This window comes from Stegostoma tigrinum, chromosome 34 (assembly GCF_030684315.1).
Source record: "Stegostoma tigrinum isolate sSteTig4 chromosome 34, sSteTig4.hap1, whole genome shotgun sequence".
Lineage (NCBI taxonomy): Eukaryota > Metazoa > Chordata > Chondrichthyes > Orectolobiformes > Stegostomatidae > Stegostoma > Stegostoma tigrinum.
In genome coordinates, this window is record NC_081387.1 from 23,091,566 (window position 1) to 23,163,654 (window position 72,089).

At 44.5% G+C, this 72,089-nt stretch overlaps 2 protein-coding genes across 9 annotated transcripts in view; both read left to right on the plus strand.

Annotated features, from left to right (window-relative positions):
- Positions 1-24,706, plus strand: part of LOC132206206 (butyrophilin subfamily 1 member A1-like) — a 56,029-nt gene extending 31,323 nt beyond the window's left edge. For all 4 annotated transcript variants that reach the window (XM_059639477.1, XM_059639480.1, XM_059639479.1 and 1 more), the window contains 5 exons: positions 7,408-7,686; positions 8,236-8,355; positions 12,403-12,429; positions 16,651-16,677; positions 23,871-24,706. In XM_059639477.1, the coding sequence (XP_059495460.1) occupies positions 7,408-7,686; positions 8,236-8,355; positions 12,403-12,429; positions 16,651-16,677; positions 23,871-24,415 (998 nt within the window). In that variant the 3' untranslated portion in view covers positions 24,416-24,706. The remainder of the gene's footprint in view (positions 1-7,407; positions 7,687-8,235; positions 8,356-12,402; positions 12,430-16,650; positions 16,678-23,870) is intronic.
- An 8,535-nt stretch (positions 24,707-33,241) lies between these two features.
- LOC132206197 (butyrophilin subfamily 3 member A3-like) lies at positions 33,242-59,555 on the plus strand. 5 transcript variants are annotated; one of them, XM_059639435.1, is made up of 9 exons: positions 33,242-33,377; positions 34,155-34,242; positions 38,169-38,516; positions 41,440-41,724; positions 46,339-46,458; positions 47,143-47,175; positions 53,476-53,502; positions 54,863-54,889; positions 58,231-59,555. In XM_059639435.1, exons 2-9 carry the CDS (start codon positions 34,185-34,187, stop codon positions 58,746-58,748), a joined length of 1,416 nt encoding a protein of 471 aa, XP_059495418.1. In that variant the 5' UTR covers positions 33,242-33,377; positions 34,155-34,184; the 3' UTR covers positions 58,749-59,555. The 5 variants fall into 5 exon arrangements, with proteins under 5 accessions (XP_059495418.1, XP_059495420.1, XP_059495421.1 ...); XM_059639436.1 differs by lacking the exon at positions 33,242-33,377 and adding an exon at positions 34,040-34,058; XM_059639437.1 differs by lacking the exon at positions 53,476-53,502.
- Positions 59,556-72,089: the final 12,534 nt, after the last annotated feature.

Below are 72,089 nucleotides of genomic sequence, written 5' to 3' on the forward strand. Positions count from 1 at the left end.
TGTGCAATAGAGAGAGACTTGGTGACAGGGTACCAGCCTCTCTGGAGTTATACCAGCAGGAACGAGAGTAAAACATGTCCCTGAATAGATTTGCTCGCAGTAGTCATCTTTGAGTTGGGCTAAACATTTTTGGCATCATGTGCTATTTGGGAAGCTGAACCTGTTTGATCCTGCTGTTGAAGACTGAACCCAGCATGTGCAAAATCAGCAGTTTTTATTTCTTGGTAAATGATACTGTGACAGGTGAAAAGCAGTGAGTAATTCTTCTGACAGTTTGTAGACCTGCAGCTTTTTCAGTTATTAGGAGCCTATCTTTCCCTGAGGCTTCAGACACTAAAATTTCTCAAGAGTTGATAGATTTATTTAAGGAATATTATGACCCCATGTCTCCTGTAACTCTGAGACACTATTGGTGTTATTTGACAGTTTGAGACTAGGAGAAACCGTGATGGGATTTTTGATGAGATTAAGGTGAGACTGGCAGAGACATATGATTTTGGTTTAGCTGTTAATGATGTCCCGAGAGGCTGTTTGATATGTGGGATTAATGATGTAACCATGCAAAGGTGCTGACTAGCTGAAGCCCAACTAGACTTCAAACAGGAACTACAACTGGCTTGATCATTTGAAAGTGTGACAAGTGGAGCTTTTGAGTTACAGGATGTTCTGATGGAAGTGGACCCTCTCACCAGGCTGTCTGACTTTGGGGAACAGCACTTGAGTGAAGACAATTGCACAGCCTCACTCAGTTCAGGGAGCTGACAGAGGGACTGTCGGTCAGACCACAGCAAAATCCAAAACAAAAGTGGGCCTTGGCCAAGCAGTTAAAATCCCGTTCAGGATCCAGGCTGGCAAGCCATTGTAGCTGCTGCCTGGTATACAGACACAAGACACCAAAAGAGACCCACGAGGCCTAAATTGAGTGAGAGAGTTTATGGAGAGTGCAGACCCTGAAAAGTCCACCTGCATCTAGTTTGGAACAGTTAAATTGCTTTGCAACATCCAATTCCGAACCAATCAAAATAAACGTCTGGTGAAATGGTCACCCAGTTCTCATGGAGGTCCATAGCAGTTCGGTTATATCAGTGTGGCTGTATCAATGATTACAGAACCAAACTTCGATAAAATTCACTCCAGACTTTAACCCTTCACTTGGTGTAAGGCCTCAGCTTGACTGAGAACCTATACTGGGGAACCTTCACGGATTAAGCTTGCCCCTTCGGTTCTGGTCTCTTTCGATAAGCATCCGGTTCAGTTAGTTACTACTGATTGCAGTAAAAGGTACTGGCTCGATGGGGAGAAATTGGTTGAGAAAGATTGACCTTGAAAAGTGCAACATGTTTTGATTAGCAAATGGCTGTGAAGTGAAATCTGAATTAAATACTGGAAATTTTTCAGGGAGGTCTGGGGACTGTCAGAGGAGCCAAGGCCACCCTTGCATGTTGACCAGGAAGTAATTCCTTGATTCTGCAAGGCTCTCCCAGTGCCATATGCCTTACATGTAGAGGCAGAAATCTGTAGGCTGGAAAGTGAAGGTATCACTAAACCAGTACAGTTAGTGGAATGGGCAACAGAGGTTGCATTGACTGTGAGGCACCAATGGGTCAGTTCGCTTTTGTGAGGATTTCAAACAAATTAGATTTCCTACAGTGTGGAAACAGGCCCTTCGGCTCAATAAATCCATACTGCCCCTTGCAGCATCCTACCCAGACCCATCCCCCTCTAACCCACACACCCCTGAACACGACGGGCAATTTAGCATGGCCGATCCACCTAGCCTGCACATCTTTGGACTGTGGGAGGAAACCCACATAGACACGGGGAGAATGTGCAAAGTCCACACAGACAGTTACCCGAGGCTGGAATCGAACCCGGGTCCCTGGCGTTGTGAGGCTGCAGTGCTAACCACTGAGACACCGTGCTGCCATAAATGGTAAATCACTCCTCGCAGCTGGATAAATACCCAGCCCGTCATGTCGGGGACTTACATGTAGAGCTGCTGGGGTGGTGGTACTTCACATAGCTGGACTTGAGCCATATGTACCTGCAATTCAGGTTAGATGAGGATTCGCAGAAGTCAGCTACATAAGGTTGGTACCAATATACGACGCTGCCGTTTGAGGTACCATCAGCCTGTGTCATATTTCAGTGGAAAACAGAGAACATTTTACAAAGTCTACTCCACGTTGCTATTTATCTGGATGATGTGTTAATAACCAGGAAGAGCAGTAAAGAACACTTGGAGAACTTGGACATGGTTCTCAGATGTTTCTCCAGGGCAGGCGTACATCAGAGAGGGGAAAAATCTGTGTTGCAGATGCGCCCAAGTGATCTACTTGGGAGACAGGGTCGACAAGACTGGGTTATATCCGGTTGGAAGATAAAGCAAGGGCGATCAAAGGTGCCCCAACTCCCAGTGTATGTCGGAGCTTTGGTCTTTCCTTGGGTTGGTGAATTATTACGGGAAGTTCAGACATAACCTGGCCTCCATCTTGTCACCCTTACGTCAGCTCTTGTAGAAGGATCACCTGAGGGAATGGTTGCACAGACAAGCTGTAGCCTTTAGGGAAGTGAAGAAGCAGTGAAGATTTTGGCTCACTACAATCCCAAGCGAGATCTTGTATTGACATGGAATGCCTTCATACACAGCACTGGGGTCGTGTGGGCCCACCAGTGGCCTGATGGATAGTGCCTGCTTCCTGGACCTTGGCAGATGCCGAATGCAATTATGTCCAGATAGAGAAGAGGAGGTTTGGTGATCATTATCAGAGTGAGAAAGTTCCAACTGATGTAAATTTGTGACAGGAACGGACCACAAACCCCTGCGCAGTCCACCTAAGTAGGACCAGACTGAGTCGCCAATAGCTTCTGGTCAAATTCAGCAGTGGGCCCTTTTCTCAGTGCATACTATTTCAAATTGCAACACTGTCCAAGAGGCCAAGTGGCAAATCTGGATACTGTGAGCTGTCTCCTACTGGCAAATACACCACCAGTGGTGCTGTTACTGGAAGAGTCCATACTGGTTTTGAACTTCCTGGGCACCTTTCTGGCCAACACTGACAACGTGACATTATGGATGCAAAAGGATTCTGTCTGGGCGAAACTAGAACCAGCCAGTAGTGATGGGGGAAACGAAAGGGCCATCACAACCAGAATCGAAACCTTTCTGTACCTGGCAAGACCAAATCACCATAGAAGGCGGTGCATTTTTATGAGGAGCCAGAGTGATTGTCCCGAGTAAAGGTCACCCCCAGATACTGGCTGACCTCCACGAGGGTCATCAAGGGGTTTCAAAAAACAAGATGGTTGGCAAGAAGTTATGATTGGTGGCCAGGATTGGATGCAGACAAAGCCGCATTCCTGGGACAATGCCCTCAGTGCTAACAAGGACAGAAGTTACCACCAGCAGCTTCCCCATGTTTTTGGGAATGGCTGGGTAAATGCTGACTTTGGTTACACATTGATTATGCTGCTCGTTTCATGGGCCCCATGCTCCTTGTCATTGTGGATGCCTATTCAAAGTGGTTGACGTGCAGAGAGTTCATTTGTCAAACGTGGGATAACAGATAGAGGTAGAGAAGCTGTAAGCATCTTTTGCAGTGCATAGACTCCCAGAAGTGTTGGTCACAGACAAAGGGCCATCATTTACCAGCTTGGAATTCAGGTATTTCTGAAAGGCAAATGACATTTCACTCCATACCATCCATTGTCCATGGTCTGTCAGAAAGAGAAGCCCAAACTTTGAAGGGCAGCTCAAAGAAGCAACCTACAGTATCATTCGAGACCAAACTGTTGTGGTTCCTATTTGATGATAGGACTGCCCCTTATGCAACTGCAGGGGTAGCTCTGGTTAAGTTGCTAATGCGAAGAAAACACCACATCAGGTTAAATCTGATTTTTCCCAGAGCCTGAGATGGACATGCTGGGTATTGAAGCCTCAATGCCGTTATTGCCTGAAGAACAGAATGAATTTCTTCTGAGATGTTCCGGGCACCAGAGGTGGGCTGTTTTCTGTCACGCACTACCTGCGTCCGAGGCAGAGTCCGGGGAAGCAGACCTGGAGGAAAAATGCCCCAGGAGAAGCTACAAGAAAGAGAACAGGTCTACATCCCTGGACTTAGAGGGGGAGGGATAGAGTGATTGTAACAAGGTCAGCCAGGTGACCCTCATAGAAAGGCTGACACTTTGGGCCTAGACCCCTCCAGGCCCGAAACGTCAGCCTTCCTGCTCCTCTGATGCTGCTTGGCCTGCTGTGTTCATCCAGCCCTACACCTTGTTATCTCAGATTCTGCAGCATCTGCAGTTCCTACTATCTCTGAACCTCACAGAATGAGTTCCCTGAGTGGAGCTGTTAATCTGGCCCAATCAGGATCCCTCATTGACAGATCGAAACTGGAGTGTCAGAGGTTCTGCTCACTCTGGGAGCCGACACTGAGGAAGTGCCAAATACTATGCATGTGTAAATGAAGGGTGACTGGTGACTGAGTTATTTCAGTTGTGAGACCACATCTGCGTAATGTATACACTTCGGCCCACTGCTGAATTTGACCAGAAGCTATTGGCAACTCAGTCTGGTCCTACTTAGGTAGACCATGCAGGGGCTTGTGGTCAGTTACTGTCACAAATTTACATCAGTTGGAACTTTCTCACTCTGATAATGATCACCAAACCTTTCCTAATTGAGTTAGATGCAGCTCAGAGAAGAGATTATCTTCTGAGGAAAGGGTGGACAAGTTGGACCTGTCAGAGTTTGAACGAGCGGTAGGTGATCCTATTAAATTAAAAGATCTTGTGGGGACAACAGGGTTGGTCCTGAAACTCTGTTTTCTCTTTATGAGTGGGATTAGAACTGGGGGGCACCACAGAGTGTCATTAGTCTGTGGAATTATCTTCCTCGGAATGTCATGTAGATAGGTTCAGTGCATATTTGTACACTGAGTTAGTTCTTAATTAATAAAACAGTCAAAATATCAAGGACAGTACATCAGAAAGTGGGCTTCAGACTTACGATCCTCACCAAGTACATTGATATCATGGAGAACAAGAAGGAGAACAAGCACTGCTTCAGGATTTGAACCAGTAAATAATGCGACAAGGTGATATTGAAGATTCATTGTTGAAATTTATTGCGGAAGGAGTCCATTCAGTCCCTTGAGTCCACTCCATCCCTGTAACCCTGCATTTCCCATGGCTAAAGCACCTATCCTGCACAGAACACCTGGAGGAAACCCTTGCAGACATAGGGAGAATGTGTAAACTCCATACACAGTCACCTGAGGATGGAATTGAACTTAGGTCTCTGGCACTGTAAGCTAGCAGTGTTGACTATTGTGCCACCGTGCTGACCAAACTGCTTGATAAGGAAGCAACCCTTCGCTGTCCCTGCTGTATTGCTGTTTGGGGAAGCTGGGCTCGCTGGGGTTGCCATACCTATACTGGGCAGCTGAAACATTGTTGTGTCTGTGATAAATCCAGTCATGGTGCAGCTAACTACTGCATCACATGGACGTTCTGCAGGTCAGAAGGCCATCAACCAAAGGACTGCAGCCTGTATATTGGCCACTTCTCCAAGACCTGCCTAAAACACTGCGTCTGTTTTGCACAAGTCGCAAGAGAAAAGGAATATAGATACAAGGGCTCCTAGAGGCTGACAGCAGGGAATCTCTGTGTGCATCAGTCATCTCTCAGTAAAGCCCAGCTCCAGGAGCAGGGAATCCCTCAGTAAAGCCCATCTCCGGGAGCAGGGAATCCCTCAGTAAATCCCAGCTGCAGGATCAGGGAATCCTTCAGTAAACCCCAGCTCTGGGATGAGGGTATTTCTCAGTAAACCCAGCTCTGGGATTAGGGAATCTCTCAGTAAACCCCAGCGCCGGGAGCCGGGAATCTCTCAATAAACCCAGCTCCAGGATTAGGGAATCTCTCAGTAAACCTCAGCTCCAGGAACAGGGACTCTCTCAGTAAATCCCAGCTCCGGGATTAGAGAATCTCTCAGTAAACCCCAGCTCTGGGAGCAGGGAATCTCTTGATACATAATAATCCATCCAGCAGAACAGTGCTATCTGTGTATCCTAGGAGGAATTAGAGACGGGTTGTGGAAAAATACAAGAGGAAGCTGTCGAAAGATGGTCAGTGGTGAGGAGAGTTTCCGGAAAGAGCTTAGCAATACTGGGGGATGATGTTTTTGGCGTTTGGCTGTGTGATCATGGATTGTAGCTGAATGGCACATCCTCTGCCTATCGGAGGCGATTCCACTACACACCCTTTGGGCTGTGTTTCTGGATGTGTTTGATATTATCAGAAATGGAACTGAAAACAATAACATCACAGCGGCAGATGTTGATGAAGGGATTCAGTGAAGTTGAGATGAAGGAGTCGAGAAAGATTGAGAATAGGATAAAGGATCTGATTCAGATTCATTGTTATCCTTCTGGCTGAGAAACAGGGGACAGGCCTGGTGGTGTTGACATTGGCCATTTTAACATTATCACCAACAGTTAAATTATTCACACAGGCAAGGCAAGGATAGTTCTATATTAATGCACAGAACAGTACAGTGCAGGAACAGACCCTTCGGCCCACTATGTCTGTGCTGACCATAATGCCACTCTAAACTAATCGTATCTGCCTGCACGTGGTCCATTTCCCTCTACTCCCTGCTTGTCCATGTGTCTGTCTGAACCCCTCCAAAAAGTTGCTATTTTGTCTAAGCATCTGCTTCTATCACCTCCCCTGGCAGCACAGTAACCTCCCACCCTCTTTGTAACAAATATGCCTCACACATCTCCTTTAAACTTTCCCCCTTCACCCTGAAGCTATGTCCCCTAGCATTTGACATTTCCAACCTGGGAAAATGACTCCAACTACCCACTTTATCCATGCCTCTCATAGTTTATCTACTTCTATCAGGTCTCCCGTCAGTTCTGATGCTCTACTGAAAATATTCCAAGTTTGTCCAACGTCTGTTTATTGCTAATACACACCAATCCAAGCAAAATGCTGGAAAACATTTTTTGCATCCTGTTCAAAAACACATCCTTCCTAACGTAGGACAACCAGAACTGCCCATTATACAACTGAGTTTCATGAGTGTTAGGACATTGTTGTTCTGTGTAGAAATCTAGGCTGTAAACTCATCTGCCTTACCTGTTAAACTGCTTGCATTAACATTAATACTATTAAGATCACCAGTCCCGCTGTGTTCATTAACCTGATCCTGCCTGCTCTTCCAATGAGACTGATGACTTAACCTCTACCTCTTCCGCAATCACTCCACATGGTGACCTACTGCCCACCCTCTGCCCCTCACCCCGCCACACTGGACTGAAATGACTACGTACTGTTGAAATTAAACATTTAATAATTTAAAATGAATATAAGTTTGAATAAGTGACTTTATGCTAATTGCAGAGTTTGGACAGCGGCCTTGGGTTGATGTGGAGGAGAACAACAAAGGACTTTGTGTTGTGTGTCGATCAGACGGATGGTATCCTGAGCCACTGATACAGTGGGTAGATGGGAAAGGAGATGCGACAGTACAGTCTGAAACAGAATTCATTCAGGACCCCACAGGCCTCATCACTGTCCAGAGTCGTATTAATGTCCAAAGTGATTCTGTGAACAAGTTTTCATGTTTCATAGAAAACCAGTTATTGAGCAAAAGACGAGAGGCCCATCTCCAGATATCAGGTAGGTGTGTGTTTGGTAATCATTTGATGGGCGATATTTCTCCCCCCCCCCCCCCCTCCCCACCCCTGAAGACACTAACTCAGACTGGGTGTGAATCCACGAGCACTGATTTGTCTCTGGACAATACCAAGAGGCAGCTTTTCATATTTGAAGCTGAAACATTGAGAAGTGAGTAGACTATCCACAGCACAGCTTCAGCTGGGCCTGATGTGTACTTACCCAATGTCCACATTTCATATTCCAGCTGTGGTCACTGGATAGAGATTAGGACCAAGGACACTAAGTACTGTGCTTTTGGCTGACTGTTATTAAGAGAGACAAATGTTTATTCATAACAGCACCTGAAATCCAAATGAATCTCAAGTTCTTTCAACAAAAATTCTTAATAGCAATGGTATTATTTACTTGTATGTCTTGGGAAGGAATCAGTAGCTGAGATTATTCCTGAAGGTTGATGAAATTATGATACTTTGAAGAAAATCCCAAATATTTGTTTCATAGGTTTGTGTCTTGCAGATCAAATACTGATTCTGTTCTTTTTAATCTTAGATGAGTTCTTCCCCAGAGTCAATGCTTGGCTTGTATGTTTCTTGGTGTTTCTTGGCCTTGTGATTGCGGCTATTACTATTGATGTAATAGTCCACAGAAAAGAAGATGAAAAGATTAAAGGTAGGAGCAAAATAGACATTTAAAGCTTGACATTTGTGGACGTACATTAAGGTTGAAATGAATTATAATTGTAACAGTTTCTGAATTATCTGAAAATTATTCTGAAATGGAAAGAATGTAATATGAATGTGAAATTTTAATTTTTTTTAGCTTTCAGGATAATCCCTTGCTTAGCATGCTGCTTCTCTGCAAAGGAAGAAAAGTTATGTTAACTATCTCTGAGACAGAATAAGCCCTTTATTAAAGTTTCATTTTGGGACATGAGACTAAATGGTTAGACCAGCATTTATTGCCCATCTCTAGTTGCAGTTGAGAAGGTGGTGTTGAGATGTTTTCATGGTCCGCTGCACTCTGTGTAATATGGGTACATTCACAGTGTTTTATTTCTGTCACAGTGTGATATAACTGAGTGGCTTCCCAGGCCATCTCAGAAGGCAGTTCAAAGTCAAACACTTTATTATGGGCCTGTCTGACCAATTTCCTTTCCTGAAGGATATTAGTGGAACAGTCAGTAACTTCATTCCCTCCACTATCTAAACTCAAATTGTGATTCAATCAGTGGTTGACCCCTTCAAACAAATTCGCTCTGAGGATGGAGTCAGTCAGGGATGGAGTGAGAAATCTGCAGGATGTGTGTGTGTGAACTTGCTGAGCAGTGAATTGGGGAGCAAGGCATGTAGGATTGTGCGATGTACTCTGTAAATAAATGTTATTGGTTGTAATAAATTGGGACAGCAACTCAAAATTGTCAGAAAAGTCAGATAGGTACAGCCTCCAAAGAACATGATACTTTTTGGAAAATTAATGCCGTTCAGTACAGCTACAGAAGATAGATAGGGTACGATATGTAGAAAGGTTAAGACTGTTTTACCATGTGAATGAAATGGCGCAGTAGGTGAAAGAAAGTGATTTTGTTAACTGCATATTGGGCACAGATTCCAGTCCGATTCGAAACTTAACATCCCTGAAAGTCCCTGATATCGAAATATTTTCAAAGATTGTAGGCCTTACTCAAAGGACACTGTCACCCTAAGCCCCCAATGTGAATTTAGAACATTACCACTTTAATTCATGGGAGAGCCCCTCATGGTAAGAATCAAGGAGATTATGGAGCATTGTGATTTTGGACCAACTTTAAATAGGAGATTGCCATGCAATCATCCAAAAGAAGCTTAGTAAAAATTGTAAATGGATTTTAGAAGGTTGCTGGAGATTAGTTTAGGCATGGAGAGTGTGGAGAAGGGCGAGCAGGAGATACAAAGTGCTTTGAGAAGCACAGCCCACCAGTTCGGATGGGAAACTGCAAGCAACAGTGGTGGTGTCCGGAGTGAAGGTGCTGGTGAAAGCAGGGAATGGATCCAGGAACCGGAATAGCCAGAGTGTACAGAAGGTTAAACCAACAGCCTTGGACAGGCCCTGAGGGTGCAGAGTGTTTCCAGTGTGGGGGAGGCCAACCTCCATAGCAGTGTTTTCAAGAAGGAGCTCACCTTCTGATGTTGAAGAGCACTGGGACCAGGCTGACGACATGTGTAGGTTGGGGGTGAGCAGTGGCTGGTGGGCATTTACATGAATAGGCTCAACAGTGGCTCCAGTGAGGTACTGTCAGCAATGCCCTCAGCCCAGTGTCTGGTCAGGGCCCATGTTTAATGTGGTGTGATTAGCTCCAAGAGATCAAATTAAATTAACCAGAGACTTTTAGCATCAGAGAGGGTGAAGGGGGTCACACAATCCAGAAGCTATCCCTAGGTTTTTCAGAGTTAGGCCTGTGCTCTGTGTGTTATTGGAGAAGTTGGAGATGGAGTTGGAGAGAATGAAAAGACCTTGGCATCATTCACCCTGTGTGATTTTCTGAATGGGCAGCACCCATTGTGCCAGGAGTGTAACTGGATAAGTTCATTCCCATCTGTGGGGATCACAAGCTGGTGGCTATGATGTGGCTGGATAAGCATCTCGTTTCCAACAGGAAGATCGATATGGGAACGCAGCTGGGGCGGGGGGTGGGGGTGGTCAGACATTCTCAGAGTTGGACATGACTCATGCCGAGCAGCAGCTGGAGCTGTCAGAGCCTCACGGGAATATGTGACTATTAACACCCACAAGGAGTTGTATCAATTTACTCACTTGTACTGTCTTCCAAAGAACCACGGAGAGCTTACTGCAAGACTTGCCAGTTATTGTTGTGTCTTGGATAATGTATCAACTAACCTCTTGTAAAAGAGCATTTGTTGATTTTGGGAGAAATATGAAGGAGTTCCCAGGAAGCAGGAGTGGACCTTAATAGAGAAGCACCTTCCAGGTTAATGAGGTGGTTTGCTTGGGTTATCAGGTGGATGCACAGGGTTTGCACCCCCATGGAGGACAAGGTGAGAACAATCAGGGAGACACTGGCCCCTCGGAATATCTCTGAACTCAAAACCTTTCTAGGAATGGTTAAGTCCTGTGGGTGATTCCTCCCAAGCCTTTCCACAATGTTAGCGCCACGACAAAAATAACGAAAGAAACAACAGGGCCTGGGTCGGACCACAAACTGAGGCTTTTAAACAGGTCCAGAAGGTGCTTCAATTATTGTGTTTCCTGGTTTGCTTCAACCAGCAAGATATTACTGACATCCTCATATGGTGTTGGGGCAGTTTTATCCCACACAATGGATAATGGGGCAGATAGACCTGTGGGAAATGCAGCAAAAATACTGTCGGACGCAGAGAAGAGCTATTTGTGAATAAGAGAGACGACAGAGCAGTTATTTGTGGCAACAAAATGTTCCACCAATATCGAGACTGGAGACATTTCATCATGTGGTGACAGACCACAAGCCACTGTTGGGAATATAAGGTGATTTGACCAATAGCTTTGGCCTTTGAACATTGTCCTGAGACCTCAATAGCCAATGCTGATGCCCTCATCATGTTCCCTGACCAGAGATAGGCACAGGCCCCACAGTGTCGGAAGAGATGGGAATGGCCATGAATTTTCAAACTACTTCATCTGTTTTAGCTCAACAAAGTAAGTACTGGGCTAACAGAGACCCACAATTCTCAAAGGAGAAGCAGATAATAGTGTGTGGCTGGCAAAACAAAAGATTTTTTAAAAGAAATTAAACCTTACAAGTTGGGGAAAAGTGAGCTTCGTTGTGAGCATGGTATTGTCCTTTGGGGATTGAAGGCTTTTATTCTTGGGTCGGAAGAAATTTGTTCCTGAAATATTTACAAAAGACGTATCCGGGTGTATTTAAAATGAATAAAATGGTTTCAGGAAGCTCTGTTGGCAGTCTAGCATTGAAGCAGCAGTTAAAGATGCGGTAAAGTGCTGTGATCAGTGCTAATTTCAGCAGACGTTACCCGTCCCAAGCCCACAATTGTGAGGTGAGTGACAGTCCTTGATATCAAGGCTGCATTCGACCAAGTGTGGCATCGGGCTGCTGTCACAAAATTGGAATCAATGGGCAAACTGACTGCTGATTGGAGTCATACCTGACGCATAGGAAGATGGTCATGGTTTGTGGAGGTCAGTCAGTTCCAGAACATTTCTGCAGGATTTCCTGAAGGTAGTGTCCTTGACCCAACCATTTTCAACTGCTGCATCAATGATCAAGCAATTGACCAGAGGAGATCCAATCAGTGATGAATATTGTTGAAATAGCAAGGCCTTATGAATTGGAAAGATTAAAATCCATATGTCCAAGTGATAAAGCATGGATAAAGAGGACAGCTAAACAACTGAAGATCATGAATATGTACCAGAAATATAATCCCATCACTGCCTATGTTTCACCCCAATGTGCATTAAGTGATGTATTTAACTGAACAGTTTTGTTGAAATTATATCATGATGAGAACGTCTAGTGAAAGATGAAAAACATCATTTGTAAATTCTGACAGATCTTCAGATTGAGATTTAGAATGTTAAAATGTTGTTCTGATCCCAGCTGATGGTTTTCTGGACAAGTCTGAACTGTGTTCTGTTTGTGTCCCGATGTTGCTGCTATCGGGTGCGGCGGTAGCTGCAGAATCTCACTCACTAACACGTTCCTGTGTTCTTGTCTTTCAGAACTACAGGAATTCCTCACTTTGGAAGGTAAGTTATTTCAGAACCATGTCAGGATTCTGATTTACAGACACTGAGTAAGAAAATTCCAGTTTCACTTCATGGGAATCCAGGAATTCTGAACAAAGAGGATGGAATTTTATAAGGGTCTGAGCGCTGTGGTCTGTGGTGAGAAATTGATGGAATTGTGTGAGGTGTCCATTGAGACCCATTTCAATGTCACTGCCTGGCATTGAGGTGGGATTCTCACAAAGCTGCAATGTGTGTTGCCTATGAAAGGGGAATATTGCGAATGAACGACCATATTAACTGCATACCTCACCTCATTAATATACAGCCTTCTATCGCACCAAACCTGTCAGACAGGCAGGATACTGAGAATTCTCGACATGGAGATCCAAACATGTACCTGCTGACTTCAGCTCACTGCTCACTCCAAAGGGATCTCAATGTTGGAAATTAGACACCAACCTCTCAGGGCATGCCGCATGTAACCCATGTCCATGGACATTGGCATCCAACATGTGCCAGCCTTGAAATACCCTCATGGCACATCTCCAAACATTGTAAAACTGCTGCTTGGACACTGTCCACTCAGAGGCACACACCCAGCTCATGGACTGGGCGAAACTGCATCGCTGGGATGTTTACTTGTTCTTTTAACCCTCACTCACTCTCAGCTTATCTGGATATTAGCAGCATTCCTGCTTTTTCATTAACATTTACTCCTTGTCCCTCAGCCAGAGATACAATGCTCACAGTTCTGCTGTTTAACCGTTTAGTGGAGACACGGAGCCAAGAAGCTGGTCAGATTGTCAGCAGAACACAGTCAAGCCAAGGGAGGTAGCCTTCAGCCAGAGGATATGGTCAGTCAGTAGCATTACCCCTCATTAGCTGTGAGGGATCAACTATCAGCTAGTACCCCACCCAGCCATATGGACACTTACTGACTAGTGGGGACTGTTTTCCTCCTGAATGGGAGAGAGGTAGTTGTTAATGGAGACGAAAGTGCTCTTACTGTTGGTGTAGGTGTGAAGGTGTCCTGAGGAAATGTGTTGGCAGCACAGAGAACAAACAGGGTTTGTGGTGTCAGGTGTTGGTGTGGGTGATGGAGAGTGAGTGAAGATGTTCCAGTCCGTGGTAAGTGTGGTAAAGCATGAGCCTTGGTGGGAGGTGGGTGCAGCAGCAGAGACAGAGTGAGTGTGTGGTCATGGAGAGAAGATGGTGGATCACATGGTGGTGGAGAGGAGAATGTCGCTGATGTGCTGGCAGTCCTCCAGACGCTGAGACTGTACTCACCCATGTGCCACCCTCTGACCAGGCAGGGACTGGCATCATGACCATCTCGGCTGGTTCTGGGGGAAGAGGGTATCTACACCACCCCGTCCAGCGGGACCGTCCGGTTCCTCTCTGCTCCATCTGGGGAAGATGGCAGGAACTGTATGGGGCAGCTGCAGGCTGACAGACCTGTCTGGCTGCACAACAGCTTTGCAGAGATGGCACCGCTGCCAGGGATCAGGTCAGTTCTGAGATGTCCCAGCAGTGGCGAGTTGCTTCAGAAATGGTGGGTGGTAGGATGGGGCTAGAACTGAATGTGAGGCTCGTAGTGACATGGTCTGTTGTTAATGGGGTGAACGACATGGAGAGAAATAGTCCATGAAACTTGATGAAACTGATTGTTAACCAAAAAAGGTTAGATTCAGCCCAATGTTCGACAATCCGATTTGCTTTTCCCTGATTAATCTCCGTCAATGGCCGAGATGATTTCACATGCCTGTGAACTTCACACCCTGTTATAGTTAAACAACATCCCTCAGCAGTCCTGACTGGGTGTGCAGTGAGTGAGATGTTGCTCCTTCATCTTTGGGACTGGGTGGCTTAATGGGGCCAATCCTGTCTTTTTGCGTTTTGAAACATTTTTGTACATTGGATACAAATATGTTGTATCGCAGAACCATCAAGTTTTTTTTTGTTTATCATTCTCCAATATTATGAAATGCTCTTTCACTGTTAGCTGTTGATTATCACGTGATTAGATATGGTCCTTTTCTGGTGCAGATAGTTTGATACAGTGCTTCTTTAATTAAAATTTTTGTTATCTTTATGTCATTATTCTTTACTATTTCTTGAAAGATATGCTTCGAGTGAGAGGACAGAATACAGAATGAAAGAGCGCAATGTCCTGGATCAGTGAAAACAACAAACTAATTTCATCATTATTCTGTAATCTTTAATCTCTTGTATCATTTTATTTACTTTGCATGTTTTCTCTTTTTTTAAAACCTCTGATTTTTGTTTCTTTGGAGAATGAGTTTAGAGAGGTTTTGCTGATTGGTTACTCTGTCCAAGGTAACAACTGAGCAGAATGCTACTTGATCTCACTTCCTCCCCAGTTAGCCAATGAAAAGCAGGAAGAATCTCCACACGACAATCAGAATCTGACTGTCTGTCCAAGGGACATGTGACCACAAAGAGCCCCTTTCAAACATGCACGAAACAGGTGGAAGTAGCTTGATGGATAGGTTCGGCTGTCAGAGTTTTCAGCTCCCGATGTGTCACTGGGACAGAGTTGGAATGTAATAATCATGGGCCGATCATGAGATAGAAATACTGTCAACACTTCCCAATATTCCAGTCCCAGTTTCCGATCAATGTCAGTCTTTACATCAATGGGATAATTATTCTGAAATGAACAGAGCATTTGAACAAAAAGAGAACCTAAACTGCTTAGGCAGCATGTTTGGAGAGAGAAACCAAGATAATGTTTCAGGTCAGTGACCTTCGGGAAAAAGAGACGTATCAGGTCTTGAGCAAATGCTGGCCTGAGGTCAGGGGAAGGGACAGTGGGGAAGGGGGAAGTGCGAAAGGAATGAAAGGTTCATGACAGGGTGGAAAGCAAAAGTGATTCAGTAATGAAATGGACAATGATGTAAAGCATCATTGGGATTGTGCACTGGAAAACAAGTCCCTTTATTCCTGGAGTCATCACAAATGTTCAAGATGTTTAAAAGTATGCCAAGTTCCCCAGTTTACCAATCTTTCAGACCAAGATTGATAAAAAGCACAGAACAGGTTTCTGTACATAAGTAAATAGACTGTAGCTGCTGGTCAAACATTCTGAACCATTGGCATGGGGGAGATGATGGCTTAGTGGCAGTATTAGTGCACTGTTAATCCAGAGACCCAGGAAATGTTCTGGGGACCCAGGTTTGAATCCCACCAGACTGTGGATGGTGGCAGATGGTGGGGCTTGAATGCAATAAAAAAAATCTGAAACTAAGAGTCTAATGATGTCCATGAATCCATAGTCAGAAAAACCTAGTGGGGTTTTCAGTGGGGAACATCCTAAAGGAAACTGCTTTCCTTATCCGGTCAGACCTACAGTAACGTATTGACTCTTAACGGCTCGCTGGGCAATTAGCAATGGGCAATAAATCAGCTACACCCTCATCCCATGAATGAATAAAAAACATGAATAGCTCAAATCGCATAATAAACTGCCTTGTATACCTTTCCTCTCTCTCCAAAAACACACAGAAAAAGAAAACATGGGTGTTCATGTTCACAGAGAGCTGCTGACTCTTGTGCTATCTGAACACTGCTCTTGATCGTCCTTCTCCAGATGCTTTCACTGGTTTGCAGGAGACCCAGATTGTACAGGTCACACTTATAAAAGATCCCTGACTTGTTTGTTAAAGCCGTAACTTACAGAAAGTGCTGAAGGAAAAATAAACAAATACTCTTCAGGCTGGAAATGAGTTTTGTTGCAGGAAACGGAGAGAACTTCTGAGCTGATGAAGATCCGTTGATGTCTCTGTATCTTATTCAAAGTCCCAAGCTACATCTGGTTCTGCATCTTTTCCTGCTGCTTGAACCAGTGACTGTGTAAACAGTGCTTACAGTCAGATGGTTGATCGGTGCTGCAAGAACAGTAAATGTTGGAGATCTGAAATAAAAACAGAAAGTGCTGGAGGAACTCAGCAGGTCTGGAAAAGTCTGTGGAGAGAGTGGAAAACAAAATGAATGTCACATTCATGATGACTCTTCTTCAGAATGTGTGTGTTCCATAGAATGGCAATATCAAACTCGAATGGTGCGCTTTGTCCCTCTCGACACAAACGATGCCAAACGTGCTGAATTTCGCTTATAGTTCCTGTTTTTGTATGAGATGAGACTAAAGGGAAATAGTAGGATCATCGCCAACTGCGACTGTCTAAAAAAAGTGATTTTCAATATTCTTGTTCCACACAGGTTTCAACAAACTGGAAATAAATCGTGGTAAGTACAGAACTAACATACAATTCAATAAAACTAACCTGAACTGACAATAGATATTGAAGAATACTTCTCATTGGAAATCTTATTTAACTCGGCTTTTCATTTCTGCTGAAAAATTTTATTTCATATGAACGTAGAAGTTACCAATATGTCAATATTTTGTCTTCATATCGTGCATTTCTAAATAGATTTCATGAAGCTATGTGTATTTAACCATATATTCACATTTATAATTCCATGGTACTGCAGGAATGTTTTATTTGCACAGTGTTTGTGGATTGAATTCACTGATACATTCAGGCTTCAGGACATGGTGAGGTCAAGACGCTGTGACATATTGGCCTTGGTTCCTGATGATGAGCTGAGTGGGTGTGGGGCAGAGGGTTCCGTCTTACCACCTCATGTTATTTGGGGTCATTGTTGTTTCTGGTTATTGTGTGGGTTGAAGTGCTCAGAGGGACAGTGCTGATCGGTTCTGTAGAATCAGACCCTTGACTGCTTGATAGTTCCCCAGTTCATTAAATCTCCCACATACAGTCATTGCAGGTTTGCAGAGTGAGGGATGTTGTGAGGGGGCAGTATTTCACAGAGGGGAATGTATTAGTTGCAGCCAATAATAAAAGTTGTCTAAATTGTTCATTGGACAGTCCGTGTCAGCACTGAGCTGCACCCTGGAAAATTGCAGGAGGATCCCAGCTCTGCGTGATCTGCTGCTGTTCACACAGTTCAGTTCAAGGGCAGGGGATCAAATGGGCAAATGTGATAGAGGACAGTCTGAATGGAAACTTTTCCTTTTGATGTTCTGCAACTGAGTGTCAGCTTCCTCTGAATCACTGTCAGATTTTATTGCATGACTGTCAATTTCACTGGGTCAGTGTCAGTGACTCCATTTCAGTACAGTCACACTGCAGTCACAGTGAAAACCATGGGTTACAGTCAGTGAGGTCAGTGTAAAATACAATCAGAGGTCAAACACCAGCAGGAACTCACTCTGGGATCTCAGATGGAGAATCTGTTCAGGACCAAACTGTCAGGAGAGTTGGTCACTGTGTAGAAATGGAAAGAAACCCTTGAATTTCTACCATTTCAGGATCTCAGAATATTCCCAAGTGTTTGCCAGGCGAGGGAGTGTTTCTGAAATGTAGACCCAGGTTTTCCATTTGTCGTGCAGGCATTATTCCAGTGTAGATGGGAGCTTGACATGAGGATTCTGCAGAATTCCCATTATAACATACTCCAAGTGAATGGCCTGGGATATTGAATTTTCCGGCCAGCAATTCATTTACCCCTGGACCCCTCCGAAAATATCCGTTTAAATGGGGGAACTTGGTGAGTTGCACCATAATCAAGCAACTAGCTACTCAGGAAAACTTTGGACCTGGTCGATCTCCTGAGCATCTACTAACCTGATCTCCCACCTCTCTCAGACCCTGACATGACATCACCCTGTATCGCTGTGATCTGACTGCCCCAGCCCTGGACCTGACCTCCCACCTTCACCCACCCCACCGTGTGTCTCCTCCCCCACCCCCCGTCCCCCTCATTCCCTGCTCATTCTGGACTCGATCTGTCCTGCCCACCACAACCTACTGCAAACACTCCACTTTCCTGGTCCCCACTACCTTGCGCTGCAGCACCCGACTTAACTGGCTCCATCACCCGATTCAGCTGGCACCCTCCCCTCACAGCACCCAAATCTTACCCCCTCAGGCAACGCTGGAGAAACTCAGCAGGTCTGGCAGCATCTGTGGGGAGAGAAACAGAATTAATGTTTCAAGTCCATTGACACTTCTTCAGAACTGAATGATGATGGAACATGGATTCATTTTTATGCTTTTGAGAGACAGACGATGAGACAGAGGACAGATGGAATAGACACCCAGTGCAAAAGATAAGGGGGTTGTGAGACAGAAAAAAGGACGTACGAAGGATCTAAAGATATGGAGTAGGCCATTTAGCGCTGAGATGTGGAGACTGTCTTCACTCTGAGTGGACATGGTCAGAAGTCACATGACACCAAGTTATAGCCCAACAGGTTTATTTGAAATCACAAGCTTTTTGAGCACTGCCCCTTTGTCAAGGGACTTCATCTGGTGTCATGTGATTCTGATGCTGTCCGCCCCAGTCCACCCTCCACTTCACTCCGAGTGGTGAGCCTGTGGAATTCTCTGCCACAGAAAATGGCTGAAGCCAAAACAAGTTACTGTTTTCAAGAAGGATTTCAGTATAATTCTTAGAATTGCAGGCTCGAAGGGTATGGAGGCGGGAAGAGCAGGAGCAGGATACTCAGCAGGATGTGAGCCATGTAAAGTGACAGACCATTCATGAATGTAAGTGGGAAGAGATTTAACAAGGATGGAGAAATAGAGTCAAGGGAAGGAAGAGATAAGTTCCATGGGGCAGGATCAGGCTGCAATGATGGGTCTGCCAGTGCAGACCTGTTTGTGAATTTTGGGGAGGAGGTAGAAGGGAGCTGTGTGGGTTTGAGGCACAATGATTTGGGAAGCTGTGGGGGGGGCGAGGGGTTAGATTTCCAGAGGAGATGAAGTCTGTGACAATCTTAGAAACAACAGCGTGATGTTCAAAGGTGCAGGCATGATCCAGGAGAGATAGAAGAAAGTGCTGATGTCCCCCTTTCATTGATAAGATCAAATGGAGACTGACTGATTGGTTTGAGGAATATCTCCATCCTGACAGTAGGAATGAACACAACATTTCAGTTATGACCATTTTAAAACGCACCTTGCTCTTAATGGAGCATTTCTGTCCTGGGCCTGTAGGCACAAAAACACACTCGAGAAAGAACGCCTCATTTTCTGCTCAGGCACTATGCAGCCTCGAGACTTCAACATTGAATTCAATAACTTCATAAACTGACGTAAAACAGAGAATTGCAGATGCTGGCGATTTAAAACAAAGAGAAATTGCTGGAGAAACTGGTTTGGCAGCATCTGTGGGCAGGATCGCAGCCTGATGTTAAAAATCTACTGACTTTCGCGGCTCGCCCTGCCACTGCTCTTTCCTCGCCTTTTTATATAGCACTGCTGTCAGACAGCAGACAAACTGAGTTAGTTTTTGTCCCACACTCAGCTCCATCCTGTACAGTTTTAGTCACCTCAATCAACATCTCATTTTGTTGCTCTGGCTGAGCCAAAGCAACCTTTCACTGTTTATTCTCCTGCTCACACTCCATTCGAGCAGTATGCCTACCTCTCACAGCAGGTAATAATCTCCATCCCATTCAGGGTGGCACTCCTCCTGCCTGGGGAAGCCTGCTTCCACCATACAGTGCCTGACTGCCCCAGGCAGGTTAGCACCTACTGCAAAACCCTCCTTTCAGAGGCTTTCCCATCATTGCGGAGACTCCCATTGTGCCAGCAAATTTCCAGATGATCCAAACCCCTCAATATCCCGGAATATGGAATGCCGGATACTTCTTGGGTTGTTCTTTCTTTTTGAATATTTTGAACATCACGCTGAACGCTGCTCCCAGCGGCAAAATGTTACGGTTCAATCATGGATTTAGTGGGATGTAATAAAATTAAGTGATTCAAATGAAAAAACTTATTGGTGGTAATATATATGTATGAAGTGATGATGAAATAAATAGTAAGATCTATTAAACAGTAAATATATGTAATGTAGTAGATAAATATGTTTGTTTCTATAACAGTAAATATACATTAAGCAGTAAAGGTGAAGGGGAAGTACAACGAGATCTGGGTGTTCTTGTACATCAGTCAATGAAAGCAAGCATGCAGGTACAGCAGGCAGTGAAGAAAGCTAATGGCATTCTGGCCTTCATAACAAGAGGAGTTGAGTATAGGAGCAAAGAGGTCCTTCTGCAGCTGGACAGGGCCCTGGTGAGAGCGCACCTGGAGTATTGTGTGCAGTTTTGGTCTCCAAATTTGAGGAAGGACATTCTTGCTATTGAGGGAGTGCAGTGTAGGTTCACGAGGTCAATTCCTGGAATGGCGGGACTATCATATGTTGAAAGATTGGAGCGACTGGGCTTGTATATACTTGAGTTTAGGAGGATGAGAGGGGATCTGATTAAGATAATTAAAGGATTGGACACTCTGGAGGCAGGAAGCACGTTTCCACTGATGGGTGAGTCCAGAACCAGAGGACACAGTTTAAAAATAAGGGGTAGGCCATTTAGAACAGAGTTGAGGAAAAACTTCTTCACCCAGAGAGTGGTGGATATATGGAATGCTCTGCCCCAGAAGGCAGTCGAGGCCAAGTCTCTGGATACTTTCAAGAAAGAGATAGATAGAGCTCTTAAAGATAGTGGAATCAAGGGTTATGGGGATAAGGCAGGAACAGGATACTGATTGTGGATGATCAGCCATGATCATAATGAATGGTGGTGCAGCTTGAAGGGCCGAATGGCCTACTCCAGCACCTATTGTGTATTGTCTATAATCTAGATACGTTAGAAACACATGTAGGTTAATGCGTTATTTAAGTTAATGAGTGGATCTGTTAGCCTAAATTACTTTAGACAAGTTTAACAATGGCTCTCACTGCCCTCCTGCCTGTCAGGGACCACATTTTACAGCGGCTGGTCTGGAGAGCCCGGGGTTCCTGGCCCCATTTGAAATCCCAGTCCAAGCAACATTCCCTGAATAGGGCAAAGTGCCTGATGTGATGCCTGTGCTGAATCGAAGATTATGTGCCGCATCATTATTCCCTGGAACTTTCAGTACTTTCCCAGCCATTTCACTGGACAGAAAAACATCCAGGTGGCTCTGTGTGACAGCCAAGCAGGACAGTACGCACAGTCAGGGTCACATCGTCTGCTCATTCCTCAGTCAAAACAAGCTGCTTTCACATGAAGCCTGTTTCCCACATATGTTCCACTTTATTTCAATTGCTCATTGTCACGTGCACTTAACCCTTAATGAGCTGGTTTGAAGATATTTTTAATCCTGCTACTACATTTGGTAAGTCAGGACCAGAGGGAACCCATTGCTTTGTGGGAGCAAAAAGTAGGGGGTGAGGGTAGAAATGTGGGAGATGGCCCTGTTGAATATAGTAATGGGGAATCCTCGGCTGCGGAAGAAGATGGATGTTTCTGAGGCCTCCCTGAGGAAGGTGGCATTTTCAGACCATTGTGATGGAAGCGGAAAAACTGGGAAAATGGGAAGGAGTTCTTACAGGAAGCAGGCTGTGAGAATGTATAGACCAGGTAACTGTGGGAGTCGGTGGGTTGTTAGTGGATATTGGTGGCCAGTCTGTCCCCAGAAATGGTAACAGAGATGTCAAGGAAGGGATTGGAGAAGTCAGAGATGGATCAGATGAAGGTGAGGGCAGGATAGAAATTGGAAATGAAACTGATAAATTTTTCCAATTCAGATTAATTCCAGGGATGAAAGGGCTAACCAACAGCGAGCAGTTGAATAACTGGGATCGTACTCACTGGAATTCGGAAGAATGGGTGGGGGGTATCTGATTGAGGGATATAAAATATTAAAGGGAGTTGATAAAGTAGACATTGAACAGACAATTCCACTTGTGGGACAGTCTCAAACACGAGGTCACAGATATAGAGTCGGGGAGGAGAAACTATATGTGAATCTGTGGAAATCACTGCCCCAGAGTACAGTGGAGGCAGAATCAATCAACAGACTGACAAAAGAAATAGATATGTTTCTGAGGAAAAGCAGGTTAAAGGGCTGTGGGAAGCAGGTAAGGAAAGTGGAGGTGAGACCAGGATAGGATCAGCCATGACCTTGTTAAATAGGCAGCACTGCCTACTTCTGCTCCTAATTCTGATGCTCCTCTGTTGAGAATGATACCAGACTTGAAACATGAACTCTGTTTCTCTCTCTCCACGCACTGCCAGAGCTGCTGAGTTTCTCCAGTTTTCTCTATGTTTGTTTGAGATTACCAGCATGAGTAGCATTTTGTCTTTCCCCAAATATTACATTTACCTCAGGGATTTACCCGTTCACACGAGCTGTTAAAGTAATTGTGATCCTGGACCTTTATATCACAGAATACAGAAACTGACTGCTGTGAGAAAGGGAGCACAATTTACCTTCCCCCGACTCTCCTGCACTTACAAGGGACTTATCAGATTTGAAATCTGACTTCACATTTAGAAAACAGAATATTGAACAGTCCAGCACAGGAACAGGCCCTTCGGCCCTCCATATCTATTGCTGACCATGGTGCCATTCTGAACTAATCCCATCTGCCTGCACATGGTTGGTATCCCCCATTTCCTGAAGGGGACCTGATCCGAATCTCCTGTCAGAATTGCACAGCTTGATCTTCAGGTAAGTAAAGGGGACAGTGTGTTAATCTGAGTGTGAGTGTAACTCCTCAGAAAATCCAGACCAGTGACATGATTTAGTGTTGGAAAGATGGCAATCAAACTGCACAACTCTCCCCCTCCCCTGTCCTGAACCCCCTCATCCCAGTCACATTCCTCACTGCCCCCTCAATTTCCCAATGGATCCCTGCACCACCCTCAACCCCAATATGTTCTCTCACTGTTCTAATACCCCACTGACTCCTGTCCATCTCCCCTCAGCCAGTCCCCTGTCCTGCCCTCCCCTTCACCAATACGAGAGATTACCCCCTTCCCAGTTTCCCCCACAAGATCCCTCCCACGCTTCAGATACGAAACAAGACCACTCCAATCCCAGGGAGACTCCAATCCCAGTCTTCCCATGAACCCCTCTGCTCTCCATCAGCCTGGACACCAATCCCACAGCAAACCTGCTCCCCCTTCACTTTCCCCAATCCCACACGTGACTTGCTAAGTCCTGCCCGAACCCATGACAACTTCCCAATCCCCCAGTGAATCCCATTCCCTTACACCCCATGAGTGCCCTGCCCATTGCCCCCTGCATTACCCCTCACACTCCACCTGATGCCCCCATAAGACAACATCCCCTCCTTAGGACCTTCAGTGAGTCCCCTCACAATCCTTGATCCTCAAATAACACCCAAGCCCCTGACATCCTCACCCTCTCCCCAACAGACACACACACATTTCCCCCCAACTCAAACATTCCTACCAACCCCCCCCTCCTCACACATACACACAGACATGCACACGCACGCACGCACACACATATCCCCCCAACGTGAACATTCCCACCATCCCCCTCCCTCCTATACACACAGACACTGACACATACCCACAGAGTGTCCCTAATTCCCTGTATTTTCTCTCCCAGTCTCTGTGACCCTGGATGTGGAAACAGCGTATCCTGAGCTCGAGGTGTCTGAGGATCTGAAGAGTTTGAGATGGACCGGGACCCGAAGGGATCTCCCTGACACCGGGAAGAGGTTTACACACTGGGAGTGTGCCCTGGGATCAGAGGGATTCACATCGGGGAGACATTACTGGGAGGTGGAGGTGGTGGGGAATCGGGTCTGGAGACTGGGAGTAGCCTCAGAGTCTGTGGAGAGGAAGGACTGGGTCAGACTGATCCCTGAGAATGGATTCTGGACCATTGGGCGGAAATGGGATCAGTTTTATATAAACAACACTCAATCCCCTCTCCCTGTCGGTCAGGTCCCCGGGAAAGTGGGAGTTTATCTCAGTTATGAGTCTGGGACAGTTTCATTTTACAACGTGGACACCAAGTCCCATCTCCACACCTTCACTGGGAATAAATTCACTGGGAAACTTTATCCTTTCTTTGGGAGTTGGCATTTAAACCAGTTTCTGAGAATCTGCTCTAAGGGGCGGGGGCTCCCTGACGTCACAGTGACCTGACCCTGGGGTCAGGGGTCAGAAACATACTTTGAGAACATATTGGTATAAAATATTCTTTAAAATTTACAATTTATACTTTGTACAATCAGACTGTAAATAACTTCAATATAAATAGAAATGTCAGATGGACCTGACCTCAGGGTGAGGGACTGGGTCAGAGGTGAGGGGTCAGGGTGTTACTCAATGTGTCATTCAATTTCAAGATTATATTGTTGAAAATCACAACCAAAGTGTAAATAAATCAGACAGAAATGTAAATGTCAGGATTAAAATAAAAAATAAATAAATGAATTGTGTCTCTCATTCCTTCATTTACCCCCAGCTTCAGTCCCACCCTCCATCCCTTCACCTCTTTCCCAGTCTGGATCTGGGATTTCTCTGTGTTTCCATTTCTCACTCTGCACCCAGAACATGAAAATCCTGAGGGAGAAATCCAACACTGACAGGGTGACAGAGCTGCATTTACATAGCGCTCTATTAAGCTGCCTGTGTCATTGGGGAAGGGAGTTACACAAGATCCACTCTCTCCCAGGATTTCCAGCATTCCCAGGATTTCACTCCAGTTCTCTCAACACAGATGCTGCCTGACCTGCTGAGAAATTGCAGCATTTTCTGTTTCTGGTGCGGACACTTCCCACCTTTTCTCCAAAATATATGTAGAGAGTAAACACATTCCCAAACAGCTCATCCCTGAAAGCTTTTTCTTTCAATTTTCAGTCAATTCACAAATTGATCGATGATCAGCGAATCTTTTTTAAAACACGGTACAGGACCGCCACCGCCTGGCGGGACATGGTACTGCGGCTGTCAGTGGTTCAGTGACAATTACATCCAGCAGGTGGCGGTATTACACAGTGAAATCCTGGGGTTGGTGTCAAACAGAAATAACATCAGAAAATGCTGCCAATCCCCAGCAGGTCAGTCAGCATCTGTGTACAGAGAACCAGAAGGAACAGGGTTCAATACTGGGCATGGTAGGAATCAGAAATTTAAAAAAAAAACAAGAGTCCAGTGACCCTTCTTCAGGACTGAAAGTCTTTGGTCAGATTGTGGGAAAGTTAGAGATGAGTCTGAAACCCTCTTTAATTTCAGGAAGGGCTCATTCCCAGTGGGATCAGGTGGAGTTTATTCCCGCTGAAAGATCCCAATCAAATCCAAGGAGTTGAACGGGGAGCGGCTGGGGATTGTGCAGTGAAAAGGTGAAACCTTTCTCCAGTGTCTCTGATCAGCTGCACAGAGCCTGGAGCTGGTTCCTGTCAGTATAAGGGAACAGGAGGGAGAGGCAATGTGTAACATTCACTTCTCAGGGTCAGACACAGCGACTGGAAAGGGAGGCGGAAGTGAAAAGGAGGAACAGAGTGAGGGCCATGAGATGGAACATGACCCACTGGGGTTTCTGTTTAAAGGCAAATAATTCAATCCCGGAGACAGTTGTGTGTTTTCATCCCCGGGAACAGACCTTTAAAGCAGAAAGTTAATGTTCAGCCATTCCTCCATCCACATTGATTGCAGTTTGCTGCTTTGTTTAAGTCGGGGCTTTAAAGAGAATTGATGCGCTAACTTTCCCTTCCCCTGTGTAAATATTTAATTTGTACATTTTAGAGAGATGGACAAGGGAAGCGAGGATACTGTGAGGAAAAACACTTTCACACAGCGAGTAGTTCGAGCCTGGAATGTGCTCCTGGAAATGTGGTGGAGGCAGACTCAGTTGGGGAGTTGGAAAGAGCATGGGATGGTGTTTTGGATGATAATGGTGTACAGGGATATGGGGAAAAGGCAGGAGATTGGCCCTAGATCATAGACCCAGACACAATGTTGGAGATGGTGCAGGCACGATGGGCAGAATGGCCTCCCTCTGCATCAGCATCATTCTGTGACTGTGTGAAATTTGAGCCGATCTATTCACACAGACCTGTGCTGTATCCAACAAGACCATCTCCGACAGCCTCGCCTTCCTCAGGGATAGCATTGCCCATGTGATGGTCAGGGGCTGTGGGCACTTGCCTCATCTGCCTGGTCCAGGAGAAAGGCCTTTGACAGAATCTCCCACAACTGACAGAGTGGACACACTCTGTAACATGGGGTTTGGGGGGTGGGGGGGGAAGCACTTGGATAGAACTGTCCCACACAAACAGCAGTGACCCAGTTGCCATCAGTGGGTGGGAATCAGAAAGCTGTCCCAGCCAGGCAGGGCTGCCCTCTCTCCCCTGTCCTCCAGGTGTGTTGTGTAGGACCTTTTCCTGAATCCCATCACCCCCAGGATGGGGGGAATGTGAGGGGGGAAGGTCTCAGGTTGTGGAGGCACTGAGATGAATATCTCCTGCACGTCGACCCCATCGCTGTCTCCAGCTTGGATTCACTGTTAGTGTAAAGACTGGGTTAATATCTCTGACCAGTTCAAACTGCCCTCAGGAACCAACATGAATCAGATTAAGAACGAGGGCCATGTTCTTTGAAAACTGGCCTGATAGATCCTTGTTCTCTTCACTGACAGGACGGATGACTTGACAGTGCAGGGAATTTTGTTCTGAGGGCCTGGGGTGTGTGCTAAAACTGGGAAGGAACGAAGCGCTCTTAAGTTTTGCTGACATTAAGCGAGATATTGTTATCTTTGCACCATACCACAAATCACTCTATCTCTTTTCTGTATTCTGTCTCACATTGTTTGTTATCTGGCCCACAACAGTGGTGCCGCTTGTGAACGTGGACGTGGCATTTGCACGGAATTTGGCCACACAGTCACGTATGTACACGGAGTACCAGAGGGGGCAAAGCGTGCAGCCTTGCAGGGCACCAATGTTGAGGATTATTATGGAGAAGGTGCTGTTGTCCATCTTCACCAACTGCGGGGGCTCAGAGGCAACTTGCAGCAGTTGCTTATGGAGTGTTGCTGGAGCTGAACACACGCAGCCAATTGAGGAGTATTCCATTACAATCCTGACTTGTCCTTGGAGGTGGTGGACAGGTTTTGGGGCGTCAAGAGTACCCACAGCATCTGACCAACTCTTGTGTCTTCTTGTTTATGTGGCAAGTCCAGTTGAGTTTCTGGTTAATGCTAAGCCCCTGGATGTTGGTCATGGGGAATTCAGCGATGGTGTGCAATTCTGGTGAATGAAGCCAGCCGGGGGTTCTGGATCACAGCTGGGGATCATTTTAGTGATAGCGATCGTAACACTGTATATTTTAAATTTTTTATGGAAAAGGAGAAAGAGAGCCTACAAAAAAATGGTTTTGAATTGGGGTCAGGCTGATTTTATAAAAATAAGGCAGGATCTGGTGAAATTAGACCGGGAACAGCTACTTGAGGGTAAATCAACAGGAGAGCAGTGGGAGGCATTCAGAAAGGTGCTGGGGCAATACATTCCCTTTCAGGGTGAAATGTAGGAGCAACAAACCTGGCGAATCCTGGATGTTTATGAATATTCAGGACTGGATCAAAAGTAAGAGAGAGACATGTAGCAGAACCTGCTTACAGAGGTGTGCTACAGGGACCAGAGCTAGATTCCGTAACGTTTCTGATATTCGTAAATGATTGAGTTCTTTGAGAAGGTGACCAAACAGGTAGATGAGAGTAAACCGGTTGATGTGGTGTATATGGATTTCAGCAAGGCGTCCAATAAGGTTCCCCACAATAGGCTGTTGTACAAAATGCGGAGGAATGGAATTGTGGGAGATATAGCAGTTTGGATCGGAAATTGGCTTGCTGAAGGAAGACAGAGGGTGGTAGTTGATGGGAAATGTTCATCCTGGAGACCAGTTCCTAGTGGTGTATCGCAAGGGTCGGTGTTGGGTCCACTGCTGTTTGTCATTTTTAGAAATGACCTGGATGAGGGCGTAGAAGGATGCGTTAGTAAATTTGCAGACGACACTAAGGTCGGTGGAGTTGTGGATAGTGACGAAGGATGCCGTAGGTTGCAGAGAGACATAGATAAGCTGCAGAGTTGGACTGAGAGGTGGCAAATGGAGTTTAATGCAGACAAGTGTGAGGTGATGCACTTTGGTAGGAGTAACCAGAAGGCAAAGTACAGGGCTAATGGTAAGATTCTTAGTAGTGTAGATGAGCAGAGAGATCTCGGTGTCCATGTACACAGATCCTTGAAAGTTGCCACCCAGGCTGACAGGGCTGTTAAGAAGGCATACAGTGTTTTAGCTTTTATTAATAGAAGGATCGAGTTCCGGAACCAAGAGGTTATGGTGAAGCTGTACAAAACTCTGGTGCGGCCGCACTTGGGGTATTGTGTACAGTTCTGGTCACCGCATTATAAGAAGGATGTGGAAGCTTTGGAAAGGGTGCAGAGGAGATTTACGAGGATGTTGCCTGGTATGGAGGGAAGGTCTTTCGAGGAAAGGCTGAGGGACTTGAGGCTGTTTTCATTAGAGAGAAGAAGGTTGAGAGGTGACTTAATTGAAACATATAAAATAATCAGAGGGTTAGATGGTGTGGATAGGGAGAGCCTTTTTCCTAGGATGGTGACGGCGAGCATGAGGGGGCATAGCTTTAAATTGAGGGATGAAAGATCTAGGACAGATGTTAGAGGTAGTTTCTTTACTCAGAGAGTAGTAAGGGAATGGAACGCTTTGCCTGCAACAGTAGTAGATTCGCCAACTTTAGGTACATTTAAGTCGTCAATGGACAAGCATATGGACGTACATGGAATAGTGTAGGTTAGATGGGCTTGAGATTGGTATGACGGGTCGGCACAACATTGAGGGCCAAAGGGCCTGTACTGTGCTGTAATGTTCTATGTTCTATGTTCTATGGAGATGGGAATGTGGGCGGTTGATAAGCAAGTTTACAGAATACACAAAAATTGTGCAGGTGATTGACAACAAGGAAGTGTTAAGTTATGGGAGGGAAGATGGGCAGATCAGTGGTAGATGTTAATCCTGACAAATGTGAGGTGATGCACTTTGGCAAGAAAATGAGGTGAAGGAGTACTCAATAAATGGCAAGACACTGGAAGCTCAGAGGAACAGAGTGATCTTCGGATACTTGTCCGCAGACCTCTGACTGTGGCAGGACAGTGTAATCAGGTCATTAAGAAGGGGTCCAGGACTCTTGTCTTTATGATTGTGATAAAAATTAAAAGAACAGGGAGGTGGTGCTGGATCTGTGTGGGAATTTGGTTCGACCACAGCTGGATTACTGTGGGATCATGAGGGAAAGTGGGACTTGTCTGGAGAGCAGTATATTTTTGGCAGGATAGACTTGTTAGGCCCAGGAACCTATTCTGCACTGTCTGATTTTACGATCTTTGCTGTCCATTTGATGTTACTTACAAGTTTACCCTCAAAGTTAATATTCCCCTCTTTATTCTTTAGTTAGCCATGTTTTGTTGGATTTTAAGGTTTTCCCAGTCCTCTGGCCTACAAATCATGTTTGATACATTATATGTATGTTTTCTTTCAATTTGATGTTACCCTTCACATTGCCTTCCCAGAATCCTCCTTTCTCAATTTGAGGATGAATCTCAGCCATCAGGCTGAGCATTAGTTTTTGCTGCTTTGTATATCTTCATTTTTAATTGGATCCCCTCATTGGTAATATTTGTTAGCCAACGGCAGTTTATCTTTCTCATTATTTTTGCTTAAATATCTTTCACTACTTATCTCCAGACCTTTGTCATGATCCATTTTCTTTGCCCATTTTAGGCAACTTTCTCCATCCTTCTGTGACTGTCCTTGTTAAATTGAGGACGCTGGTTTGAAAATTAGTAGCAGACTTTCTTCTTGGATTTGAAATTCTACCTCATTGTGATCACTACTTCATATTCATCTATTTCTATTGATCTATCTTGTTCAAAAGTCATGCATTCAGACAGACAGCATTAAGCTTCAACTTTCGACCATTATTTTGTATTCTGTTTCTAATTTCTGCTCAGTCATGCAATACAGAAGAGGCTTATCGAGTCACTACCAGCAAAGAAAATCTTCTGCCTACAATAATCCCATTTTCCACCACTCGGCCCATAGTGTGAATGTTATTGCCATTTCAATAAATTTTAAAATGTTATGAGGCTTCCTGCATCGACTGCTACCCTCCAAGGCAGTGCATCCCAGATTCCCTCCTGACTTGTAAATACTTTGATGGGCTTCATTAATTAAAATATTAACTCATCTGTTGGAACAATAGATAGTTCTTTTCTAAGTATTATTCTTATTCTACTCCTAACTTCATTTTCATCCAGCGTTATTCAATCCTTGACACAGCATCAATTCCTTCTCTTTAAGCTTTGAAAACATTACCTTCCCGTCTTTTCTATTGACTGTATCCCAACACTCCAGTCTGGGATCAATAGTAACTTCATAACTTCTTATTCTAAAATAATTTCATTCTATTGAGCCCCTTTTGTCAAAAACACTGCTTCGCATGTTACTTTGTCAAAAGAGTTGTCAGCACTTTGAAACTTAATACATGCTTCTCTCTCACATGACTTCCCAGCACAGACTGAAAAACAAAGTCAGTCTGGAAAGGTCTACTCCTGTATCATGAGGGTTTTGGGGAAGGTTAGATAGGAAGAAACTGTCCCAGTTGGTGGAAGGATCAACATCAAAATTGAGAATCAGTCGTAGGCAAAAAAAAATGGGGAACTTGAGGGAAAATGCTTAGACACAGTGTGGGTGGTTAAGTTCTGAAATTCAGTGCCTGACGGTGTGGTGGAGGCAGGTACATTCAAAGGATCTATGGGGGATGATTGGGATTGGGGGTGTCACAAGATAAACTTCTCCCGTGGAGAGCAGCACATATGTGAAATGGTCCTGCACTGTAACCATTCTGTGATCCTGTGCCTTACTGCAGATGTGGTTGCTGTAGGTCACACAGGTAATCACCAGCACTCACATACTACAGCTCCAACACATCACCTCCCTGCTGTCTCTATTGTGCTTTATTTAACTAATGAGGTTGCAAGTTTAGACATATCTCTCAACAATATTTTGAAATCATAAGAAGTAGTAAATTTGACATAATGCTCAAACCACCCACTACTCTTGGCAGTTATTGCCCCAGTAAGTTAATACCTGGACATAAGAGGCAATGGCCTAATTGCTATTCTCACTGCACTGTTAAGCCAGAGGCCTAGATTAATGTTCAGGAAACTTGCGTTCAAATCCCGCCATGGCAGATGGTGGAAGTTGAATTCAATTTTAAAAACCTAGAATTAAACGTCTCATGATGACCATGTATCCATTGCCAATTGTCAGAAAAACCCACGTGGTTCACTAATGTCCTTTAGGGAAGGATACTGCCACCCTTACCTGGTCTGGACTACATTTGACTCCAGGCCCACAGCAATGTGGTTGACTCTTAACTGCCCTCTGGGCATTTAGGGATGGGCAATAAATGCTGCCCTTGCCAACAATGCGCACAAGCCATGAATGAATAAGAAAGTAACACATGCTCGAGGTCGTACATTTTCATACTGTTTCATTTGCAGTAACTTACCAAATCAGAATTTTAATTTTTCTATTTGAAGTAAAACTGTTTCAATAAAGAAAGAAATCACTTAGTTATTTCTCTCTGACAACACAGTAACATCTCTTACTGAGTGCAGTTGGGAGCCTCTCACTGACCTCACTGTCTCTGTTCCCTTCCTAAGGAGAGACAAACACGACGCACCCAACTCAGTCATATCTGTCAGGAAATGGAAAATTAGTTTTGTTAACAACATTAGTAAAACATTCTTTATAAGGAATACGTCCAAGTTATGACACTTCTAATTTAGCTGTGTGTGTGTGTGTGTGTGTGTGTTTGTGTGTGTGTTTGTGTGTGTGTTTGTGTGTCTGTGTGTGTGTGTTTGTGTGTGTGTGTTTGTGTGTCTGTGTGTGTGTGTTTGTGTGTGTGAGTTTGGGCGGGGTGGTTTGTTGGTGGTTGATGATTACTGATTCAGGGCCTTCAAGCTAAGCAGTTTGAGAACGACTTGTCAAACCAGCCCCTCAGTTCTGTCAAACCTTTCCCAATGTTTCAAGAAGGACCGAGTCAGGCTGACGTCAAATCACTTGCCAGTGATATCCATCCCCAAGGATAAAGTGGAAACCAGTTGTATAACAGGTCAGGAGGACAGGAAAGCAAAGATATATATCTGATAAGAATGGGCAGTAGTTCAGTGTCAAGCCCATTTTATCTTTGCACCATGTGCTAACTTTCTCATCATTTGAGTACAGTTTATAAAAAGGCAGCAGAATGTTTCCAACAGCTGAGGAATCAATTACTGTACGGGTTGTTTTGAGGCTGTGAATTTCTCTTGCAGATGTAGTGACTGCTGTCTGACAAGCTGTTCCATCGAGCAGAAGAAGCAGAAGCTTAAACACATGTATCAATAGGTTCAAGAATAACTTCTTCCCTGCTGATATTGGACTGATGCATGGCCGTTTCCAAATAATGTTGGTGTTATTAATGTCACTGTTGCTTCATGCACCTCTTGTGCAGTGTATTCTGTTTCACTTGTCGCAGCACCCGATGATCTGTATTTCCTTGCTTACTTTGACTTCTCTGTACTGCTCGCAATCTAAGCTTTTCACTGTACTTAGGTAGATGTGACAACAGTAAATCAAAATCAATCAATCAAGATTTAATGCTGTGGAGTGACAAGTGGTTCCCAAACTCTGCCCCAATACAGGTCCCAGCGCAAAGGCTGGAATTCAAAGCGTCGCCTGGAAAATCATTCTGGTCCCACAGTGAGATGTATTCACACAAACTTCACTTTATCCATTAAATACATGCCTGGAGGTGATGCATTAACTTTATTAACATTAATAATTTTCGGTGAATTACAGTTGAAAGAGCAACTTGCCCGCAGTGACACATTTGTTCGAAGGAGGGAGCAAAAGCCAAAGAGCGAATTCAGTGAAAACGAAAGTAAATGTTTTCAGGGAGGGGCTGTCGTTGTGAATGTCTCTATTTTTTACACATTTGTCCGAGAAAAGGCGGAAAATGTTCGATCAGATTGTGGGAAAGTAAGAGGTGAGTCTGAAACCCTCTTTAATTTCAGGAAGGGCTCATTCCCAGTGGGATCGGGTGGATTTTAGTCCCGCTGAAAGATCCCAATCAAATCCAAGGAGTTGAACGGGGAGCCGCTGGGGATTGTGCAGTGAAAAGGTGAAACCTTTCTCCAGTGTCTCTGATCAGCTGCACAGAGCCTGGAGCTGGTTCCTGTCAGTATAAGGGAACAGGAGGGAGAGGCAATGTCTAACATTCACTTCTCAGGGTCAGACACAGCGACTGGAAAGGGAGACGGAAGTGAAAAGGAGGAACAGAGTGAGGGCCATGAGATGGAACATGACCCACTGGGGTTTCTGTTTAAAGGCAAATAATTCAATCCTGGAGACAATTGTGACGCTTCATTTCCCGACATAAACTTTAATTGAAGAGTTTCCCTTGTGCTGAGTCCATTCTCCGATTCCATTCTTTCCCATTTCGGGTTTTCTGCCTGCACCATCGAGAGCAGTGAGTCCAGCTGCTTGGACCCTCAGGTCCGGAATTCTCTCCCTCCCTCAATCCGTCAATTCCTCTCCACTTTCCTCCGCCTCCCTTCGGATGAAAGGGATGAAATTTAAAATTTGATGTAATTTAAAGAAAAAATAATTACACCTTTAGGAATATCAAAGAATTGCGTTAATCTGGACAGTAGAATATGTCCAGGAGGTTTGTGATACATGGCGTATTGAACAATGAAAGGTTTATACTCTGAAACAAAGATTGAAGGCACTGAATGACAGCTGTATTTTGTTTGTGTATCAGGCCTGGTTATTCTGCTGAGACCCCACAAAGATGGAAGGAGTTCACCTCATCCTGCTTTTGCTGTTTGGGATTCCATGCTCTGTGTATGGTAAGGAATATATTAACATTTGATCATTTTTGATTGGATACAACACATCAACCAGGTATCAAATTGGAACAGTACGTTATTGAGTGAATATTTGAGACCTTAACTGTTGCTTTGCTTTATTTGCTGTTTTAACACATGAGAGTTTGGCATTTCCTTGAAATGAACTCAACAGATGAACTGCAATTACAGTGTCTATTGTGTAACGTATCAGATGTTGTAGGGACTGAATGCAACAGATACCTGGCTGACATCTCCTCTTGTGTGAGAGAGGCTGTTTAAGATTAAGGGCTCACCCTTTTAAGATGGCAATGAGAATGTTTTTATTTCTTAGGGACAGTTTAGAGTGTGGAATTTCCTTGCCAGAAGGTTGTGGAAGCTGAGTCTTTAAGATAGTTGAGTTAGGTACAGTTTTTGACTGACAGGTGAGCGGAGGTAATGGCGCTGACAGGAAAGGCTGAACATGACACCACATCAGGTCAGCCATGTTTTTGTCAGGAAATATGGGCTGCTTGTTTTTAAAGCTACAGAAATCAACAAAACTGAGTGATATCTTCACCCAACGCAAACTTATTGGAAATGGGTATCAACAGGGATCTGACTGCCTTCATGTATTAGACCTATCATGGCCTTGGTGATATTCCTCCCTGACAGTATCCTCACCCTCAGAAACTGCTGCCGTTTTCCCAGCTGTTCAGTGTCCAGAATATCCCACAGAGGGTATAGACACAACATGGATGACAGCTCAGTGATGATAGCCAGGACCTCCTCAGTCTCAGCCTGTACTTGGACTCTGACAGCTGTCGATATTGATAGGGAGGAGGCTGATCATTTCACTTACATTCGTGCCCACCTCTCAGGGAAATTGGGGCTGTTCCCCTGGTGGCTCAGTGGTTGGAGGTTCCTGTTGCTGCTGGGTTTGGTGACACCTCATGTCACCTCATGATCAGCATCGCCTGGAGGAATCCATTCAGTGCTGGTTCCATCTCAGATGAGTCAGCAGAAATTCTGTGGACTGTGTCAGAAGGCGCGCACAATGACAGCGACATGTTCCTGATCCAAAGAACAAAGAAAAGTACAGCGTAGGAACAAGCCCTTTGGCCCATGAAGTCTGTGCCAACATCTGTACCTTCTCCAAAGCTTCCACATCCTGCTGGTAGTGCGGTGACCAGAACTGAATATAATATTCCACATGTGGCCTTACTAAAGCTCGACACAGCTGCACCCTGGCTGTATCCCTCACGCTGATTCACAATGAATTGACTTGTGAGTTTGTCACACAATGTGGCTGGACTCTTCACCTTTGCAAGGAAGCCGAGGTTATGGTTTGCTATGGTGTTCTGAACGATGTGAGCTAATGGAAATGTATGTTGTAGATCCTCAGATGCTAATGCTTCACTGGGTGAGTTAAGTTCAGACACGCATTGACCCTCAGAAATGCCAACTAAAAGGACAGTTACTCCTGAACATCATAGACCACGTTGATGCATACACAGACTTTGGTATGAGAATGAGGCATCCTCTGCAAAGTTGATTACAGTGTAGTGTAGGCGAAGTGACACAAGAATGGCAAATTCAGTTGAGAATCTTAATGTGCGTCTCCATGGATTTGTGTATCTGACATAGAACATAGAACGTTACAGCACAGCACAGGCCCTTCAGCCCTCAATGTTGTGCCGACCTGCCATACCGATCTGAAGCCCATCTAACCTGCACTATTCCATGTACGTCCAAATGCTTATCCAATGACGACGTAAATGTACCTAAAGTTGGTGAATCTACTACTGTTGCAGGCAAAGCGTTCCAATCCCTTACTACTCTCTGAGTAAAGAAACTACCTCTAACATCTGTCCTATATCTTTCACCCCTCAATTTAAAGCTATGCCCCCTCGTGTTCGCCGTAACCATCCTAGGAAAAAGGCTCTCCCTCTCCACCCTATCTAACCCTCTGGCGTATAACCATCTTAGTTTATACGGTTCATGACCACAATTATTCAATGTAGGCAATCAATATTCTGTCAGAAATTTTCAGATGGTTTACTAAGTTTAAGAATGAGCAGTGTAGAAATGGTACATTAGTAAATAAGACAAAAAAACTGATTTGAAACAAACTTTATCATGCAGCAACTGGTTAGGCTATAGAATGTACTGCCTTGAAATGTGGTGGAGGGATATTCAATTGAGATATTCAAGAGTATATTGGATAGTAATGGTACTCCGGCATATAGGGAAAAGGCAGGAGATTACACTGGTGTATTCCCTTGTGTCAGATACGGTGGACTGAATGGCTATCTTCTGTGCTGAAGGAATCTGTGACTGTGATTGGTGTGCTGTTGCTAGAAGTATTTTCTTTCTCCCCACTGGCTGCAACATGCATTTCTTGTTGTATATTTGAAAGAGGTTGATTGGTTACAGATTACTTTGCAACAGATTCAGATATACTTGAATGTAACAAGAACATATCAATTAAACAAATCTGAACAGATCACAAATTTATTTCTGTGTGATATGAAACAACATTATTTACTGTGTTCGTCATGTTACAATGGAGTCTGTGATGTTGGGGTGGGGAAAAGCTGTGTGAAGTGGGCAGAGACTGAGGAAGAGTTTTGTATTCACCTCTGGCTCCGTCAAAAGTGGACATTGGCAGGAATACGATCAGGTCTCTGACTGGGTCCACGTGGTCAGATCTAGTCTCCTTACCTTCACAGAATTATAGAATCCCTACAGTGTGAAAACAGGCCCTTCGGGCCAACAAGTCCACACCGAACCTCAGAGCATTCCACCCAAACCCATGCCTTTAGCTTACCTAATCTACACATCCCTGAACACTACAGGCAATTTAGTATGGCCAATTCTCCTAACCTGCACATCTTCGGACTGTGGGAGGAAACCGGAGCACCCGGAGGAAACCCACGCAGACGCAGGGAGAAAGTACAAATTCCACACAGACAGTTGCCTGAGGCTAGAATCGAACCTGGGTCCCCGGTGCTGTGAGGCAGCAGTGCTTATCACTGAGCCACAGAGCCACTCACTTCTAATTTTGTTTTTTATTTAATTGTGTGAGGCCATGTGCTCGGTACGCAGCTTTATTAGATGCAAGCGCAGGCCACAATCAGAGTATTGACGATATGACCTTAAGGAAAGATATTTGCAGAGAGGGAGTGCAACAAAGTTTCAGCAAAAAATATTCCTGTAATGCAAGGATTGTCCTATGAGCAAAGATCATTGGCCTGTATTTCCTGGAGTGAACTTATTCAAACATGAACAATTCCAATGTGGATTGACAAGGAAGGATGAAGCAATGTTCCTCCTGCTAGGGGTCTCGAACCAGGTGACACAGTCTCAGACATTTTCTTTAGTTAGGAAGGAGACATGGGCATCACTGGCTGAGCCAGCATTTACTGTCTGCTCCTAGTTGCCCCCTTTAGTAGGTGATGGTGGTGAGCAACCTTCTTGGACTGCTGCAGTGTATGGGCGGTCAGTAGATCCACAATGCTGTTAGAGAGGGAGGTCCAGAATGTGCTGTTCTGGCCATATCTGTGCCCAGGGAGCTCTGGTAGGGATCTGTTGCCAGAGGAAGATTGGTGGGTACACCCAAAAAGAAGGAACTGGAATTCTACCTGAGGAGCTCTTAGGCTTTGCAAGAGGTGATAGCTGTGATTTGGACCATTTACACTGAGTGACTGCCTGCCAATTTGTGAGTTTGAGCTTTGTTGTATCAGCTACTTAGTATGTAATTTATAGATTAATTGGCCACAATATACCAGCTAATTTGCGTCATTTCTGCATGTTTTGGTTAAATTAACAATGATCGTGTGAAATCTTGTTTGTTTGATTAAAAGTGTCACCTCATAACAGTGATTTTAAAGTGTAATGATTGATGTATTTGAGATTTACAGTAGTTAAATGAGACACCACCTCTGCAGGTGACTTCCGAGTGAGTGGCCCAGGCCGTCCTGTGGTAGCCGTTGTGGGTGAAGATGCTGTCCTGGAATGTTACCTTGTGCCGAAGGTATTTGCCAACAACATGGTGGTGCGCTGGTTTAAATCAGGCATTCGGTTACCGGTTCACTCATACAGAAACGGGCAAGACAACACTGCTGCTCAGCATGAGGATTACAAGAAAAGGACTGAACTGTTTAAAGATGAAGTGTCCAAAGGCAATGTTTCTCTTCGAATAAAGAACATAAGGGTGTTTGACGAGGGGAAATACCTGTGCACAGTTGATGACAAAACAGCTTTTGAAGAAACTACGATTGAGCTAAAAGTTGGAGGTGAGTGAACACATCTACGACAAATCAGTACCGTATCAAATTGATACTTCAGTCAAAATGCAAGTTGTTTTTATGAAAGTAGTTATTTATCTAGTGAAAACGTTTACTTAGAACATTGAACAACATATTGTACATTTCATCAGGAAAACACTTGCAGTAAAAAAATTTGCAGGCTGTATTATTGCAGTAGCAGGGGATGATGTACCTGCATAAAGCTGATTTGGTGAAAGTTGAGGTAGCCAAAAGAGTTTTTTTTCCAGTTTTAATTTCAGAAGTATACTTTATTCACAAGTTATCTATGAGTAAAGACAAGCAGTGCAAAACAGATCTGTACAGACTTTGCAGGAAGTATCCTGGAATTTTGACATTTCTCTTTAGAGCTTCAATCCATTGCTGCTCACAAAATGGCTGCTGCAAAATGGGTGAATTTGCCAAATCACCACTGCACTTCCGGCCTCCCAGCCTTCCCTTCTAACATGGGAGTGAAAAGACGTTTCCCTAACTCCTCCCTCTTCATCCCCAAGATTGATATCCAAGGGCAGTCATGACTGACCAAATCTGTTCCATTATGGACAGGACTCCTTCCCCGATGATTAGGATTTTGCTAATTCCAGGCTACATTGACAGTTAGAAGTGTTGCCTTACAGTGTAAATTTATAGAAAGTCTTGCTATATGTTTTTGTATTTCTCGCATATTTTTCTTGGACTTGAAAATTTACCTTTTTTATAGTTATCCTTTGCTGATTTCTAAAATGTTCTTGACCTTCAGTCCTCCAGTGAATCTTTGGAGCATTGAATGTATTTACTTTCAATTTGACACTGTCCATAATTACCTTAGTTCGCTGCAGATGGTCTGCTTCAACTCAATCTGTATTCATTTCTTTATAAATGCGTTTAAGACTGTGAGTGAAAAACCACAATCTCAGTATGAAACTCTGTAATGTTATAATCACTCTTTGCGAGGGAATCCTTTACAATGGGATGTTAAACTAATTGTATCTCAGTCCACCCCCACTTCAATGGTACTCTCTTCCTGGGTGTTGTCATCAGTTTCCTCATGCTCCCTAAAGCCCCTGCAAGAACCATCAAAGCTGTTGGACAGGTACATGGACTGAGGCTCATCCCTCAATGTTACCTTCTGGATGTTTAAACTGCCTCATTCCTCCTTCCACCATTCTGTTCCTCACCATGGAACAAATCAGCCTCCGGAGACAGTGTCAAACTTACATTCTTCATCCCTGATGCATTGCAGTGTTCGGAGCCTACATTCCTTGAGCTGCAGACCCTTCCTGCACATGACATTGTTGTGGATCACACTGATGTTCACCAACATCTGCAACACAGCTGTCTTGCTGTCTTCATCAAGTTGTATTTAATTAATACAAACACATCACTGAATGGTATTAACATGTCAGGCTTTAAGTTTAATGCAGTGTTTCAGTTGCAATGGCCCTAATTTAAATAACGGCCCTAACTTTAGAATAAAAGGCACTCCGAACCAATCACCAACCTGCTGACCTAATTCATGCCTCCAGCTCTCAGCTCTTGGGTCTTACTGACATTTTTTGTCTGTCTCAGGTCACTCCTTGCCTTTCGTTCAAACATCAGAACGATGCCTTGTCTGTCAGTGTGAGAAAATTGCTGATTTACCACATTTTCTTAGTGGAGTTCCCTGAAACTGTATTCTAACAACTTTGGTTCTGCATGGATCAAAATCTCCTGCGTTCAATCTGGCCACGATTTCAAAGAGCTGAATCAGCTTCTAATTTACGAGGCCCAATCAATCGCTTGCTCACTGTGTGGCTGCCTGCAGCTCGTGCCTCTGATTCTGAAGGAACCTGTGAATTAAGGATAAAGTTAACTTCAACGCCAAGTGCAAAACTTGACTCACTTTTAGAAACAGGTCAACGTTTGAGACACTTCAGATTCCCTCAAGTATCAGAGTCAGTGCACTGGAGAAGCAAGACTCAGTGAAAGTGAACTTTGAGCTCCTCACAGTGCTTATGAAAGTCAGAATACACCGCTTCAATTGTAATGCCCTCATCAAGGCTCTCTTGTTGAATTATTTTATGAGTTAATAAAGTTAAATGCTGATTGCCTTTACAGGTACAGCTGGCCTGCCTTACGTGATCCAGATTTATCAAAGTAACTGTTAATTTTCTCCCAGATTATCAGTTCTAAAAGACTTCCTGCCACAAAATGATTAAATGGACTGAACTATAAAATTCATACATCTATAAAAAGATGTACAATATTTGCACATCTCCACTTCTCTTGAGCCTCAACTACAGCTGAGCAGGACTGGAGGATAATGGCAGAACCTCAGTAATGTTGGATGTATCCTATCTGGTTACAGTGATTTATCAGTCGAAGTTCAGCCAGCCGAGTGAATAGTTGTTCTTTTATTTATTTTTAGCCCATCTATGTCTCAGCTACCTCTCCTCTCTCTGTGACTTCATCAGGATCTTCTGCTTTGGCGTAACACTCAGAAAATAACTCAGCCGTGCCCGTTGTTTCCAGGCACAGATCCCTTTATTATCAAACTGCAGATGATGGAGATCTGAAACAAAGTCCTGATGAGGAGTCACCAGACTCCAAGCGTTAACTCTACTTTCTGTCTACGGATGCTGCCTTACCTGCAGAGTTTCACCAGCAATTTCTGTCTTTGTTATGGATTCCTTTGTGATCCCTTATCAGCCCAACCCCTCCTCTAACTATATCTGAGACATTTGGATTCCCTTTTGTTTTAATTTTTGGATCAGTAGATTAAAAATACATTTTGTGATGAAATTTCGTACACATCGTATGAATCATGTCACAGAAATACTCAGGACTATATTATCATTCAATAACAGTAAATGAACATCACTTGTGGGTTAAGAATTGTTTGTGAAATGTTTAAAAGAGTTTTCGATTATTGTAGCAGTGGGACGTGAGCACTGGATCCAGGTCGATGGTTACCATAAAAATGGAATTCGGCTTGTGTGTGAATCTAATGGCTGGTTCCCGCAGCCCCAGATATCGTGGACTGGTGGAAATGGACAGAACCTAACAGCAAAGTCTGAAATAAACAATCGACGTGACTCAAAAGGTCTTGTAAATGTCCAGAGCAGTGTAATTGTAACAAAAGATCCAACAAACAACTTCAAGTGCCTCACACATAACCATCTTTTGAAAGAAGAACAAAAAGCAGACATCCAGATAGCAGGTCAGTAAATGATCAAATACAGCTTTATTTTCAAAATAAACACTGCTGTTTGTCAAATCCAGAAAAGCAAATTACATAGTAGATGGAATTTACTGGTGCACTGGAGTTCGCTTTTGACTACAGTGTCACACTCTGAGGTACCTCATTGCATTTACAATTTGAGTTTACATTTACAGTATACATTTGGATTTCATGTCAAACATTTCTCTGGTGCAGACAGAAGTAGGCGATGGCCTGATGGTATTATTGCGAGGCTATTAATTCAGAAACCCAGCTCATGTTCTGGGGAACTGTATTCGAATTCCATCACAGCAGATGGTGGAATTTGAATTCAGTAACAAATTTTTAAAAATGCCTGGAATTAAAAATCTACTGATCGCCATGAAATCCTTGCCAGTTGTTGGAAAAACCCATCTGGTTCACCAATGTCTTTCTAGGAAGGGAAATCTGCCATCCTCACCTGGTCTGGCCTACATGTGACCCCAGACGCACAGCAATGTGGTTGGCTCTCAAGTGCCCTCTGAAATGGCCTAGCAAGCTACTCAGTTGTCCCAATCGCTACAAAGTCTCAAGGAAATGACACCAGATAGATCACCCAGCATCGACCTAGGCACTGGAAAAGACAACGGCAGAAAGAGCCCTGTTGATCCTGCAAGGTCCTCCTCACTAACACCTGGTGTGGGGGGGGGGGGGGGGGCGCGCGAGTGCCAAAGTTGGGAAGACTGCCTCACACACGAGTTAAGCAACAGCCCGATATAGTCACACTCAGAGAATCATAACTTACAGACAATGTCCCAGACACCACCATCACCATCCCTGGTTATGTCCTGTCCCACCAACAGGACAGAGGTGGTTGCACAGAGGTATACATAAGGAAAGTATTGCTCTGGGAGACCTTAATATTGACTTGGGGCCCCGTGAAGTTTCATGGTTTCAGGTTAAACATGAGCAAGGAAACTTCGTGCTGATTACCACATGCCGTCGTCCCTCAGCAGATGAATCAGCTCTCCTCCCTGTTGAACAACACTTAGAGGAAGCACTGAGGGTGTCAAGGGGACAAAATGTACTCTGGGTGGGGGATTTCAATGTCCACCACCAAGAATAGCTCGGCAGCAGTACTACTGATCAGCTGGTCGGGTCCTAAAGGACATAGCTGCTACACAGGGTCTGCGGCAGGTGGAGCGGGAACTAACAAGAGGGAAAAACATACTTGGCCTCATCCTTACCAATCTGCCAGCTACAGTTGCATCTGTCCATGATAGTATCAGTAGGAGTGACCATCGCACAGTCCTTGTGGAGACAAAGTCCCACCTTCACATTGAGAACAACCTCCATCGTGGTGTGTGGCACTATCACCGTGCTAAATGGGACAGACTTCACACGGCTCTAACAACTCAAGCCTGGGCATCCATGAGCCTCTGTGGGCCATCAACAGCAGCAGAATTGTACTCCAGCACAATCTGTAACCTCATGGCCCAGAATATCCCTCTCTCAACCATTACCATCCCGCCAGGGGATCAACCCTGGTTCAATGGAGAGTGCAGGAGGGTGTGCCAGGAGCAGCACCAGGCATTCCTGAAGATGAGATATCAACCTGGCGATGCCACCAAACAGGACTACCTGCACGCCAAACAGTGAAAGCAGCAAGTGATAGACAGAGCTAAGTGATCCCACAACCAACAGATCAGATTTAAGCTCTGCAGTCCTGCTACATCCAGATGTGAATGGAGGTGGACAATTAAACAATTCACTGGAGGAGGAGGGCCCAGAAATATCCCCAACCTCAATGATGGAAGAGCCCAGCACATCAGTGCAAAAGATAAGGCTGAAGCTTTCACAGCAATCTTCAGCCAGAATTGCTGAGTGGACGATCCATCTCAGCCTCCTCCAGTGGTTCCCAGCTTCACAGATACCAGTCTTCAGCCAATTCGATTCACTTCATGTGATATCAAGAAATGGTTGGAGACACTGGATCCAGCAAAGGCTATAGGCCTTGACAATATTCCAGCAATAGTACTGAAGACTTGTGCTGCAGGACTTGCTGCTCACCTGGCCAAGCTGTTCCAGTCCAGTTGCAACACTGTGGAAAATTGCCCAAGTTTGTCCAGTACACAAAAAGCATGACAAATCCAACCCGGCCAGTTACCGCCCCATCAGTCTCCTCTCGATCATCAGTAAGCTGATGGAAGGTGTCAGTAACAGCACGATCAAGCAGCACCGACTCAGCAATAACCTGCTCAGTGACGCCCAGTTTGGGTTCTGCCAGGGCCACTCAGCTCCTGATCCTGTTCCAGCCTTGGCTCAAACATGGACAAAAGAACTAAATTCCGGAAGTGAGGTGAGACTGACAGCCTTTGACATCAAGGTGACATTCGACTGAGTGTGGCATTGAGGAGCCCGAACAACACTGGAGTCAACGGGTATCGGGGGAAAACTCTCTGGTAGTTGGAGTCATACCTGACACACAGGAAGATGGTTGTGGTCGTTGGAGGTCAATCATCTCAGCTCCAGCTCATTTCTGCAGGAGACCCTCAGGGTGGTGTCCTAGGCCCAACCATCTTCAGCTGCCTCATCAATGACCTTCCCTCCATCCTAGGGTCAGAAGTGAGGATGTTGGCCGATGATTGCACAATGTCCCGCACCATTCGCGACTCCTCAGACACTGAAGCAGCCCGTGTTCAAGTGCAACAAGGTCTGGACAATATAAAGGCTTGGGCTGACAAGTGGCAAGTGACATTTGTGCCACACAAATGCCAGGCTATAACCATCTCCAATAAGGGACAATCTAACCACCGACCCTTGGCAATCAATGATGTTACCATCGCTAAATCCCGCACTGTCAACATTCTGGGGGTTATCATTGGCCAGGAATTCAACTGGACTCACCACATAAACACTGTGGCTACAAGAGCAGGCCTGAAGCTCGGAATACTGTGGGAGTAACTCCCCTCCTGACTACTTAAAGCCTGTCCAGTGTCTGCAGTTCACAAGTCAGGAGTGTGATGTAATAACCTCCATTTGCCCTGGATGGGTGCAGCCCCAACGACACTTAAGAAGCTTGACACCATTCAGGACAAAGCAACCTGCTTGATTGGCACCACATCCACAAGCATCCACTCCCTCTACCACCGACGCTCTGTAGCAGCAGTGTGTACTATCTACAAAATAATTCACCAAAGATCTTTGGATAGCACCTTCTAAACAAACAACCACTTCCATCTAGAAGGACAAGGGGTAGCAGACATATGGGAACACCACTACCTTCAAGCTCCAATCCTAACCACATGCCATCCTGACTTGGAAATATGTCGCCGTTCCTTCACTGCCACTGTGTCAAAATCCTGGAATTCCCTCCCTGATGGCATTATGGGTCAACTCATAGCAGGTCCACTGCAGCGGTTTCAGAAAGCAGCTCATCCGCCACCTTCTCGAGGTCAAATGCGGACAAGTAACAAACGCTGGGCCCAGCCAGCGACGCCCATATCCCAGAAACAAGTAGCAAAAAAAGGAACTTGAGGAATTTGATGTGGGATCCAACTTCTTGGATGGTAGTGCCCCTACCTCTGAGCCAGAAGATCTGATTTCAAGTCCCACCTATTTGAGAGGTGTGTAATAACAACCTGGCAAAGGTTGATTTTTAAAAAGCCTTTAATGGAAGGGCCTTACTCTGCGGTGTTTCTCCATTGAGCTTAACAATGGATGTGCCAAGCTCCCAGCAGGGACCCTGGACCTTGGAATGTGCAAATCCACATTATACAGTTCTTGACAGCTCTCTGTCCTGAAAGATAGACAAATACAAGCAGATTACGAGTAATTTTCACCCGATTAATAGTGCTCTAGGAGTAGATGATATTCGTCTTGATGCCTTTTGTCTGTTTGTCAATAAATTTCAAAAGGCACAAAAAAACTTTATGCCGTAAATTGATAATAGCACAAAGAGTGTGGTAAAATTTGAATAAGTCTGGATTCTTGCATCAAAATGATAGTTGTCAACTTGTTGACCATCAATTAACAGCCCTTTAACTGAGTAGCTTGTTCACCCATTTCAGCTGGTAGTTAAAAGTGTAGGTTTGGAGTGACAAGTAGGCCAGGCCAGGTAAAAATGGCTGATTTCCCTACTCTGAAGGACATTTGCGAAACAGATGGGTTTTTTCAATAATTGATGTTCACTTTACAGTCACCACTATAGAGACCGGCTTCAAATTTCAGGTTTTATTTGTTGAATTTAAATTTCATCAACTGCGGTGCTGGGTTTGAACCTGTATCCCCAGAACATTCTCTTGGACCCCAGTGACATTTCCACTTCATCATGCACTGGGTCCAATAGCACTGCCCATTTTTGACCCACATGTTTAAAGAGGCCAGCTTTGGCCAGTTGAGTTAGTAGCACAGTAAACAGTCATGCAAAAGCCGTGGTTGATGGGATCCAAGTGACTCAAGGAGAAGAGAGTGACATGGGCAATTTTAACTGCCCACTTATTTGTTTGAAACCTCAGCCTTCAGCATGGGGCCATAAACTCGAAATTGTGCTAAAATCAGTCATTTGAAAAGGATGATTACAGTGGAAGAGGTCAGAAGTTAAAAGTATCTGATTAACTGCCATTTACTTTGCAGATGACTTCTTCCCATCTGTCTCAGGCTGGCTGGTGTTTTTATCTGTGGTGCTCTGTCTTCTCATAATTACTTTAATCGCTGGGATCCTTTGGGATGTGAAACAACTCAGAAATATTAAAGGTACAGTCTCAAATTCAATGACAATGGAGGAGACAGATTCGGGACTTAAGGAAAATGTTAAAACTGAACCAGGGTCTTTTTGTTTGTACTTTTTGTGTTGCACCATAGATGTGATAATTCAGTCATGAAAGTTTTGGTCACAGTGGGAGGGGAGGAGATTGCTGTTTTAATGAAGCCAGCAGCATGTCTGAGAGATCCCTTTGTTTTAATTTTTTTTCATCAAATATTATTGTTTTCAAAGATAATGGGAACTGCAGATGCTGGAGAATCTGAGATAACAAAGTGTGAAGCTGGATGAACACAGCAGCCAAGCAGCATCTTGTGCTCCTAAGATGCTGCTTGGCCTGCTGTGTGCCTCCAGTTTCACACTTTGTTATCTCATTGTTTTCAATTTTTTTTCCCATATCTGCAAAAAAGATCTTTTTGTTTAATTTTGTTCTACCTCCTCGTCAATCTTCTGTACAAAGAAGCCAATTTCATTGTATAATACAACATGAAACGCAGCACAGTCTAACTCTTTACCATCTAAATAGAGCTTGGTGTGTGTTACACTGAAGAAGTGCTAATCTGGGTTTGTTTCAAATTGAAATGAATGCTATTAGTTCGTAGTAAGTGAAAGTATGTCAGTTGAATTAAGTCACATTTATTTTTAATTCCAATTTATATTTAATGGATTTCTTTCAGAACTGCGGCATGACAAGACGATTGAACAATACGGTAAGAAATGATGAAATATTTGTCCTCCAGCCAGGGGCCTAGGTATTTTGACGTGCAGATGGCACATCTAACTGCTAAATAATGCCTGTTAAGCAGTCTTACTGAAAATTACTTTGTGCACAATTTACCATATAAGCAGTACCCTTGCAAAATTTGCCATTTTTGAGGTAAATGTTGCTGAGATTCGCTGATGTTTTTACAGACTAAAATCCCGCTTGATAGATCATTGTTTGCTTCTTCCTTGTATTTAATGATGTGGTCATTCATTGAACCATAAAGGTACAATACTGAAGATTTGGTTTCAAAGATAAAAGAAAGTAATATACAAGAGATGGTAACATAGAATGAAGCAATGTATTTACATTTAACACAGTTTGAAAATTTTAGAAATGCTCAATTAAGAATACAATCTTCTTGATCCCAATAGCATCATTTTACTATCTTAGACACCACAAGAATCCTTTCTGAGTCACATCTATAGACTTGACGTAATGTTTTCTTTCAACTCCTGGTCTTTGGTAGCTGATCCTTGATTAGTAACACAATTGAACTCAAACACTCTCAGCTTCACAACACCTCCCTGGTTCTAAACGAATAATTCTGGTCTGGACCTTTCACACAAAAACCCTGACACCTTGAGTTAATCTATTTCCTATCCTCTCTAAATATCTCCCTTCTTATGAGAAATATTTCATAGATTTAACCTGGATTCTACCAAGGTATCTGCCAACAGTATGAATGACATAAGTAGACAAAGCGATGGTGTCCTGCAAAGTGCACCCAGGGAGTTAAGTAAGAAGTTAAAAAGCAAGACCTCAAGGGCAGTGATTTCTTCATTACTCCCAGTGCCACGCACCAGTGAGGGTAAAAATAGAAAGATAGACCAAGTGAATGCGTGGCTGAGAAGCTGGTGTAGGGGCAGGGTTTTCAGATCTCTTCTGGGTTAGAGGTGACCTGTACAAGAGAGACGGGTTACACTTGTACCTCTCTCCTCGGGGGGAGATTTTGTTCCTGTTACCCAGGAGGGTTTAAACTAATTTGACACAGTTTTGGGACTCTGAATAAGAGAGAGACCGTTGAGAAATCAGGGGTAAATACATTAGCCATTGAGAGCACAGTTACTATTTGGGATAGCCGGGGATACAGTAACGGAAAGGAAAGGCTTCTGGTTTAAAGTGCATTTATTTCAATGCATGAGGCCTGACTGGTAAGGCCGATGAGCTCAGAGAATTGATTGGCTGTGGGGTCTGGGATATTGCAACCAGAACAGAAACAGGGCTGGGAGAAGGGCAGGACTCTCTCCTCAATGTTCCAGGATACAAAAGCTACAGGTGTGACAGAAGTCCAAGTAAGTGAGGAAGGAGAGCTGCCATTTGATAAGGGAGGACATAACAGCAGTGCTTAGAGAAGATATTCCAAATGGGTCATCAAATGAGGTCATATGGTTAGAACTTAGAAACAAGAAGGGGATGGTCACTCTGTTGGGACTGTGTAATAGACCCCCCCCCCCCCACCCCAACAGCCAGTGGTTACTAGAGGAGCAAATGTGTAGAGAGATTGCAGTTACCTGTCAGAATAATAGATAATATAAGTTGGAGATATTAATTTCCCCAGTATTGACTTGACCACCCAGAGTGTAAAAGGTCCGGATGGGGTGGAATTTTTCAAATGTGTCTCAGAAAGTTTGGTAAGTGAATACGTTGAGGTCCTAACTCAGGAGGGTGCAACACTGGACCATCTCTTTGGAACAGGTTCAGGCAAGTGACTGAAGTGTTAGTCGGAGACCACTTTGCAGTGACCGTAACTCCATCATAGTTATGGAAAAAGATAGGATGGGGTCCACAGGTTAAGGTGCTAAACTGGTGCAGGACCATTTTTGTGGCCTTTTGCAGGATCTAGCAGAGGTTGATTGGGTGAGTCTGTTTGAAGGAAAAGGAATGTGTGGCAAATGGGAGCTTTTCAAAGTGTAATATCAAGAGTCCAGGAACAGTACATTCCTGTTAAGGTGAAGGGAAAAGCTGTCAGATTTGGGGATCCATGGTGAAGAAGGATATTGAGGCTCTGGTCAGGAAATGGAAGGCATACATTCCATTTTAAGCTATCAGGCTCAAGTGAATCCCTATTTGAGTATAAAAAGTATAGGAGCACTCTTAAGAGGGAAATCAGAAGAGCAAAAAGAGGGTATGAGCTGGATCTGGCAGATATTGAGCTTACAATGGTGCAGTGGTATTGTCACTGGACTGTGGGCCAGAGACCCAGATAATGTTCTGGAGACCTGGGTTCAAATCCTGGCAGATGGTGCAATTTGAATTTAATAAATATCTGGAACTAAGAGTCTAATGATGACCACGGATCATTGCTGATTGTTCGGAAAAACCCATCTGGTTCACTCATGCTCTTTAGGGAAGGAAACTGCCGTCCTTACCTGGTCTGGCCTACATGTGACTCTAGACCAACAGCAATGTGATTGTCTCTTAACTGCCCTCTGGGCAATTAGGGAAGGGCAATAAATGGCCAGCAACACCCTCATCACCTGAATGAATAAAGGAGATAAGGGTTTAAGATAATCCCAAAAGGTTCTATAGCCATATGAAGAGTAAAAGGCTGGCGAGGGAGAGAATAGATCCTCTTAAAGATCAGCATGGCCATCTATGTGTGGAACCACAGGAGATGGGGGAGATTTGTAATGAATATTTCCCATCCCTCAGAAAAAGACCTTATGCATTCATCCTATCTGTGCCCCTCAATAGAGTCAACACTGAGGAGAGAATCGTGGATGCTAAGGGAATAAGTGGGACGTGTTGGACCACATACATACGACCAGAGAGGAGGTGTTTGCAGCCTTAGGCGCATTAAGTTAGATAAATTCCCTGGGCCTGATCAAGTCCATCCTTGGACATTGTGGGAGGCTAGGGAAGAAATTGCAGAGATTTTTGCTTCATCTTTAGCCGTTGATGAGGTTCTGGAAGACTGGATGGTGGCTGATGTTGTTCTACTGTTAAAGAAAAGGAGCAAAGATAGTCCAGCGACCTGCAGGACAGTGAGGCTGACATCAGTGGTAGGCAAGTTATTAGAGAGGATACTGAGGGACAGGATCAACCAACATTTGGATAGTCACGCTCTGATGAGGGATAGTCAGCATGGATTTATGCCCAAGAAGTTATATCTGACAAATCTTTGAGAGTTTTTCAAAGCGGAAACCAAGAGGATAGATGATGGTAGGATAGTGGATGTTGTCAATATGGTCATTGGTAAGGCCTTTAACAAGGTTTTGCATGGCAGGCTAGTCATGAAAGTTAGGTCGCATGGTATCCAGGGAAAGCTAGCTAATTGGATTGAAAATTGCCTCGATGGTAGGAAGCAAAGGGTGACAGTTGCAGGTTGTTTCTCAGACTGGAGGCCTGTGACTAGTGGTGTGCCGCAGGGATCAGTGCTGGGACCTTTGTTATTTGTTATTTACATCAATGATTTGGATGTAAATGTATAAGGCATGACTGGTAAATTTGCTGAGGTTACAAAGTTAGGAGGTATCGTTGACAGTGAAGAAGGGTATCAAAAATACAGAGGAATCTTGATCAGACAGAGAAGTGGGCTGAGGATGGATAAATGCAATTCAATACAAATAAGTGTGGGGTGTTGCACTTTGGAAAGTCAAACCAAGTAAGACTGAAACAGTAAATTGTAAGGCCCTGAGGAGTGTTATTGAACAGAGGCATCTAGGAGTGTAAGTACGCAATTTACTGAAAGCGGCGTCACAGGTAGACAGGGTGGTGAAGAAGGCATTTAACATGCTGGTCTTCATCAGCCGAGGCACTGAGTATGGGAATTGGGACGTTATGTAACAGTTGTGTAAGTCATTGGTAAGGCTGCACTTGGGAGCATTGTGTACAGTTTTAGTCACCCTGTTATAGGACAGACAGAGTTAAACTGGAAAGTGTGCAAGCAAGACTTACAAGGATGTTGCCAGGACTAGTAGGCCTGAGTTTTAGGGAGAGTTTGGTCAGGATAGGACTTGCTGTCCTATGTTCAAAGGAATGGTCGGGTGACCTTACTGAGGTGTATGAAATCATGAGGGGCATAGGTGGGATGAATGCATGTAGTCATTTTGCTGGGAGATGGGGAATTGAAAACTAGCGGGCATAGATTTAAGGTGAGAGAGGAAAGATTTAAGAAGGACCTGAGGTGCAACTTCTTCACACACAGTGTTCTGTGTATGGAATGGGCTGCTAGAGAAAGTGATTGAGGCAGGTACAATGGCAACGTTGTAAAAAAAATTTGGATAGGGACATGGATAGGAAAGTTTTAGAGGAATATGGACCAAATGCGAGCAGTTGGAACTAGCTGAGCAGGCACCGTGGTCAGCATGGCCCAGTTTGGGCTGAAGGGCCTGTATCCATGCCGGATCACTCAATGACTCTGTTACTGATCGTTACATCTGAGAGGCTTGCGAGTTATTTCAGACGGCAGTTAAGAGTTGGTGACATTGCTGTTGGCCTGGAGCTGCTTGTAGGTCAGTCTGGATAAGAACAGCAGAATTTCCTCTTTAAAGGAAGTTAGTGAAACTGATGTTTTTTGTAAGAATTGCTTCATGCCATCATGAGGTTTTTAATTCCAGGTATTTAAATATCAAATGCTACCATGTACTGTGCTAGGATTATTACTTGGATCTCAGGATTACTAGTCTAGCAGCGATACCAAATCAGCATTACCTACCACATTTAGAACCTAAATCCTGTGGTGAGGTCCTCAATCTGTGGTGAATCAATGAAAGGCAAAATAAGAAAACAAGAGTGCCCTGTGTGACTGAAGTAAAATGAAGAACTGTGGATAACTGGAAGTCTGGAGAAACTGAGCAGGTCAGGCAGCGGCTGTGAAGAGAGAAAGTTAACATTTTGAGTCGGTTACATTTTGTATGATGTGAAAGTAGCTGGGAAATAGCAGTCTTGAATATTTTAGTCAAAATGGAAATGCTCAGAGAGAGAGGAGCAGAATTTTCCTTTGCTTCTGTTTGTGCTGTGCCTTGTATCCAGTAAAAAATGATGTCCTGTGATTGAATAACCAGATAAGGTTTACTCTCTCAGGCCAGATGTGAAGAAAAGACCACATGAGCAAGACATGACGGAGCTGCCCAGGGAAGTGTAGCATCCTTAGTGTAATTAGTGTTATTATTATAAGAGAAACTGTCTCATGAATAAATGTCATTGTTTAGAAGATATATAGTAACACTGATGTATATTCGCCTGTACAAAAGTAAGGGTTACATTAAGAATGATGTTGTTGTACAGTATCATGAAAGGATGTTTCAAAACGCTTGAGAAACAAGATGTTTCCGAGGTGTGTTCATTGTTTCATTGTGAGAAATTCTGCAGCAATGTCCCACAAACAGAGTGTGATGCAATGCGTGAGCTGTGATGTTGGCTGAGGAAAAATGTTGACCAGGGACAATCCCATGGATCGTCAGAGCAGTCCCACGGGATGTTTTATGTCCAACTGATGGGGCAGACAAGGCTCGGTTTAACAAGATATACAAGATAATGAGAGGCATAGATAGAGTTGATAGCCAGAGACTATTTCCCAGGGCAGAAATGGCTAGCACGAGGGGTCATAGTTTTAAGCTGGTTGGTGGAAAGTATAGAGGGGATGTCAGAGGCAGGTTCTTTACGCAGAGAGTTGTGAGAGCATGGAATGCGTTGCCAGCAGCAGTTGTGGAAGCAAGGTCATTGGGGTCATTTAAGAGACTACTGGATATGCATACGGTCACAGAAATGAGAGGGTGTATACATGAGGATCAATGGTCGGCACAACATTGTGGGCTGAAGGGCCTGTTCTGTGCTGTACTGTTCTATGTTCTATGTTCTATGTTATCTCACTTGAAAGATGACACCTCTGACTGTGTAGCAGTCCCTCAGCACTGCACTGGGAGGGTCAGTGTGGATGACATGCTGAGATGTTTGGAGGAGAATCTACAACCTCTTGCCTCAGAGGTGAAAGAGATACAACAGAATCGAGGCTAACACCTGTTTGGGTAAGATCTCAACACTCAAACCACTTCAAATACGGAGAACCTTTGTTTGAATTCACGGTGGGACATGGACATCACTGGCTGGGTCAGCATTTATTGCTAATCCTAGTAGCCCTTGAGAAGGCGGTGATGAGATGCCTTCTAAAACCGCTGTAGGCATCGTGGTATCACATTGGTATCACATGGATTGAGTATCATATTGATGTACCTACCAATAATTTAGTGTTTGTGACAACCAAATCAATGAAGTGTATTAACAGCTTGATTTCTATTTTTAGGTCGGTGGAAATCTGTCAGTGATTCAGGTACGGTATACTGTTTGTCTTGAAATGTGGGTCAGTGAGGACATGGCTGATAGTGACTGAGATTTGCTGCACGTTAAAACACAGCAGCAAACTTCTCCATGACCTTAAGTTTATAGAAGGTAAAATCTGGGAGAGCAGCCTGCAGTGCATTAAGGGAGTCAAGATTGGAGCAGGACTTCCCAAACTGTGGGAACCCCCGACTGGGATCACTTAAACACCAGATGGGGTTGTATGCTCCCCACTCCTTTGAGTCCATGCCCCCACACAGGCATCAAGATCCAGGTGGTATCTGGCCCTCCCTGTTCACCTCACTGTTCACCTCGAGATGGAGTGGGGGAAGCAATGGAGGGATGGAGGGCGGGGTAGGGAGGCGTTCTAAAGGTTCTATTATTTAGGCTGTGAATCCTGAAAAAGAAGCCACAGGCCCCGTCCATTTGACTCAGACTGGGCTGAAAGGAACGGCGTTCCAGGATCTTAATGCAGTGACAGTAAAGGAACAGTGACATGGTTCCAAATCGGCATGGTGCGTGGTATGGAAAGGTGTTTCAGTGAGTCTGTTGTACCTGTATTTCTCGGTGAGACAGGTTGTAGGTTTGGAGGGAGTTATCAGAGAACACTGATGGTGCAGTGAGTTACAGTAATGCATCTTATAGCTGGGACACACTGCTGCCGTTGTCCATCAGTACGGGCTGAACTGAATGTTTAAGGTGGTGGATTGAGTTCTGAAAGGTCAGGTCGATTGGCCCTGCAAAGGGTCAAGTTTTAGTGGTGTTGTTGTTGCAGGACATCTCTACGTAATTGGCAAATATTTTATCACATTCCTTGTAGGTGTTTGACTGACGTTGGTCAGTCAGGAGCTGAGTCACTGCCAGCAGATTTCCCTGTTCTCATCGTGACAGTATTTATGTCGCTGGTCTGGTTAAGTTTCAGGCGAATGATCAACTCCCAAGATGTTGTTGGTTGGCAATCAGTGATGGTGGGAATGTTGATTGTCAGTGCAGCTGGTTAAATGCCCACTTCTGAGAGATGGTCATTGCCTGGCACTTGTGTGCCAGCGGCATTACTGATTATATAAAGCGACCTGTCTCAGCTTTCTCTGTGCCCTCACACGGGAGTAGGATGTAACATGTCACTGCTGCTGTTGGTGTGAAACTTTGAAATGGTTTTGAAAAAGATTAAAGACCGGAATGAGGAAATTCTTCCCTTACCGCCCAGACTGCAGCTTAACTTTCTCAACATTTTCAGGCTAATGCCTTCCAATTCACAGCCAGCAGTTAAAAGTTCACGTGCCATTTTCTTCTGTGGAATTATATACATGCTGATTTCCCCGGTTTCACTGGTTTCTTGTTTCTGATTTCAGATTGGAAGAATATTTCGAAGTGCAAAGGTAAGGTCCTTATGCTATCACAATGAGTATTTATGGAAGAGTAACTACAAGGGATTTTATCCCTGAGCCACCTTCTCTTGTCACTCTCCAGTAACAATGTGCATCCTTCAGGGGAACTTTCTGGGTTCCTGTTGCTGCATCAGGGTATCAAACCCCAGCAGCACCGATTGGGAAATAGCTGCTACACTGCCCACAATTTTCCGTCTATCGATGGGAATGAATGGCAGATCAAGAGCAGCATGGATGCAGTTTCCAATCTGCATGACAATTGGGCGACTCACAGGCCAGCAATGTGAACTCAGAAAACCAGCTCTGAAGTTGGAAGATTTCTGTATTTTTAACAGGTATAATTCATATAGTTCAGTGTCTGTCACTCTTATCCTTTCCATCCTGTGACTCCTGGTCTGTTCCTGATCTAATTCAGCCTGAGGACATTGCACCTGTTCCTTGGGTATGGTCCGAGGTCCAGTCATCTTTCGCTGCATTTTAATTTATTTTTGGAATGTGTACATTTATTTTCCATCCTTTATTTCCCTTGAGGAGGTGCAGTTGAGCAGGCTCCTAGAACAATGGGAGATCACGTGGTGTTGATGCACCCACAAAGCTGTCAGGGGTGTATTCCCAGAATGTTATGCCAACAATAGTGAAGGAACAGCAGTATAGTTCCCATTCAGGATGGTGTCTGAGTGTGAGGAGGGGCCTTGTAACTGTCGGGTGGTGATGACCCCATGCATCTGCTTCCATTGTCTTCCACGGTGGTGGGGGTCAGGGGTTTATCAGGAAATTGAATGGACACATAATGCGAGTAAAGCTGCAAGGTTTGGGGATTACAATGGAGGAATAGAACTGACTGAATTGTTTTATAGAGAGCTGGGATTGACATGAAGGCTAAATCACCACTGTCTGTGCCATTGTGACTCTGAGAGGCTGCTGTAGGAGGAAGCTGAGTGAGTGCATGCAGTGTACCTCGTGTGTGGTACGCACTGCTACCAGTATGCAGACAGCAGTGTGCACCAGAGGGGGCTTATCGTCACAGGCCCAGTGACCTGTAAATGTCAGAGCAGTAACGGTTTCAAAGTCTGTGTCTCTGTAGGAAGGTGGTCACTGGACCATTCACCGCAATGAATGAGGAGCTGAGCCCAAAGGGAAGTGGTGGGATCCCAGTATCGGTGATTTGATTCGATTTATTTTTGTCACAAGTACTGAGGTACAGTGCAAAGTATTGCTTTGCAAGCTATCCGGGGGAATTATAACGTACCTAAGTACATCAGGAGAATAGAACAAAATGCCGAATACAATGTTACAGCTGCAGAGAAAGATCAATTTGAATATATGATAGGTCTGTTCATTATGTGGTTTCAAACTGTTGTATCTTCTGCCCAATGGAAGAGGGTGGAAGGGAATGGTACTCAATTTCCACAGTTCAGGATCATGCCATGCATTTTTCCAGGTATCTCTGGGCACTCCCATCGTGTGGCTCCTCACTTAGTTAAGAAGAATGCCAATGCTATGTTGAAGAGGGCCAGCCAGTATCTATGGATTTCCAGTCTGAATGATCAATGTGAGAGGTTTATAGGAATCGGGTTCGTTGCTGGATTCTCCCATGTGTCAGAGATCCTTGATTGCACGTTGGTCTTACCCAACAGGAAAGACTTTCACTCAACGTACAGCTGTTCTGAAGCTATTAGTAAATGTTTCTTCAGGCCTCAGTGAGGAGATTTCTCACAATACTTACACTCTCAGGCACTCCTGACCTTCTCAGGCCCCACTTGTGTCTTCAAGATGAATGCTGGGTGGCCAGGGCTACCTGGTGAAGACACAGTTCCTCCTATTTCTATCGAATCTATCCCAGATGATATTGAACTTCTTGTGTATCCATCAGACTCCTGAAGGCTTCTTCATCGATGCTTTGGAGTGTCAGGGCATGAGATACTGACCTTTGACCTGGAGCTGTAGCTACAGTATTTGTTTGACTGGTGCATCTGTGGCTGGTGGTCACATTGCATAAAGCTGATGGTTATTCGGTGATGGCAATGCTGTTGGATGTTAAGAGGAGATATGTAGGCAATTGCTTGGTACTTCTATATCATGAAAATAACTTGTTAGTTCAAGCCTGGATGTTGTCCAGGTCACTTGCATATGGATGCAGACTGCTTCAGTATCTGAGGAGCGGTGAATAGTGCTGAGTGTTGTACCCCAGGCAGCTAAAGATGGTTGGGTCGAGGAAGAGATGTTTCATCACATCTCTGAGCAGCTTGATTCGAAAGTATCTTCCCCGAGGAGCTGCTGTAGTGATGTCTCTTGCTGAGATTATTGATTTCCAGCAACCACATCCAACTTCCTTTGGACAGGAAATGATTCCAAACGATGAACAATCCTGCCCTTTTGATTCGAAATGGCTTCCATTTTACAAGGATTCTTTGGTGCCACACTTTGTCAAGTACAGCCTTGATCTCAGGTACAGTTGCACTCAGCTTGCCTCTGCATTTCAGCTTTTTGTTCATGTTTGGAGAAAACCTGCAATAAAGCTTAGAGCAGAGCCATCCTAACAGACTGAAACTGAGCGTCGGTGAGCAGGCTATTGCTAAATTATACCCCCTTGATAGCGCAGTCAAAAATATCTTCACTCACTGCAGTGGGCCAGGATTAGATTGAGAGTGCTGTATTTGGTGGAATTGGAAACTGACTCAGGACTGGCCTTCTGTCTTGGTGGTAAAGTCATGAGATTAAAAAGTGAGGGTGTGAAATTCTGCTGCTCACAGACTGTTGGACCTCAAAGATGTTTGGATTTCAAGATCAGTTTTTTTTCTAACAACAAAATGAGGCAGAGACTGATGAAAATACTTTGCAGATGAGTCAACAGCTGTGGTAAAGGGAAGATTAAAGCTTGAGGTTCCAGCAAATGACTTTTCATCAGAATATTTTGCATTCTCTGAGTTTTACCAGAACTGACCCTTTTATATTTCTGTAACTCCACAGCCACTAAAACTCGAATTTTCATCAACTTGAGCTTTGCTCTCTCCAGGCCTGTCAGATGAAATTTTAGAGGCAGCTTTTATCCATCACAACCTTCCCTGCAGCAATCTCTCCTCAAATCTGTTCCTATACTTCTGCTATCCCTTTAAAAGACGTCCTGTTGAAATCCTGTTTTTCCCGGTTTGCTTCCTCTCTGTAAAGTGCTTTCAGGCATCTGTCTATCAGCCAGGAGTGATACAGATTACAAGCTTTTGTTCTCCTGAACATGATTTTTGTTCCAATAACCCTGGCTTCATTTTGGATTTCAGTCATTAGTTTTGATTGATTTAACTGAACCTCTCAGATTTTTCCCTTTCTATTTCCAGTCCCTGTAAATCTGGATGCAGAAACAGCAAACCCAAAGCTTGAGGTATCCAAAGATCGGAAGAAGGTGAGATTGACCCAGACAGCATTGAGCGTCGACAACAATGAAGAGAGGTTTACAGTCTTGGAATCAGTGCTGGGATCAGAGGAATTTACTTCAGGCTCACACTACTGGGAGGTGGATGTGGTGGGGAATCAGCACTGGACTGTGGGAGTAGCCACACTATCTGTGGAGAGGAAGAAAGAAATCCAAGTGAAAGCAGAGAATGGTCTGTGGACGATTGGTAGGGCTGGGGATAAATTTCAGGCAAACGCTGAAAATACAATCGATATCCAAGCTGGTGAGGTTCCCACGAAAATTGGTGTTTATCTCAGTTATGAGACCGGGACTGTTTCATTTTACAGCGCAGATACAAAGATTTACCTGCACATTTTCACTGGATGTGGATTCACAGAGAAACTGTATCCTTTCTTCAGTACAACAGTCTGTAACACGTGGCTGAGAATCTGCCCAGTTTAACATTGTTTCTGTGAAAAGTTTCTAACCTGAAGGTTTCTACAAAGTATTTTACAGTTTAACAGGAAAAAAGGGACCTAGAATCATGCCATTTTACAAAACGCTGTCTGATTGTCTGAGCTTTTAAGTGATGTAATATGCATTTGATCAGATTCACAGAGAGGAGGTGGTTTCCCTCCATGTAAACCACTGATAGGCCAGGGATTGTCTTACTTTGGAGAAGAGGAGGAGGAGGAGAGGGGACCTAATTGAGGTATACAATTGAGGTATCCCCTGAGAAAAAGAACAGGAAATGACATCGCCAACCCAAGGAAACCTAACCAGATAAATAGAAAGCGGGACATAACACCAGCGCTTTTTCGGAGGCTCACTGATGATGTTACCTAGAATGGTGACGAAACGTCTGAAAACTAACCTTCCAGCTCAGCGAGCAAACTCACATCCAGAACCTCAACCTGAGCTACAAATCTTCTCAAAACTCGCTGAGGTATACAAGATAATGAGAGGCATAGATAGAGTTGATAGCCAGAGACTATTTCCCAGGGCAGAAATGACTAACACGAGGGGTCATAGTTTTAAGCTGTTTGGAGGAAAGTATAGAGGGGATGTCAGAGGCGGGTTCTTTACACAGGGAGTTGTGAGAGCATGGAATGCGTTGCCAGCAGCAGTTGTGGAAGCAAGGTCATTGGAGACATTTAAGAGACTGCTGGACATGCATATGGTCACAGAAATTTGAGGGTGCATACATGAGGATCAATGGTCGGGACAACATTGTGGGCTGAAGGGCCTGTTCTGTACTGTACTGTTCTATGTTCTAGATGGATTTGTCATCCACCTGCTCCCAGGGGAGCTGATGGCCGAGTGGTTTTATCATTAGACTGTTAATCCAGAGACCCAGATAATGTTCAATTTTTTTCTGAAAAGTCTGGAATTAAGAGTCTAATAATGACCATAAATCCATTGTCAATTGGTGTAAAAACCCATCTGGTTCACTAATGTCCTTTAGGGAAGGATAGTGCCCTCCTTACCTGGTCTGGCCGACATGTGACCCCAGACCCACAGCAATGTGGTTGACTCTGAACTGCCGTCTGGGCAATAAATGCTACCCTGGTCTACAATGTGCTCGTCCCATAAATTAATAAGTAAAATAAAAAGATTATTCTGGAATCCATGTTACCAGAGACTTCACTGTTTCAACTGAGTCTTAGGATTGGATAATGTGACCTGTGTCTCAGTCTGGAATCAGATGAGGGTCAGCGCTACAATATACTTGAACAGTAAATGAGCTGGATTTTGATGTGTAGAATGAGTACCTGATGTGGGAAGCAATGTCATACTTAGCAAAAGGTTTGAAATGAATTTGAGACAAAATAGAAACTGTTGGTAAAGCTCAGCAGGTCTGGCAGTATCTGTGGAAAGAAATCAGAGTTAATGTTTCAGGTCGAGTGACTGTTTTCCTTCAGGGTGCAGTGAGTATGTAGCTAATGGTTCATGTGCTTTACTCTACAGCTTTTGTTCTTTCGAGTTAAGTTTATGTGTACGAATGGATAAATGTGAAACAAAGTGCATCTTCAATTCCATTACACCTGAAAGGTTAGGGCAATGTTTCTTTTAGAGGTTAACATCTCCAAATGTATGATCATGAAAAAATGTGGAATTGCTTGGCTGGAGAGGCAGAGATTTAGTGGTGAAGCTGCTTGCAAAGAAATAGAGTTGAGGGAGATGTTTTTATCTGTAATTTAGAGCTAAATTATGATACAAGTTTTACAGAAATCTGATCTGAGAAGAAATTGTAGAGGAAGAATCCTCAAGAGATCAGTGTGACTATAGCCCAGGACAGGTTACATCATCATGCTCCTGGGGAGAGCTTAAGGAGATTTTCTGGTTTAAATTTCTTTTTGCTGAGGGAGGTGGTTAGTTGTCGTTTGGAACTGGGAGTGTTGCAGAAAAGAAATGGCTTCCAGCAACACAAGTACCGTCATTCGCAGTCTCTAGGTAGTTCGGTCCCAGAGAGTGTGGCTCCAAACCTTTTGAAAAGGGGTTAAAAGACAGAAGCCCAGTGCAGCTGAGTGTGGGATGAAGGAAGTTCACAAAAAGTTTTTGCTTCTGAGGCTGGACCTTGAAGAGTGAAGATTCGGACTCCCTTGTGAAGGAAACAAAATTTTGTGACACAAGGCGGTCACTAATATCTGGATGGGTTCCCGAGAAATCTACAGACCTTGTTGTGGTTGTATCTGCCATTCACAGTGCAGAATATCGGGGAGCCGAGCACGATTTGTTTGTGAACTCGGGGTTACTAAGTTAATTCTGAATGTTCAAGTGTGAGTTTTTAAAAAAGACAGACATAGCCTACTCCGTGTCCTGTTTTCCAGTTAATACTGCCTGAACTGGTGCTTATCTCCATGTTCTGCTACTTTTGTTCAACTGTACGAAGCATTTTGCTTTTCCTTGCACAGTGTGAATTGTATAATTGAATATTATGACTGCGATGGGACAATGAGCACGAATAGTCAAGCCTCATGACTCCTCCAGTGACATCATTTGTACAAATGGAAAATACCCATTTGCTTCTCCTTTGTATTTCTAATAAACATAAAAGAAACATCACCGGGCTTCATTGCTGCGCTCACATCATTTGTTTACTGTCGCTCAGTCTCAGTCAGGGACTGTATGGATAAGTGAGCCCCAGGGTTCCACAAACCATCACAAATGTGTAAATACCCAATTAAATCACCAAGATGCCCAATTTGTCGAACTGACTCTGATTCAGGTTAAAATTAATTCACACCAGGGTTTGTCCTAATAGGAAAAATAACCATTTATTGTAAACCAACTTCATGTTTTCCAAGTGACAAAAGAAAAATAGATTTCCCATTTCCTGCAATGTGGGTTACGTTGCATCCCTCTTTGTGAATGTTTGTTTCTTTTCTCCGCAATGGACCTCGGTCTTTTTCAGTCATGGAATTCTTCCTTCACAAATTTCTTGATTGTCTTTTCCACTCACAGTGAAAAAGGAAGGGAACTGTTTCTTTCCTGCAGGCTTTTGAAACTCTCGCGACGATGAGGGAGAAACTTTCTCTTTTCAGGGCTTAGGGTGTCTCACACAGCAAAGGGAGAGGGAGCTATTCCCTTGCTCGGGCTTCCGATATCTCCCTGGCTGCATTACACACAGGACCAATCAGAAAGCTGCTGTCAAGCAGCTGTTCTTTACTCAAATGAAGATTTTGAGGCAATGTAACAATCTCCCTTGTCCTAAACGAATTAGCAATGTGTAAAGCTTTCGACAGGTGCCATTAAATTTGCACATTGCTGTGCGGAGGAAATATGAGGATGGTTTGCAATGTCCAAATTCCATTCCAGTTGCACTTCAGAAGAAAAATATATAGTCTTTGCATTATGAATAAAACTTACTCTTGATTTGGAAATATATTGCCATTCCATTATCTTGTCTGGTTCAGAATTCCTGGGGTTTGCTCCCTGTTATCTGTGTCTTCTACAGCGTATGGACTGCAATGAGTCAAGAAAACAGCACCACCTTCTCAAGGGCAATGAGGCCAAGGGGATAAATGTGAGCTCGGGGAGCAACACCCACGTCCCATCAGTCCCTTTAGAAAGAAAAGGGCAAACTCTGGTGAGCACCAAAACTGTGATCTGGAATTAAATTTACACTGCACAATCCCACACAAGGACCCATAAAAACACAACAAATCTCTTTTGGAAACGATAGGATTTTAGAAAGAGAAAGGGAAAGGACATTTGCTGGATTTGGATGGACACAATAAAATGTGATGAACACTCACACTTGCTGAATTTCTTGCTGATGAAGCTGAATCTCTGACAGCTGCAGATTGATGATAAATGTTCGGTTCTGATTCCAGTCAAGTTGGATTCAAATTCTTGAGAATTGGACAGAGTCAACAACTTCAGGTTTGACCAAGGAGTTCTCAATAACAGGATTCCAGGTGTCTGTAGCTTCTGAAGTATCTGCTTCATTCACTGACTGCTGGATCTGCAAAACCAAACTCTGGGCCAGATTTTTAAATGAGAAGCAATCACACATGGATTGCCATTCCACTCCTTCCTTTTAATGTAAGGGAAGATCTTCCCATTTTTAACAGGAGAGTCCCATCAGGGCACCTTCAGAAATGTAGAGCTGCATTAACATTCTGACAGGTCCTTCATAGTTCGGAATAGTTTGGGGATGATGTGAGGATCAGGTGTCAGGTTGGCAGGGGCCCATGTTGGAAAGGTGCCAGACAAGAAATGGTGCTAAAATTCTGACCATTTACTTTAATATTGAAGTAAAGCTCTTCAGGTGACAAGGTTTACATCCTGCAGCACCGTTGCAGGTTTGTGACATTTGCCACTTGTGTTCAAAGTTGACTGAGTGACAGATTCCTTCAAATTAGTGACTGACTCATACAAATGTGCGTAACTCTTTAACTGAAAGAACCAGCTCAAGGCCTTCACAGAGGCATTACAGGATATAATATGACATTTAGCCACCTCAAAGATGAGATTCCCTGCAGCTTCATTAAAGAGAGAAGTTTTACTACGTCTCTCAAACCCCATCTCAGCCACGATCTCATTAAATGGTGGAACAGGCTTGAGGGCTGAATTGCCAGCTCCTGTTCCTAGGGACAGGCAATAAATATGGGCCAGGGAGTGATGACCACGTCCCACGCGTAAGTAAATAAAATTTCTACGTGTTTCAGGAAGAAAGCTCTGTAAGCCTTCATGAAATGTATCTTCCAGCAAGTACTTGCATGAAGTGTAAATGTGACGGACCCAAACCACAATAATGATGCTTATAGAATCACCACAACACAATGGAGCTCTATGAAAGCTCAAGACATCAAACCTCATCTTTCAATTGAGGCTTTACAACCTTCGTACTCAATATTCACTCCAACAATTCCATCCCAGGAGGAGAGGGGAAGGTGACTGGAGATTGGGAGGGAAGGAGAATAGAGAGAATTGGGGACGGTGGTGAGAAGGGAGAGTGGAGGGAAATGAGGAGTTTAGAGGAGAGGAGAGGGACATGGAGAGGATGATGAGACTGGAGAAGGGGATAGAAGGGAAGGGCGATTGAGGATATTAGGGAGGATGGTGAGAGAGGAGAGTGGATGAATAGAGCACAAAGAGTGACAAAGGAGAAGGTGGGATGAGAGGGATGTTTGGCATGGGAAAGTTGAGGGAAGTGGGCGGAGGGGAGTATGGTAGGAGAGGAGAGGAATGTGGAAAGTGGGGCAAAGGCGGATGAAGTGAGATGGGAGAGAAGGAAAGGGAGGGACAGGGATTGTGAGGGAATGGAGAGGCCCGGCTGCAGCTTTCTGACCCTGGGGGAGAAGAGTTACTTTCTCTAGGCCAGACGCTCCGAGAGCAGCCGAGCACCAAGAATCTGGAAGCGAGGGAGCAGCACTCAGTGAGAGAACTCTGAAAGCTGAAAGTGAAAGGTCTCCGTGTGGGAGGGAGGTGCAAACTTCCACTTTACTCTTTACACACCTGTCCGGGAAAAGGCGGAAAATGTTCGATCAGATTGTGGGAAAGTAAGAGGTGAGTCCCAAATCCTCTTTAATTTCAGGAAGGGCTCATTCCCAGTGGGATCGGGTGGATTTTATTCCCGCTGAAAGATCCCAATCAAATCCAAGGAGTCGAACGGGGAGCCGCTGGGGATTGTGCAGTGAAAAGGTGAAACCTTTCTCCAGTGTCTCTGATTAGCTGCACAGAGCCTGGAGCTGGTTCCTGTCAATATAAGGGAACAGGAGGGAGAGGCAATGTGTAACATTCACTTCTCAGGGTCAGACACAGCGACTGGAAAGGGAGACGGAAGTGAAAAGGAGGAACAGAGTGAGGGCCATGAGATGGAACATGACCCACTGGGGTTTCTGTTTAAAGGCAAATAATTCAGTCCCGGAGACAGTTGTGTGTTTTCACCCCCGGGAACAGACCTTTAAAGCAGAAAATTAATGATCAGCCATTCCTCCATCCAAATTGATTGCAGTTTGCTGCTTTGTTTAAGTCGGGTCTTTAAAGCGTGCTGGTGCACTAACTTTCCCTTCCCCTGTGTAAATATTTAATTTGTACATTTTAGAGAGATGGACAAGGGAAGCGAGGATACTGTGAGGAAAAACACTTTCACACAGCGAGTAGTTCGAGCTTGGAATGTGCTGCCTGGAAATGTGGTGGAGGCAGGCTCAGTTGGGGAATTGAGAGTATGGGATGGTGTTTAGGATGGTAACCGTGTGCAGGGATATGGGGAAAAGGCAGGAGATTGGCCCTAGATCATAGACCCAGACACAATGTTGGAGATGGTGCATGCACGATGGGCAGAATGGCCTCCCTCTGCATCAGCATCATTCTGTGACTGTGTGAAGTTTGAGCCGATCTATTCACACAGACCTGTGCTGTATCCAACAGACCATCTCCGAGGGCCTCCCCTTCCTCAGGGATAGCATTGCCCATGTGCGGGTCAGGGGCTGTGGGCACTTGCTTCATCTGCCTGGTCCAGGAGAAAGGCCTTTGACAGAATCTCCCGCACTGACAGATTGGACACACTCTGTAACATGGGGTTTGGTGTGGGGGGGGGAAGCTGCACCTGGATAGAACCGTCCCACACAAACTGCAGTGACCCAGTTGCCATCAGTGGGTGGGAATCAGAAAGCTGTCCCAGCCAGGCAGGGCTGCCCTCTCTCCCCTGTCCTCCAGGTGTGTTGTATAGGGCCTTTTCCTAAATCCCATCACCCCCAGGATGGGGCAATATGAGGGGGGAAGGTCTCAGGTTGTGCAGGCATGGAGGTGAAAATCTCCCTGCACGTAGACCCCATCACTGTCTCCAGTTTGGATTCACTGTCAGTGTAAAGACTGACTAATATCTCTGACCAGTTCAAACTGCCCTCAGGAACCAACATGAATAAGAGTAAGAACGAGGGCCATGTTCTTTGGAAATTGGCCTGAGAGATCCTTGTTCCCTTCACTGTCAGGGCAGATTGCTTAAATGTGCAGGGAATTTTATTCCGAGAGACTGGGGTGTGTGCTAAAACTGGGAATGAGTCGCTCTGGACAAAGTGAAACAGAGTGTGTGAAAGGAACACTCCCTCTCGGTTGTGGGTAAGAAGCTGGTCATTATGTGTGGTGTGGTCTCAGTGTTGTGCCCTTACAGCAGCTCCGGGCCGCTCCTCACTCCCACATCACCGCCATCACCCAGGCTGCTGTCCTTTTGACTGGGAGGACACAGATGCACTGTGTTCACTGGGATATGATGTACAAACCTATTGATAAAGCGGGGAACAATGGACCCAACATCCTCTGTTCATGCTCATGTACGGCCTCCAACATGGACTCTTAGCTTGTTAAACAGCTTTTTGTATATTACCTCATCAAATGCCTCCTGGAAATCCAAATATATTACATATTACCCCCCCCCCCTTTATCTATCCTGCCTGTTACCTGTGCAAAGAATTCCTATACATTTCACAGGCATGATTCCAGCTTGATGAAGCCATGCTGATTCTGATTGGTCATACTGTGTATTTCTAAATACTCTGATACTACGTCCTTTCTAACAGATTCTGCCAGTTTCCCAAAAGCAAATGTTCAGTTAATTGATCTATAATATGTTTTTTAGCTTTCTGCCTTTTTTGAACAAGAACATTCTTTGACAGTTTTCTGCCTCTCTGTACTTCTTCAGAATCAAAGAATTCCTGGAAGATGTGCATCCCCTGTCGTTGTGACGTATTCTTTTAATATTCTAAGATGCATCCTGTCACATCCATGGTACTTATCAGCTTCTAGTGCCATGAGTTTCCTCTCATGATCGTTACTGTATTAATTCCTTTCTTCCTTTTACCCCTTGTATATTTAGTCACTTCGGATGCTAATAATGTCTTCCTGTCTGAGGACTGATGCAAAGTTTTTCTTCAGCTTGCCTGCTTTTTCCTTGTTCTCCAATTTTTTGTCCCCATCCTCATTCTCTCAGGGCCCGATGTTTGCCTTGGCCACTCCCCTCTCTTTTATATATTTAGAGAAGCTTTTGCTGTCCATCATGGTATGACTTTCAATTTCACCCGGAAAGTTTATTTTTCTCCGTCTTTATTTTATATCAACCATTTTTAGTTGAAGTTTAAACATTTTCCAATTATCTGGCCTGATGTTTGCTGCATTGTATGTTTTTCTTTGAATTGATGTTTAATTTCTCTTTCCGAGAATCCTTTCTGATTGATTGATTGGTTTATTTTCACATGCACCGAAGTACAGTGAAAAGTTTTGTGTCCGAGCAGTACAGGTAGACAATATGCTTTCAATGGTGCATCTGTAGAAGTTGGTGGACGACCTTATGGACATCCCAAATTTCCTGACCCGCCTGAGGAAGAAGAGGGTTGTTGTGCATTTTTGTCCGTGGCATCTATATGGGGAGACCTGCACAGGTCATCGGTTGATAGAATGCCGAGAGTGTGGAAACAGGTCCTTTGGCCCAACAAGTCCCCACCGACCCTCAGAGCATCCACCCAGAGCCGTTCCCCTATAACCCACATGATCTACACATCCCTGAGCACGAAGGACAATTTAACATGGCTGATCCACCGAGCCTGCACAATTTGGGCTGTGGGAGGGAACCGCAGCACCTGGAGGAAACCCACGCAGACACAGGGAGAATGTGCAAACTCTACACAGACAGTTGTCCCAGGGTGGAGTTGAACCCGGGTCCCTGGCACTGTGGGGCAGCAGTGCTAACCACTGAGCCACTCCTCGGAACTTGATGCTTTCCGCCCTCTCAACCTCAGCTCCGTTGCTGCAGACTGGGGCATGTTCTCTTTTCTTCCTGAAGTCAATGATCAAGCAGTTTCTCATTGAGACATATCTTTGCTGCACCCATGAACTATTCTCTTCAACTGCCTACCACTTTTCCTCAATTGTCTTTGCTGCTAAACTCCTTTCCCACACCAGCCTCGTGAACTCTGCCTTCATTCTTTCATAATCATACTTATTTAAGCTTAATACTTCTGATTCCAATGCAACTTGCTCCTTGTCAAACAGAATGCTACATTTTATGATATTGTGGTCACTGTTTGCTTGGAGATATTTTACTCTGCCATCGTTTATTCAACCTGCCTCTTTACATGTCACCAGATCTTAAAAATAAACCCTGATGCCTGGTTGGATCCAGAACATATTGTCCGTCTTCCCTGAACTTACCTATCCCTTCACCTATATTCTCATCTCTACCTATCTTCTCTCCATCTTCAGTCGGCCTCCCCCCCTCTCTCCCTATTTATTCCAGTTCCCTCTCCCCATCCCCCTCTCTGATGAAGAGTCGAGGCCCGAAACGTCAGCTTTTGTGCTCCTGAGATGCTGCTTGGCCTGCTGTGTTCATCCAGCCTCACATTTTATTATCTTGGAATTCTACAGCATCTGCAGTTCCCATTATCGCTTGAGGAAACTGCCCTGAATCCTTTTTCATGCCAATCTCTGCCAATCTCACATCACATTCAAATGATGATTAAAGTCATCCATGATTAATGTACTTTGTTACATGTGCTCCGTATCTCCTAATGTTCTCTGCCCTACCGTGCAGCTACTTCTCTGAGAGCTACAGATTACCCCGTTAGAGTTTTCATCCTGTGTTTATTTCGTGCTTGTATGGATTCTACATCTTCTGATCCAAGGTCATTTCTTGCTATTGTGCTTATCCTATCCTGGAAGAACATTATTATCTCACCACCTTTTTCTTCCTGCTTACCCTTTTGAAAAGTCACATACACTTGAATATTTAGTTCCCAGCTTTGATCTCCTTGTAACCGTTGTCTCCATAATGACTATAAAATCGTCGCTTTTATCCGGTATTTGTGATGTTCATTGAATTGTTCTGAATACTACGTGCGTTCCAGAGGAATTAATTTTGCCCTTTTTTCTCCCAATGGCCCTGTTTACTGCTGTTATTCTGTGTCTGTCTATTCTGCCCCTTCCTGCCCGACTCAGGGTGTTGTTATCCAAATAGGAGGCCCATAATGCTGCCATTCCCTCTTGCTTTGGAAACCTGCATTTCACCTCTCCCAAACCCTTCCTCTGTCGAATGAAGGGAAAGCTTTCTCTACAGCCCTTGTTATTCGATTCACTGAGACTTTGTTTCCAGCACGGTTCAGTGAAGCCTATTCTATCAGAACCACTCCCTCCTGTCCCAGTACTGGTCCCAGTGCCCATGAACTGGATCCCATTCCACTCCCACCAATCTTTGAGCCATGGACCCACAGGGAAATATAAATTGATTTAACTCAACAAATGGGAAATAAAATGGTGGCATCAATCCAGAGATCAGACCTAAATGGCAACTCGATATTATTGTTAGATCATGTCTATTTCTGGATGCTGATTTCCCCGTGTTCGTGTTTATGAAATCCTGATCATTCTAAATATCTCAATCTTCAACCTACTGAAGTCAAGATATTGCAAATCACATTCATGCAACCTTTTCCTCGGGATGTAATGCTCCACGTGCTGGCTTCATTCCAGTGAAAAAGCAAAACACATTCAAATGAAGGAGGGAGGTGAAAAAGGGTAAATGTACCTGATTAGCCTGACATCAATTGTTGGAAACATGATGGAATCAATGATTGAGGAAGTAATTGCAGCAGCGTTGGAAAATCATAATCTAATCAAACAGAGTCAGTGTGGCTTCATGAAATGGAAATTGTGTCTGCCTAATTCATGAGAGATTTTCAAGGAAGTCTTAACCAGCGTGGATACAGGGGAAACCATTAATGTGTTATATTTGGACTTCCAGAAGTTGTTGTACAAGGTACCATGCGGTTAAGTTCGGTTTCGCTCAGTTCACTAGACGTTTGGTTTGTAAAACAGTGTGATGCTAACATTGCGGGTGCAATCCCTGCCCTGGCTGAGGTTACCCTGAAGGACTCTCCTTCTCAACCCTTCCCCTTGCCTGAGGTGTGGGTGCCTGCAGCTTAAATCACCACCAGTAGCTCTGTCTCATGAGAAAGCAGCCGTATGGTCTGGTAAGACTGTGGCAACTGGAGGTAGTATATCGGCATGAGTAGAGAATTGGCCCATGAGCAGGAAGCAGTCAGTGGGGATAAGGGACCCTTTTTCAGGTTGGTGACCTGTGACCAGTGGCATTCCACAAGGTTCAGTGCTGGGATCACAGCAGTGTATGATCGATATCAACGACTTGGAGGCAGGAAGCAAGTTTACTGTAGCCAAGTGTGCAAATGACACGAAGAAAGATGGAAAGGCAATTTGTGAGAGGGATATAAACAGTTTATAGAGAGATGTTGGTAAGTTAAGCAAATGAGCAAAGAGCTGGCAAATGCAGTATAATGTGGGAAAATGTGACGTTGTTCATTTTGGAAGGGATAACAAGAGAACAGAGTATTGTTTCAACGGACGAAAAACTGCAGAAAGCTGCAACACAAAAGGGACTTGTGCACGAAACACGGAAAGCTAGCGTACAGATACAGCAGGTAATCAGGAAGGACCACAGTCCAAAGATGTGCATGTTGAGTGGATTGGCTATATTAAATTGACTATCATGTCCAGGGATCTGCAGGCGAGGTGTATCAGCCATGAGATGTGCAGAGTTAGGAGAATAGGGTAGTGGGTTGTGTTTGGGTCAGTGCAGACTCGATGGGTGGAATGGCCTCTTGTGCACTGTAGGGTTCTGTGATTTTTACTGGCCTTACTTAAGTTGAGGACACTGGGTTGAGAACGGAGCTGCTGGCCTTCAAACTAAATTTGAAATTTTGCCACATTATGCTCACAAGCTCATATTCATTGATTTCCATTGACACAGTCAGTTCATCTATCTTGTTTAAAATGCTGCATGCTCTCAGAAGAAGAGCTCTGAACATTGACTTTCTACCATTTCTATGTATTCTGGTTTTGTTTCTGCTACACTATTAGAGCCAAGAATAATCAATAAGCCCTTCATCCCATTGAGGCTGCTTCAATAAAATAAATCACCGAACTACACTGATCTCACTTTGCAGCACTGGGCCCAAAGCCGGGAATGTTAGACATTGGAAGTGCTCATCCATGTATTTTTAAAGGTTCTGCCAATCCTCTCAGGCAGCTCATTCCAGATTCCCACATCCTGTGGGTGAAACATATTTTCCTCAGATTCCCCCTAAACCTCCTGCTCTTCTTCTTAAAATTATGTCCCTTCAATATTGACCCTTCAACTGAGGGCAACAGTCATTTCCCATCTACCCTGTCCATGCCCCTCATAATCTTACCCTCCTCAATCAGGCCCCCCTCCCACCTCAGCCTTCTCTTCTCCAAAGGAAACAACCTGAGCCTTAGGGCCACACGGTGTCTCAGCGGTTAGCACTGCAGCCTCACAGCACCAGGGACCCGGGTTCAATTCCAGCCTCGGGTGACTGTCTGTGTGGAGTTTGCACATTCTCCCCGTGTCTATGTGGGTTTCCTCCAGGTGCTCCGGTTTCCTCCCACAGTCCAAAGATGTGCAGGCTAGGTGGATTGGCCATGCTAAATTGCCCGTAGTGTTCAGGGGTGTGTGGGTTGTAGGGGGATGGGTCTGGGTGGGATTCTCCAAGGGGCGGTATGGACTTGTTTTGTCGAAGGGCCTGTTTCAAGGTAAGCTTCTCTTTTTTTTACTTTCTGTTTGGGGGATTAGCAGGGATGGCAGTGCAGGTAGAGGACTGTTCCTCCTGCATGATGTATGAGGTGAGGGACGCCATTAGTGTCCCATCCAAATGCGTCTGCAGGAAGTGCACCCAACTCTTGCTCCTCCAAGACGGCGTTAGGGACTGGAGCGGGAGCTGGATGAACTTCGGATCATTCGGGAGGCAGAGTCAGTGATAGGCAAGAGTTAGAGGGAAGTAGTTACTCCTAAGCGTGAAGAAAGCTGGGTAACTGTTAGAAGGGGGAAGAAGCAGTCAGTGCAGGGATCCCCTGTGGTCGTTCCCCTGAAAAACAAGATTCCCGTTTTGGATACTGTTGGGGGGAACGTCTTACCAGGGGCATGCAGTAGGGTGCAGGTCTCTGGCACAGAGTCTGTCCCTCTTGCACAGAAGGGAAGGGGGGATAGGAAGAGAGTGATTGTCATTGGGGTCTCAATAGTTAGACGGACTTACAGAAGGTTTGCCGGGAACGAAAGAGACTCACGGTTGGTGTGTTGCCTCCCAGGTGCCAGGGCCCGTGATGTCTCGGATCTTGTCTTTGGGGTCCTGAAGGGAGAGGGTGACGAGCCCCAAGTCATGGTCCACATAGGCACCAACGACAGATGTAGAAAGAGGGATAGGGATGTCAGGTAGGATTTCAGGGAGCTAGGGTGGAAGCTGAGAGCTAGAACAAACAGAGTGGTTATCTCTG

Coding starts and splice junctions, on each gene's coding strand:
- LOC132206197 (XM_059639435.1), top strand. CDS start 34,185: ATGGAAGGAGTTCACCTCATCCTGCTTTTGCTGTTTGGGATTCCATGC. Junction 53,503..54,862: donor GAAATCTGTCAGTGATTCAG/GTACGGTATACT, acceptor TTCTGATTTCAG/ATTGGAAGAATATTTCGAAG. Junction 54,890..58,230: donor GAATATTTCGAAGTGCAAAG/GTAAGGTCCTTA, acceptor TTCTATTTCCAG/TCCCTGTAAATCTGGATGCA.